We start from the raw sequence: 52,526 nt of genomic DNA, 5'->3' as shown, positions 1-52,526 counted from the left end.
TTCTGACTGCAGTGGTTACCCCATAAGCATCACTTTAGGAAATGCAGTGTCCTGAGCTAGTAACCAAATGCTCACGAGACGTTAACGTGTAAAATGTTGGCAAAGCTTGTTGCAATAACATGGATTTAATTATCTATTTTAATGCCTAACCATGATGTTTTACTAATCTTAACGACATTCTACTTTTTAATATCTAACCTTAGCCAAGTAGAGGTAGTAGGCGACAGTAGTTGAACAAAAGAAGTCAAACAAGAAATCCTCATGTAGTTTGTGTTTATCACTGGTAACCTGAATGATGTTTTTCTGTTGCTTTTTAGTATTCACATCCCTATTGCATCGATGATATATGTGGCTGCAGTTCCCTGTGTGTTGATAATAGGTGCTTAAAGTGTACCCCATGCATTGAAAACTGGATTGAGGGGCTTGACCAAGCTGCAGTATATGATGAGTTAGGAGTGTTGCCTCTCACGTCTTGTGCTTCAACGGTTGCTGAGTGCAATTTCTTTCCAAATCTGCACAGTAGCTCAAAACTATAGCTCACCTCCATTAGGAAGAGAGGAGCAGACCCTCAGTCCCCACCCTAAAATCAATTGCTGTGAAAAGTGCTGTACATTCAAAGGTTTGTTTCAAAGGTCGGTTTCAGAGGAAAGTGTCTTTCTGTGTTGTTCTGACCAAAGGTATTTCATTAAGACTTTAGGAAATTGTCTCAACTCGTAAAAATAACGGCATAATATTTAATAATGTTAAGTAATTAATAATAGTAATAATTAATTATGTCTTTTACACCTTAGCGCCTTACCAAGGGGACGTCTCTCTGCCTCCCTCTGGCGGCCGCTCCACCTCCTTGCCTGAATAATAATAATATGCTCCAAACCTGGCGTATGACAAAGACACACGTAGGAACCTGTGCAACTAGGCTGATAGATGTTTGCTCAGGAGGGAGTGAGGGGCACTCCCTCCTCCAACCCAGCCTGTGGGGAGATCACTCCGCTCACTCAAGGACGCTCCTAAAGCACACTTTACACAGGGAGAGAGAGAGAGAGAGAGAGAGAGAGAGAGAGAGAGAGAGAGAGAGAGAGAGAGAGAGATGCAGGTATTAAGTGGAGGTGGGGAGGGACGCGCACAGACTGCTGTCCGCCGGGACACAGAGAGGACTTGGGGGGATGTGTAGCACTGCCGATGGCTTTCTTTCTTCCTCTACCGTTATTCCAAACGCAGACGCAAGTGTAGCCTCTTCACCCGCACCCCCGCCCCCGTCCATCCAAATACTACCTATCCCAGTTTTCCACTCGCCGCGCCTTTTCCTTTTGAAGACAGCACGAGGGTATTTTTACGCGCCGGAGCGGGAAGAATAACAACACAATGATAAACGAATCGCAGTGCGTCTCTTTTGTGCGCCGCGTGCCGTGATGCCGGGTCTGCAGCCTGCACAGATGACTTAAACCACACAGAGCTCATCCCCTAAAGAGAAGACTTATTGATAACCATGGCTGACCAGGTAAGGAGACGCACATCTTCCACCTCCCTCACAAACCCACCTCGTGCGCGCGGCACTATAGCCAGTAACGCACCCATACTAACGCACACAGGTAGCCAAAATCAAATAATTATTTCTCTGCACCACACTATGGTTTTTATACCAGTTACAATCTCTATGTGAGAATCCAGATAATTCTGTGGGACATGCCTTCTTCTTCACCTTCCTCCCCGTTGAATGGACCAGACTATCTCTGCAACTCAATGGTGATTTTAAGTCTTCCTACTCTTATTTTTACTCACTCCATATTGGATTTCTGTCAGAGCTCATCATTTCTAACCGCCAGCTGGGGTATTTTTTTTCTCTATTTTGTGTGTGTGTGTGTGTGTGTGTGTGTGTCCATGCAGCCTTAGTGATCGGTTAGGTTTACAGTGAAAGAGGTGGCAGATCATTAGGAGTTCTCCCACAGACACTTTGAAACGAATCACCTCCTGATGAGTTGTTTAGTCGTGGCTTTAAAGTAGTAGATAAAGTACTCTAGACATGGCCAAAGTGCAGTCGGCGAAGAAGCAGCAGCGACAATATAACTGAGTTGTAAAGATGACAGAATAAGAAAACATTGCCTGTAAGTATGAATTTTGTATTGCGCACCGTTGTTTGCCCCAGTTTCTCGACATACTGCCGAGAAGGAGATTAACCCTTGACACACTGCCTCAGCCCGCCGGTCTCGGTTTCCCGTGTGCTAGTGTGGATCGCTCACAGTGAGGGCAAGCTTAATTGATTAGCTCGTTCAATTAACCTGATTGAGCTACCTCGCTGATCCAGCTGGAGTGATGAGCGAGAGCGCGAGACCTAAAGACCCGTAAAAAGTGGCACAAGCAGCCACACCTTTTGTGCTTGTTCTTAAATGACACCGCAACGCTATACGGCACACTTCACAACAATATTCTGGACGTTAAATGACAACTTTTTTTTATTTATTATTTATTTTTTTAGCTATACTGTAGCCTACTTTGGAATAATAGGCTAAACTACATAAGGCTTTGAGTTGTATAAATTATCACTATAACCCACCGTCCAATGATACACCACACTACATTTTATACACTCAGCTATGCTAAACCATATTGTAAACAGCAGTGCACTTCACAGCATTACTGTTTATTATACTGTACCACAATGTAGCACGATCACATTGTACTATACTAATTGTAGGTCAGTACCCAACACTTTTCTGTTATTCTCTGTGCCATGTGACAGTATACTACCCAGCACTATTAGGCACACAACAGTGATAACATACCAATAGTCTCCAATATAACATATAACTTCACAACACTACACTGTGCACCATACTATACAATAATATACATGACACCACACTGTTATTTATGGTGCTATATAAAAAATACTACACAGCACTTTAGTGTTGTGAATTTTCACTGTAGACTTACATACAGTATTACACTACAGAGCACTATATTGTCATACTTTATTATGCTTTATAGCAATACCCACACAACACATTGTTTTATACAGTTATGTAAAACAATACTGTTACATGCTGTTAGCATAAAAACCTATACTACACAACAACTTTTTTTCTGTATTACATTATGCATAAAGGGTGGTGTGGCGGGTAGCACTGTCAATGTGTTCTCCAGTGGTTTCACGTTCCTCTCAGTGTCTAAAGAAATGCATACATTATATATGTTACGTTGCATTGGCGAGTCTAAATTGGCTGTAGGTGTGTGTGTGCAGAGCTGTCTGTCTCTTTGCGTTAGCCTTGTGATAGATAGGCAACCTGTCCAGGGTGTTCCCTGCCTCTCATTCAGTGTCAGGAGGTATAGGCTCCACTGTCCTACCACTCGGTAAAGAACTAGATAGGTACATTTGATTGATGGAAAGAAGAATTGACTATATGACAGTCGCCAGCAAAAGCCTCCCCCTGCACAGGGAATCCAGCGCAGTGGAGGTTGAATAATTTTTCTGGCATGTCTGTACATGTAAGTGCGAGATATATATAAAATATACATTTATATTACTAGATCCACCATATGTTGTTCAACAATTGTCATATGATGTATGGACAATAACACACAAGTATACACTACAGCACAGCTCAGTGCTAAACTACACTGCTTTACACTGTAGTATTATACTATTAAACTGTATACTAAGAATTAATACAGTACATCACATTTCTCTACATAATTTTGTACTAATCCAATTTATACTATTGTACATACTATACTGTAACATTGTGTGCATGATCCAAACCTTTATTGGCTTGGCTTGTACTGTTATAGTGCAATTGTTATTATACTATTACTACTATTAAAGACTACAATACACACACACACACACAACATACTGATATTGTAAACTATTTTAAACTTCATATGATACACTATGCTGTACTATACAAATATGCTCATAAAATATATTGTGATTCTGTTATATATACAGTACGCAATATTACATAGGCATTTAATCCATTAAGCTCTGAAGTACCTGTACATGGCAGACTTGGCATATGTTCTATCAGGTCTTAAAGGGTTAAAGGGTACCAGGAAAAAACAACAAAAACAAAGCCATACGCATACTGTGCTACGTGTGGCCAAGTTCCCACTTTATTTACACCTGTGCAGTCAATAATTCTAATTATTACAGGCTTGTGGTGACATTTACAATTTTGGTAGACTGTGTGTGATGATGTGTTAAGCTTGAGGTAAAGTGGGAACTTCCCTTGATGGTTATACTGAACTCGTGTGATATTATTTTCCAGTGTGTCCTGTTTTTGTGTCACTCGCCTTTAAGTAAGTGCCAATAGTGTAGATTGGTTTGACACAGGCAGACTCTGAGCCTCAGATGTCCAGCAGTGCTGCTGGAGCTAGATTAATTGCTGTTTTAATATTGATGGCGGTCATCTATGGTTGACCTGCTGCGGTTGCAAAATGCGCAGTTTTAATAGTCAAACTATCGCTGTGGAGAAAATGAGTGTCTGGTAGCTGTGCTGATTTCATTTTTGAAATCAGAAAGAATGGAGAAAACTACTTCATTGTTTTGACCTCCTTTCTTGTGAATTCATGCTGCACTCATTATGTACTCTGCTCAGTATAGTGCCACCTGACCACACTTATGTCCCCATTACACACAGCTGCAAGCTCTTTCCTTCTCTCACTCCATTGTTTCTTTGATATACATACCTCCTCTTCTTTGTCCCAGGTCTCCACCTCATTTACTGAATCCGTATCAACCTGCTGTCTCTTACAATTCTTGAACAACTCCCCCCCGCCTGTGTGTCTCCCTGAACTCATTACCTCACAACCCCACTTCACCACCCCCTGTCTTCTCTCTTAATATCCTTTGACCCTGTTTTATCATCATCAGGAGCATCTCTCCCTCTCACACTGCCACCTCATCTGTCTCACATCCATTGTTATCGACTCCCTCTTCTTTACACATTGGCGCAAGCAGTGGCGACATCCCTCCTCACCATTTTCAAATGGTAATATTTACTATTACAGACTGTGTTAATCTGCCACACAGGTAGATCTGCAGCCTGTTTGAACTTTTCAACCATTTTGAATACTGTTTTATTCTCAGCAACACTGTCTGTTTTTAAGCCATCTGGACTTACACTTTTCTTTTATCTGTTTCAATCTGATTCCAGTACAGTATGTTTCTCACCACGGCACCACCCCTTCGGCGAGGGAGCACACCCCTGCCTGTCAAACACCAGCTGCGGAGGGAGGAGGCCGTATCCGAGGACTGTGACTGGATCCCTGGCTTGGACGAACCTACCACGTTGCCTATCACTGACACAGGAGTGCCTCGGGATGATTCTTTTAGCCAGTCGGCAGCGGCCCAGCCGGCTTACCACAGCCATGGGGGGGCACTTAGGATAGTGCTACTGGGACAGAATGGCGTGGGCAAGTCGTCACTTGCCCTGTCCCTGGCTGGACAGTCGGACAGATCCCTCTCTATAGACTCTGAGACACAAGCTTGTGGTAATAACCTAAACAGGGAGTGGAAGGCCTTTTTGATCAATATCTTGAAGGTTTAGCTTTATAAAACCCTCACTTAAATGTGTATTCTCAAAATCAGTTCTGGCAAACCCTGCTTTAAAATGTTAATTTTCTTTCCCAGAAGTGAACTCTAAAGAAAACATAGCCTATTGGCAAATTAGTAACCAACTGACTCGAAATAGAGATGAAAAGATGGTTACCATACTTTTATAGGCTCATGTGATGTGTACAGAAAAAATATGTAACTAGTGCAAACGCTGCATATGCACAAAGGCACAAGGAAAGCTTTACTATTCAGAAATACAGCATAAAAAAACAAATATTGTCAGTTTTATAACTACCAAAACTTATATAAAATTGTGTTTCAGGATGAGCAATTAGCTTGTTCCTCTATTTCTTAGCAACTGCCATACTGCAGTTGTTTTGCTAAGCTAAGGTAACAGGCTGCGAGCCGTAGCTTCATATTTAAATTGTTGGTATAACTGACATGTGGTGTGTACAGAGGAATGATGTATCTAATTTTGCATGTGCAGTTTGTGCTTGGATTTATCAGCTACATGAACTCAGAAATATTAGTTTCCAAACCATGCTGTAGTTGTTTTCCCTATTTTTAAATTTGCATGATAAGCTAAGCTAACCAGCTGTTAGCTGTAGTCTCAGATTTAGCAGTCACTGTAGTCAAAGATGTTTGTATCCCTTTTCACACTGCCTGCTTTTTACTAAGGTACATAGGCAGAATATGTGTAAGAAACAGCAGGCATGGTGAAACACAGCCATGTAGACATCAATGGTACTGTGACATGAAAATAACACACTTATTCAGTGATAACGTGTCTCTTTTTGGTCAGGTATGTCACGGCAGCCTAACGGCGGTGGGGGCAGGGGATCATTTTCTGTGCCATGTTGTGTGATCTTGTGTAAAAAGGATTTCTATTTCCCCTTTGGGCATTAAAGCTGCGAAAAACAGTCTTTCCTTTCCCCTCCCATGTGGCATCCGTCAGTCAATGGGTTGGTGTGTCACACTGCTGACTGTAACATCAGGGATAATCAACTCTGGTCCTCAACTCTTCAGCCAGCTCGATCAATCATTGTCACCAAAAGGTGACTGCTGTGCCTAATGCATAGAGCCGACCTGCCCCTGTCTCACCCAAAACAGCATTCATCTTGTCCCCTGTTGTACTCTTGGATTCATGCATCATCGTAAGATGGTTGTATCCAAACTAGAACTATCATCCCAGGAGTTGCACATTTCCCCATAATGCTGCTCTCATTTTGTCTGGGAATTTAAGTGTGAAAAAAAGTAAATCAACTGTTTTTAACACCTGTTTAATTTACATATTTTTTTTTTTACATTTTTGACACGTTTCAACTGTAAGTGGAATAATACCTTGATTACCAGTACTAGCACTGAATTACACAAGATGATTTGGTGTGCTTGTACCTCGAAACAGCCATCTCAGTCATCATAGATGATTTTTTTTGGAATTACCTTAGAAACTCGGTTCAAAGCAAATGAAGCGTATTTTGATCATGAAATGATCATGATCTAAGGGTTTAGTTCAGTACATAACACCAGGTTAATCGTATTACACATGCAATGTTTTAAAACTGTTCAGAAGGTATTCACATTGTGAATCATTTTTTTTCTTTTTGATATGAAAGAGATGATTTAGAAACAGCAATGTCAGAAATGCAGGGAGTGACATCCAAGCTCATCAGAATGCAATGAGGAATGAGCTAAAAATTGTTTTGGTTTTCCTCTATTGGGCTTTATTGACAGTAACACTGTTACTGTAACAGAAATAAACTAAATCAGAGGCTTTCGCCTTTAAAACTGTTTAAGTATAAACATGTCTACAAAAGAAAGTCTTCAAGCCAGAGTTATTAAAACATCCCCGCAGACACTAAGTTAACGTTTTAGGAGTAGGTCAAGGATATTTTTATGATTTAGATTAATCTGATAACACTCTGAGGCAGTGCCTGAAACTTCAGATAGAAACAGAGACTTTAGCAAATATTGTTATTTTTTTCAGCTTCACAAATGTATACTGTCACATTTTTGCTGTAAAATATTCCCCCCCATTTTTATTTGTTACACAGGAATTGCTGTGCTGTATGAAGTAAATGCTCTTTGTGCTGATCAGTGTCTAATGGGTATTTGGTTGCAGGTGAGGGCTACGAGTGCAAAGTGACAGTGGATGACGAGGACAGCAAAATAATCGTTTTTGACAACTGGAAACAGGTGAGTGACAGCCTGTCATTTTGTCCTGTTTATTTTTTTCTATTTAGTTTGATTCCTTTTTATCACACTCAGTTGACCTCTTTTTCGTTTTTTAGCCTGTAGTCTTAAACATAGTCATGTACGTTGCCTTGTATGTTTGGTATGTTCAAAGTTATATGCTGTACCTGGATACAATGCGATATTTAAACTTATTCCCATTTTCAGTCTTAAGCACAGACACTCCAGCACATTTACTTTTGAACAAGTGACAAAATCCTCATAAAGTTTATGCTTAGGGTTACTGCATGCTCCAAAATGGACATCCCAGTATCTGATGTGTCGGACACCCTGTTTTTTTTTTACCTGAGGCGGACTACACAAGTGGCAAGTTTAAAAAATTAGGTGCTGAAAGGAAGAGTGTACAAGCTTGAAACTGTTGTTATGTTTATTTGTTGATAATATATACTTCCTGCGCCACTGCTTCTTCAACTTTAGGATGTCAAATGCAGTGAGTAAGTAAGTAGGTCACTGTTTTGTTTTTTGGTTTTTGGTCTCACTACCTGTTTAATTACAGTTTCACTTAGTGCGTGTTTAGGCTTAGGCGACAGTATTTCGTGGTTAGGGTTAGGCACTAAAACTACATTGGCTGGTTGGGTTAAATACAGCATTTCAATGTGTTTACCTGTTGGACTGAAAACTAATACAAAAGGTGTCCCTCAGTGTTGCGTAAAGGAGCCCTGACAAATAGTCAGTGAGTTTGCGAGTAAAAAACAGGCTGGATAAATCCGTCACCAGGCACAGTTAGAGTGGCTGAATATGCGTCTGCTTGAAGACAAACAAGTGTCAGCTATCGGCCTGCTTGTCTGTAAACCTGTAATAATAGATGAACATGAAGGAGTGCTCTATTTCAAAGAGGCCCAGGGGTGATATAAGCGTACCTAGGTGGAAAACGTCAATGTGGACACTGGCTGGGGGGATATGGAACTGATTAGTGATCCTCATGTTGAGGTATCCAAGATTTCTCTTATGTCAAAATTCCGTTCCTGAGCTGAATGAAATGGAAAAGGCCATTAGTTCAATTTCCCTGATGAGCAAATTGTTTATGTGTATTCAAGTGGAAAAAGTGTGTTCATATTTCTGTTTTTATGTGAGTATGTGCATGTGTGTGTGGCCTCAACTGCACAGGGAATGTTACAAGAGCAGCTGTTTTCTTTCTTTTTTTTTCTTTTTTTCTATTTTTGTTAACCCTAATTTTTTTCCAATTTAATTCTAATGCTAACAGTTTTTTGCTCTGACGCTACAACATCCTCAGGTTTTTGAGCAGAACAGTGCGAGAGTTAAAGAGTTAAAAACATATTATACCCTTTTCTCAGAAGCAGCAAACATTTCCTGAGGTCTTAATCAAATGCTTTGTTGAGAGATGTCGAATTGTACCAAGTTATTAAAACATGCAGCACAGAAGGTAACGGCCGCTGGCCAGTTAACAGACACCTCTGAGAGCGTTTTCAGACACTAATTAAAAAGTTTGACTGATAAAAAAAATTTAAGAGCGCACATTAGATTTTATTGTTGGGACACGCTAACAAACCCTAACACAAAGTACTGGTAGGGCATTATTGGCTCATTTATTTCAGCAGTGAAGTGAGCTATATAACTAATATTGAGATATGATGTTGATATCAAGCCAAAAGCAACAGCAGCAAAAGAGTGTCAACTACTCTCTTCCAAGGTGCACCGAATGCTATATCATCTTATCTCAAGTTGAAATTTGGCTTGGATAACAAGAAAGGGGGCTGAAAGAACCTTGGGAAATGACGTATGTTTGCAAATTTGAATGACTCGCTGAACGATGAATTTTCAAATATATGGAGACACAAAACAAAATGCGTTTTTGAGTCACTGGTGATGTCAAACACCCAAATATATGCTCTCAAGTCCAGGAAAAAAGTAATTTTCCCATAATAAACATCCTGTAAGATGAACCTGTGGGGAGGATTTTTGTAGCAGAAGAAAAATTAAGACACAGCAGGCGGCTGAAGAGAGCTTGTCAAAATGAACCTTGTGTCACTGAGAACATTATGCAGAATCAAACCATATGCTGTTATTTATGGACATTAATAATATGATGGAACAGCAGAGCACTCTAATTACTCTGTAGTGTGAATCTATTCCAGATGTCCACCGGCCCAGCAGGGGCCCTCTTCTTAAGGTTAAATTATTCACATGCAGCTACGTTTAAGAACTCCACAGAAAACTCGCTCATTCCTCACCCGCAGCTTTGCTGCCCTTCCTTCCTGCAGCCGTCATCACTTTCAAATCTCCCCCATCCATTCACTCAGTAACTTTTCCTTTTTTTCGCACTTGCTTGCCTCATACCTCTGGTAAAATCTCGCTAAAAGTTAATTACATTTGTGCTCGTCAATGCAAGGCGGGGCATTTAGGCTGAAGCAACAGACGTCGTTCTGTGGGAAGCTTGGACTGACTCCAAGACCATCAGCAGTTGTGGAGGGGGCAGAGAGGACTGGACAGCATCCCGCTCAGCAATTTCTGCTCATGTGTTTGCGCTTTTTTTTCCTTTTTTTCTTTTTTTCATTAATGCCCGTAGATTAAGGACATGTACACATGAAATCCAAACACACGCACAAAGTCAGGTGCAGAAACAGATGTCATCAAGCTGTCTAACACGTGCCCTGGCCTTGAACTGGCGCAGCATTTACCGCCTACACTTGCAGCCCCAAGAGGCAGGGCTTCTGGCCTTGTAGCGAGCTGCGAGTGTTCTCCGCGGGGCAACCCAACCTACACCCGAGTTGCCATAGTAACATGCACAGACACACACATAGCTGAATTAATCACTCATTCAAGCATAAGATCGAGCTTTAAACAGTCAGCATCCAACACTGCTGGCTGTGGGGCTTCACTCATTCTCTCTGACCGGCACCATCAGCTTATTGTCCTGCTATACAAACTGTGAAAGAAAAAAAAACAAAACTGTTACACTTGCTTTGAATGGCAGTCGATCGGCACAAAAAGAAGTCAAGCTGGTGCAGTACATTTTCCCAACTGCAGCATAGGGAGCTGTGCACAACTAACCACAGGTGGAAACTTACTGTAAGGGCAGGGTCTTGTAAATAGAGAGACTGTGCCAACAGATGTGTGTGTATGTGTGCTCCTGCTTCACCGAAGCTTAACCGACAAATGTGTTAAATACGGCAGCATACGGCACACGTGCACAGAAGAGAGTCTGTTCAGCCAGACACTGGGGAGAGTGAGTCTTGTGAATGACACGAGGGGTAGGATGCTTTAAATAAGTTATCCATGCACCCAGAATAGAAACACTGACACACTTGGCCTTGACCTAGTCAGCCGTGTTGTCCTCTGCTTCAGACTGACTTTGGTATTTTCATATGTCTAGTTTGCTTCGAGGCGTCCAAATGGGCTTTCTCTCTCTTCTTTCAATGTGTTTGTCTCAGTGTTCATACGTCTCTGAATTTGTTTCAAGCTTGAATCAGTCTAAGACTTTCCATTATTATTTAATAGCTCATAATTAAAATATTTATCGTAGACAGCGGAACTGTGCTGCCTCAGACCAAAAGGAAATGTAAGGCGGTAGCATTTTTATCTGTGTTCATCTGCATGCAGTCAGGAGGAGTTGCTGCTGACCTTTAAAGAATGGATGGTTTATTATGTTAAAGCCAGTCAGAAAAAAAGCCAGGATGTAATTTGGTGGAAGATAATTGCTGCCCGACTACATTTTGTTGCTAAATTTGGAGGGAAGAAAAATGTCAGTCAGCCAGATCTTGGAACAGATTTGGATTATGGCATTGAATCATGTCCAGTAAAAGGAAATCCCACAACGTTTTTCTCTTTCCTGTTTTGTTGTTGTGCAGTCTTATGAGAGATGTTCTGCACTATTTACAGTTCCTAATTTGTTGCCTTAATCCAATTAAGTTATAATACTCGAACGGTTTTGTCTGTTTTGTTCTGCCTCCCGCACACGAGAGAACTTCAAAAAACTTGAAAAAGATTTTTAAAAGGCTGATGCCTGACAGTCTCTCACATCTAAAGAAATGAGTTCTAGATCACAGACTAAAGATTTTTTGCCAGACTTGAAATCTTGCAGGGTCACTGTTTACAAGACCTCAACTAGATTTTTCTGAGATTATTTCCCATGTTGCACCTGGTGGAAATTTTTAACAACAATGACGTTGACAGATAAGCAGCTTTTAGCCACAGACGCATATTTAAGTGCAGTGAAACGTCGTAGAGTCTTTTGTGCCGATGCCATAATGCAATTACTAGCTCCTTGTTTCGTATGGTTCAGTTGAATTTTTTTTTTTGCCTCATCGCCGTGCTCACTCTCAGTTACAGCTTCCCCTGCTTCCCATTTGGAAGCATCCACGGTGCACGTTTTTGGTTGAAAACACAGAATGTGTCTCTGAACGACACAATTTGCATAAAACAAGACCAAAGACCTGTGATAGTTTGAAACATGTTTGATCAAGTCATAACCTAAGATGTGAGAAAAACATACTAAATCTGGATTTAGCATTATGAACACCTTGCACCAGAGGACCACACCTCGCATAAGATTCTTCACGGTTTCATTCTGACATTGGAGAACTGTCTACGTCTTGAAAAATCATGTAGTGTATAGCCGGCTTTCTACAATGGTAGTCAATCTGCTGCAGAAAACTCACTGTGACCTAACATAAAGTAAGTAGAAAAGCTCAACCAAAATATTGATATAAAAAGTGTCGATGACTTGAAATTTTAGCATCTTTACCAAGCTGTGTTCATAAGCTTTCTGTCTAGCTTAACAGCTGCTGGAATTATCTGCAATAATGATATTTGCAAAATCTTCAATATCGTATATTCAGATGGTTTTTAAAACTTTTTTTTTTCAATTCCACCTTTTAACAGTAAAAAAGCAGAACCTGAATAGTCCTCGTGCAAACATTCAAGACTTTGTGGGAATCTAGTATGTTGAATTTACAAACTAAATGCGGCAAAACTCAGATACTTTTGATGTCTATCCCAAGGATAACAACATTTTTGCAACAATAGTACATCATTGTGTCCGAGTAGGAAATTGTGTTTTTATCCTCTACATGGACCGCCTTTACATGGAGGTCGAAGGTCAGGCAGAACAGCAAGCCTGAAAAGGGTAGAGATTTGGAGATTTGCTAATGTGCAGGCCGAGGGCTGAACATGCCAACATATTAAAGCTTGAATCTGGGTCATTTAGGCACGTTCGCTATGATGCCATGATGTTGTGTTGGTGGTGTGTGTGCATGTGTGTATGTTAGGGGTGCCTTGCAGAAGTCTACATGGTGCAACACTGTATGGTGCACTAGGCTGCGCTGTGATGGGATGTCAGCTGCATTATGTGGTTGTTCCTGGTCTCTATGCTGTTTACACGTTTGTTTTTGTTTCCTTTTTGAAGAGGAGAATGTAGATTTTGTGTTTTGTGTGACCTCAGTAATTCAGTTCCTCTGGGAAGTATTGTCCCTTTGCGGGCAGAGAGTGGGGGGGCAAAACAGCAAACCTACCATGTGCGCAAAGCTTCGTCATGATATCATCAGATATTGCCTTTGCCACATAGCATGGCTTAGCTCTGTCTCCTCTTCCAAGTTTTGATCCTCCCTCTCCTTGCGTCATTCCCTGCCCTTTTTTCATTCCCTCCATTTATCACGCCTCCATCTTTATTGATCTGCCTGCTCTTTCATTCTGCTCTGACAGCCAGTCAGACAAACGGATAGAACACAAGCCAAAGAGGCAGATGTGTGCAAAGTACATGTGTTTGCTTTTGATAAAGCCAAATGGCTGCGAAAGCCTCTCTGTATTTATCTGTGCATGCGAGCGCGTGTTTGTGCAAGCAGGTGGGGATGTGTTTGACCTCTTGTTTCTATGTAAAGACCCTAAGCCGCTTTGCTGATATATCTTGTTTTGCAAAGCAAACGACTTTTGAGTCGATAGCTTGCAATCGTTTAGGTTCTTTCTTTCAAGCAGCGAGGAGCACGTTGTATAGCGACAAATACGTGCTACCGAAATATGAAGCACTCTTTAAAAGAAAAAAAAGGGTCAAATGCTGATTTTTTTTTTCTACAACTGGAAAGAATAATAGTTTGAGTGCTTGCGCAGCCACAGCATGTTATGCAAATCATGCCTGATAAGTGATTCATCGTCCTCGCCATTAATGGTTGCTCATGTTGTGTGGGGCTCCAGAGTGCATGCTAATGTATGTGAGCCATATAAGTCAAATGAGAACTTAGTGGAAAATGGAAATTATTAACTTTTTTATTTTTTTCTGTGCTTTTGGACAGGCAAACAGTTGATGCTCTTTTGCTTACAATGAACAATAAAGGTGGTCAAGGGGAATTCAACAACATGGAAAACTTTCAATAATTCATTTGAGCAGAAATATCAGTTCATGCGATGCTGCTCTGGAAACACTGGATTCGGATGCAAGTATTGCCCACCTGAGAATGACTTCTTTTTTGTGTTTTGCATCATTGCCCGTTGAGCTTTATTGTCTGCACTTCCCGTTTCAAATCTCCCAACAACATTGGATTTGATTCATGCTGTCATCTAACGCTTTCTGATATGATGTAGGATTCATAGTTGAATCAATGATTGCAAACTGTCCAGTTCTTGAGACAGCGAAGCAAGCCCCAACCATAACATTTCCACTGCCATGCTTTACATTTGGTATAAGCACTTCACCTGAAAAGCTTTTGTCTTTTGTGTCCACCAAAAATGGCTAACGTTAGAGTGCCCAAACAAGTTATTCTTTGATTAGCCAGTCGAGAGCACATTATTCTGAAAGCATCCCACCACCTTTAACATTCCTGACACAACAGCCAAGCCTCTCGGCTGCACCCCGCGGTTGGGGTTGTGACGGTGAGACGGCACTGATGAAATATTGAGTGGAATTTGATTTGATAATTTAGTAAGCTTTCATCTTTTGTAAATGAAAAACGCTCGAGTGTTTATAGCTCATTAGCCCATGAACAAAAAAAACAAAACACTGCTGATTTGAATGTTTGTGGGCCTATAAGTTACATGACGTGAAGCAAAAATAAACGCAGCTTGCATATTTAATTTCTTCAATCTGGCATCAGCTCGCCGCCTCACCATCTGTTTCCAAAAGTTTATGAGAGAGGTTTTCTGACAAGTGGGCACATTCTCCCATCAAGAGTAAGTTTATAGATGCTTCTACCAGCTGACATTTTGAGTGTACCCAAAAGTAATAAATGAGAGCGCAGTAGGCAGATGCGTTTTACGATGCAAAAAGCCTTTTCCTGCACTGAAACTGGTTCATAATGAACCAGACCGTGCAGACACACAGTTTCAGAGCAACTTAAAGGGGAACTCCGGTATTTTTAAACCTAGACCTTTTTTCTGGCATGAAATACGTTTATCTACTCAGCGAGAACAGTTTGGCGAAAGTCAGCATTCTTTGGAAGCTATTTAGATAACTTGCAATCGGCGTATATCGATATAACAGAGTGAATGGGGCAAAGACGATGCAGCCTCTAAATAAGGCATTATCTGTCTTTATTTCACCAATACTTTAAGAAGAATGAATGAAGCTGATGTGGCAAAGTGGACGTAAAACATTTTGAAAAAAGCCACAGAATTTAACATGAACCAAAACGTTTTCTGTGGACTAGTATGATGGGGTTTGCTTTTCTATTTTTCGCATTATCAGTTTTTCTGACACATTCTGATGAATTCATATGGACATCTGCTCAAGTGCTATTGCAACACACTGCTAATGCAATTTTAAGAGGAAAAATGCTTTTTTGAGATTGTTCTCTTCTTGAAACACAACACGATACAAGGCTCACTTAGGCCTCAAAAGGCTGTTTTAGAAAAAGAACAACCTACAGACTTTGCTCCACCTGTACATCGGTGTCACTCACACTATGAACATTTCAGCAAAGCCTGCATGTGCCAGTATTCAGGCTGTGCTTTCATCCAGATAAAGCAGGGCTTGCTTGCCTGTATGGTCTGGTGATTTTTTATTTTTTTTTATCTCTGCGGGATCCGTTGCCCTGAACTCACAGAGTTGATCACATCCAAAACTTTTTTTTTTTTTCTTGTCACCTGCTTTTGTTCTGGTGATGATTCCGGAAGCGAGAGCGTTCAAATGAAAAGCATTTCATTCTGTCTCAGCTTCACATTGGGGAAACCTTTTCTCTGTTGTCGTGGCTGGTTTAGTTGTGGTGTAAACTGTGCTTTTATGTGCAGCTGACTTAAATAGAGGAGTGTCAGTCCAATCATTGCTACAGACAGGACTGGGAATCAGGGTCGTCCAGAGCCATATGTTTACACTGCTGTACAGTTTTTTCTTTGCAGTGCATTTCTGTGTACGCATACGCACTGTTTTAGTCTGCAAAATGTACTCTTCCTCTAATATTCTTTGTGGACATCAAGCAATTTTTTCCTTTGGAGTTCCAGTGCAGGTGTAATTTGTGCAGTCTTTCTGATTTTGACACACAACGCTGCCAGAAATACCCGAGGTTCTTTTTTTTTTTTTTCACACAAATGCTCAGCTGAATTTCCCGGGGCTGGCCAGTCATGTGATATAAACACATGTAGTAGATGCTTGCCAGACCCATGAAAAGTCTCCCTATATAAGTGAATTGTTATTTCTGTAGGTTGCTCTACCAAGCAACGCTGTCTGTTAGCTATCTGTCATTTATTGGATGGGTTTTTTTATTATCTTCAGTGCATCTTTGCCAAAGCAGGAAATGATGAAAACTTAAGTCCCAGAAAGCCTGGTTTGTGAGCCCTTTCTTTATTGTTATTTACAGCAGATATGTCTTATTTTATTTTTGAACATTGTGTATTTATTATTGTACAAACCCCATTTCCAGATTTTCTTTCTAAGATACAATAAAAACTTAAATCTGTCGTTCTACTTCCACTCCCCTGATGACGAGTGCCACCAGTCTTTTGGATCTTAGCATTAGCGTCTCCCTTAGCTACAATTAAGAAGCCTCCCTCAAAACCAAGCGAAGTTACTGAAGACTTTTAAAAGATACTTGTGTCATGTTCACTGTTTCGATCTCTACAAGTGGAGATGTAAGTCAAGTAAAACACAAAATAAATGACTTTGTTAGCCACACAGGTCCTTTCTTATGAAATAATTTCAATACTATTCACCTGAATGCCCATTGAGTGCTGCGTGTAATTGCACATGACTTGAATATTATTGTATGTAGGCCCAGCTTTTGTCAGCCCATGTGAGTACGGGAGGAGTAGATAATGACAGATGGCCTGCTCTCCGTGAGCAGAGAGGAACTGCTTAATTGAGAGAAAAAAATAAAAGGAGAGTGAGCCAGAGTTGGCACTGTCGCAAGTTTCTCTGCCTGCATTTGAGAGGCATGTTTACTTACTCCCAGTGATTCTACAGCATGCTCCTAATCGATGTCTTCTCTACATTTGTACTCGTTTGCTTGCAAAGATTAGTGTCCTCCACTCAGTTTCTCTTCCTCTATGTCTTTGTGTGTTCCTTTCCGTTGTCTCATCCCCCTGTCAGACGGTGACAGGTGGCCAGCAGCTCCCATCCTCCACTCTTCTTCTCTCTTTGCCTTTTTTCCTGTGCTCCACCAAGGCTCTCTCCATGAATTTCCTGCTCCGGGCTCTGATCCGATGGTTCTTGGCCTCGAGAGATGTTATGAATTTTTCAGACGGCTGAAATTATCTGGAGGACTGGAATTTACGGTACCTCTGGGGCCGAGGATGTAGGACAAGGGCATCCACGCAGTCACACATGCAGACACACATGCAGACACACACCCAATTTGTGAAGCCCTGCTGTTATTACGATGCATCCCACATAAGCACAAAGCAGACCCCACTGGTGTAGTAGATGCCTCCTATTTAACCCCACAAATATGGAGAAACAAATATAAACACCTTCTCTTTCACTTACACACAAGTACACATGAACTCTGCTCTACAAAGTGTTTGTGACCTCAGAGTCTTATTTCGTTTTGAAACACCACTCGGCTGTGTTATAGGTAATCTGTTAGGATTTTCCTCTGTTTCTGAATAATACACTTGAAAGTGATAGATTAAAATTTACACCAACCATAAAATTCCATCAGTTTGCGTTTATGTCAGTAAAGAAGGGGGGCTGGAGCCTATCCCAGCTGTCATTAGGTGCGAGGCAGGGTACATTCTGGACATTTTCTGGTAGAAACCAGGAGACAGTTTCTCCAGTGTGTGTCTAATTTTTCTTTAAATGACCAGCATTACACTGTGGTGTCTGGTCTCAGGGTTTCTGTTTCAGAACAACTGCGGAAACACGGTACTGGTTTTAGTACATTCACATAAGGCTACAATACAACTGTCCAACTTTATCGTTCCAAAAGTCAGAAAATCAGGATTTAATGATTGATACTTTAATTTTGTTTAGGCTGCAAACATACTTTTATGTTCCATGTCCAATGAAGAGTCGTAAATGGACTGTACTTGTAAAGCGCTTTTCGAGTCTAGCTGACCACTCAAAGTGCTTTTAACACTACATGCCACATTCACCCATTCACTCACACATACAGCATGACTTAGTCTATACAGCTACATGCTTCCTACTACATTCACGCACATTCATACACCGATGGATGCATTGGTAGGCAACATGGGGTTCAGTGTCTTGCCCAAGGACGCTTCGATCACCAAGAGCGTCTGCTCTTCTTCTCCGCCCTCATAAAAATGTAAAGATTGAATATTCATATATTTTGAATCTTAGAAAAGCACAGGTGACAAGTTGCTATGTGAAGGTACATGGGAATAAAGCCATCCTGTCCAGAAGGCGCAGCCACTCTACCTGCCTGTGTGTTGTAATCTTGTTATAAGCCACTCTGTGTCGTGGCACACAACTGTAGATGGTTTTTAGTGTTAAAAGTCTCCATCATGCAGTTCAGAGCGAGCAGTTTTCATCAACGTGCAGCTAAAAAGCCTCTCGCAAAGAGAGGGCTCGGACCAGGGTTAACAGTTTTCAACACAAAGAGACAGACTAGCTACTTATTGTGCTTTTGTTTACATTTGCTTAAGGCTACATTTGGGCTGCTCCAGTGCGACACCCAGAGGTGGTCTAACATTGCATATTACACCTTTAACGACTGCACAATGCACATGAGTTTAATCCACAATTCCATTGCATTTTACTCATAAGAACATGAAATTGAATTCACTAAACCCTTAATCTAGCTAGATTAAAAAGATATCATTCTTTCCGTACTGCAGTGAAGAAATGGGTCAACAAGTGATCAACTCTGGCTGATCCCTGCATACGATTTGTTCAGTTAGCTTCCAAATTTTTTCATTCAAACGAGCAAACATGCAAGCAAACGTAGACATGCAAATGCAAAAGTACAGGATTAGAAGTATTTCTATAACCCGAATTTTCCACCCATGAACCACCTTCGGTCCCATAAAGATTCGGCTGACTGAATTGGGAAAATTGAACTAAAGAGAACAGAGATGCTTCCAGGCGGTTACAGTACACGCTGCTGTTTCTGCCAGAGCCACTTGAGCTAATTGAGCCTCTGTGACAGGAAGCCCTGACGGGCTGTTAGTGGTCATTGGTAAGAGGGTCACGAGATTCAAAGTGAAGCATGACGTGCACACAGTCAAGTTGAGCAAAGCCTCCTCTGCGTCCTCTCATGGGACAGAGATAAAAACTTGACCGGCGCCTACTTGGCAATAGCTCTGTCCTTTATGTGACGACGCACAAACAGGGACTGAAAAATGTTGAAGGGCAAACTTTTAATTTGTTGATGGTATTTAAAGGATTCTATGTCTCATATAGTGTCTACCTGACATTCCACACCTGCCGTGTTGTCATCGGATCTCTGCTCTGAGTGCATACTGATCTGCTCCACTTAAGTAAGGCTTGTATTATACATGTGGGTGTGTGTCTCTTTGTGTTTGCAATCTTCAGGACTTGTCCGCTCTGCAGTGTGATGTGTGCATCCTGGTTTTCTCGGTGACTGACAGGCGAAGTTTCCACCGCACCGCCCAGCTCCGCCTCCTTCTCAGGGAGTCCCAACCGCGCACACCAATCATCCTCGTGGGCAACAAGAGCGACCTTGTCCGTTCCCGTGAAATCAGCTCGGAGGGTAGGTGGAACATCCTATAAACCCACAGCTGTTTACCAGACCCCTCCCCTTCAAAAGGAATTTTCGAAAGCTTCGGAATTTCAACTGTAGCTTTAGCCTTTTCTAAACCAAAACACGTGCAAAAATGCAGGAAACTGTTTATCTGGATCTGGACCTGATCCAGCTAACAGCTGCTTCATTGTATCTGAATTCATAGTCTGGCTCAATCAGTTATTTCACTTCTAAGGTTTTACGCATCAGGGGATAATGAAATAAACAATCTGGTCAGTACCAGGTCTTACAGTTAGGCAACTACTACCTCAGTGAACAACAACACATGAAAAATGATGCTGTGTTGTTATTTATTGAACAGGAGTCCGCCTGAATACAGAAGCAGTGTGTGGAAAGTAAATACTCCCTTACTGATCTCATAGGGATTAAGAGGGTCAGGAGCAGCTGGGTACAGCTTTAAAATGGACTTGATTAATCGACCATTAACAAACGTGAGCACCTCTGTAGAGACATGCCTGGCAGTTTGCTGGCCTGGAGCAGTCAGGTGTGTGTTAACACCAATTCCAAGGAGGAAAGACTGTGATCGTCAGTCTGGGAAGGGGGGATAAGGACATTTCCAATCAAATTGCAGTCCATCATTCTACAATGAGGAAGATTATTAACAAGTGGGGGACATTCAAGACTTCTTCTCATTAGTTGAGGTGCAAGCAAGTTCACCCCAGTGCCTGATTGTGTAGTGCTCAGAGAAACTGTATAAGATCCAAAGAGGTATATCTCAGATGCTACAAGTTCCTGATAGTACAATTAGAACAAGACTGAACTAATAGGATTTGTTTGGAGTAGCTGTCAGGAGAAAGCCTCATCTTTCTATAAAGAACATGGCTACACAACTTGGGTTCACAAAGTTGCATCTGAACAAACCACAAGACTTCTGAATCAATGTTCTTTGGACAGATGAGACTAAAGTGGAGATGTTTTGGGCTTTTTTTTTGTCAAACGTGGGGCTTTGCATCATGAACAAACACAGCATATCAGCACAAATGCCTTATACCAACTGTCAAGCACAGCGGTGGAGGGCTGATGATTTGGGCTTGCTTTGCGGCCACAGCACCTGAACACCTTGTAGTCATTGCATTGAACATGAACTTAACATGAGTCGACATGCATAGACAAATCTCTGTAAACTTCTATTAACTGAAGCAACGCTGTAAAGGAGAGTGGGCCAGAAGAGACGAGTAACGTCATACAGAAAACAATTACCTCAAGTTATTGCTGCTAAAGGTGGTTCAATGAATTATTGAATCGCGAGATGTACTTCATTTTTCAAACATTGTTACTGCTTTTTGACATCGTTTTAGGTCAAATAAATCATGACACAGTGCAATGTGTCATGAATTGTAGTTCATCTGAGGTTGGGGACCAGATTGTTTTTTGATGCCCTGACATGTAACTCCTTCATAGCTAAAAGAAGGCATGCATGTGCACACGACCCCATTGTAAGGTAACAGAAGCACAGAAGTGATAGATGAATGAGGATTACCTGGTGAGAAACAGAAAAGAAAGAACTACAGCTCCCTCGAAAAACCTTTATTTTATTTAGGTCATTGTATCTAGATTGGGTCTGTAGGAGGAAGACTGTTATTGGTCGAAACTTCTCTTCGGTCCAATCTCCCGTCCCTTTTAACAGGAAGAAACCTCTGGCAGAACCAGACTCCGGAAGGGTGGCCATCCGCCTCGACCAGCTGGGGTTTGAGACAGGAAAGAGGGGGGAAAAACACCGTAACACCATTCAACGGATACCTGTTCAGAGAGGGAAACACAAGTTAATGACTTGTGGCTAATAGACTATTTAGAATGTTAGCAAGTCAGTCCAGTACATTAAGAGGCAGTTATGGTGAGGGGTTCTGGTGACGTTATGGTTATGTATGTGAAATTAAGTTTCAGTTGAAAAGCTGTGATAGCAGTTTTTTTTTTATGTTGCCTGTTAATGTCATACCAATGAGTAAAAATAAAAAAAAACACACACTGAGCGGAACCACTGGGGTGTCAGCATTTGTCTAAAAATATAATGACCTGTTACAGCTCAGTGAGCAATCTGAGTGCCAGCTGCTGTTTCTGTCTGAAATCAGTGACCCTTTATTTCACAAATTTGTTTAAAAAAAAAGAATCCCTACTCTTAACGCTATTGCCGTTATTGTGACAGACAGCATAAAAAAAACATGCCGTCTAACATCAGCACGACAGCAGTAAGTAGAGTGGGTGGGACAAAGCAAGCTGTTCGCCTGAGCCTGCCCGGGCACCAGCAGGGTTTAACAAACCCCAGTTTTCTGGGTGAGTGACGCAACATAAGAAACACACAAGAAAACCTTTAAAGCACCCTTTGTTTCCTTTTGGATTGCCTTTCAATCAGCTCTCCGAATGGAAAAATCTTGAATGGAAAATTTCTTGTAATTACAGTTATCTGGTTGGTACGGATGCCTCTGCTGCTGTTTAGAATGGATGTGGGTGCCTCAGAGCTCAAAACGGAAACTCGTACAGATACATTTTCCCAGAACAAACAGTGGCTGTGTGCTTTGGGCAATTACTTACTTGCCCTCTTTGTTTTAGACCCTAGGGGGATCTATCTTTGATCAACAAAATCGTTTTTTGCTAACACTAACCTCAGATAAATGCTTTGTTGGCAACTGTTGAAGTAGAGAAAATTGTGTCATCTGTTGCAAAGGGCTGGAAATACACACTGTGTGTAAAATGTATTGGCGCTGATTTTATACTTATTGAATGACAGTGATTCAACTGTTCGGCCTGAATTTAACATTTGAAAAATTAAAAATTTTGTTACACACCTATGAACACCTGAATTGCATATCTACACCAAGTTAAAACATGTCCCTGTGTGCAATGTCTCAGCAGCTGTTGGGGGAGTTGTCGCTGGTGCTCACAATCAGGTTGCTTTTAATCTCTTGCCGCCATGGGCTGTCACTATTAGGACACGTTAGAGAACGATTGTTAGCTGTGACAGGCCTTTTGCTGTCTCGGGATCGTAACGGTCTGCGCTACAGGTGACAGCACAATACGTTAGCATTGGTGACACCATTAGCTTGGTGACATTAACATTTTGTGTTACGGCACAAAATGTTACCATGATGCACACAAATTGATAAAAAAAACAAAAAACAAACGGATCCAACAGAATCCTCTGAATTGACATCAAACTTCAGGTGTGCCATAATCTCGTGGGACTTTATGGGTGAAGCTTTATGGAGGACCGCCAGGCTTGCCTATTATCTGCATTTCATTAATATTTCAAATAGCGTTTAGTGGAATGTGAGGAACGTGTGATAGCACAGTTTGACCTTGATTGCAATATTTCTATATCGGTATACGTACATGGCTGAAAAACTAAAACTTCACGGTCGTCCCCGCAGTTTTAAAACACATTAACTACGCAGATGTATCCACTGCCACCGTGTCCCTCGGCTCTTGCATGTTTTCTTACTTTGTTTTGCGCTCCAAATGGCACATCTCTGTTTGCATTATCCCCTCTAGCAGGACACCACTGCTCCTGCTATCTTTATGCATGTGTGTACTCACCATATGTGCACAACTGGCTGCATGTACATAAATACATCAGACGTGCTAACAAGAACACCCCTCATCTCTCTCCATCTTCTCTCTGCCTGATGTGAGCTGTTTTAAAGCGAGGGCTGTGATAAGAGGGAAGGGTGAGTGCGGAAGTGTGGGGAGCTCATTTGGGGGAGATGTGTGTGATGCATTGTGAGAGTGTGTGTTAGGGGAGAGCGGGGCTTATTCTGCTGTCCTTGAAAGAACCATGGTTGGGTTCTTAAACCATCAGACTGAGCTGAGGGAAGCTGTAGCTATTGTCACAGCCACTCAATGTTGCTGATGAGATCTTACACTCTTTTTGAAATCTTTGTTACACTTGCTTTGATTTTGTAGCAATAATTTGAAAGACTTTACCGGCCTGCCAAGTTCATCAAACGTCTTCCTTTTGTGGCTGTTCAGAAATTGCTGAGAGAGGCTTTAGGAATAAATGAACTCATCCGTAACAGCAGTCACATGAGTGAACAAAGTTGAACCGAAGTTTTCAGATACAATACTCTGACTTCTGTCTCATACGCAGAGTTTTCAGTCACTCTAGCAAAGCAAATCTGAGATGTTTTTTTTGTAGCTTCGTAAAAGAAATGGAATTCAGACTTGTTTCCACTTTCAGATGTGAAATGAATTAACCAGGCTGTGAAGTGTCACCGGAGGGTGGCAGTATAGGCTACACTGCTAGTGGCTGTAATTCGGTAAAAGAAGTAGTGTCCTAACCAGAAGGAAAGACCAATGAGGAAAACAGTGCATCTTCCACAAAAGGAAGATGCAAAGACCTCTTCCTCAGGATTTCCTTTCTAGGAATATGTGGGATATTTGGTAAGACACCAGTCACTGTTTACCAGATCAAACTGGAAAAAGCTGGTGAGTCAAATCATTTTAAACTTTGGCATCTCAGACACAAATCAGACGCAAAGTTGTTTCCATTCCATTCAGGTATGAATACTTCTGTAAGACAAGCCAAAACAACTTCAAACCAGCATATACAGTTTTTTTGGCCTTAGTTGTTTTTTTTTTTGGTTTTTTATTTCTATTTTGAACATTACCATGAACATCTTCCACTCCTTTTCATACTCAGATATTTTAAATACACGTCAAAAATTGCTATGTAAACCCAGTCAACCCAAAAGCCTAACCCTAAAGCGCTGTTTCCACAAATGTGTGTTGGAATGTAAGTCACCCAGAAGTTCATTCATCCCAATGAGAATCTTCATAATCTCAAATAGATGTGCGAAACTCTGCCTTTTTTTTTCCCTCCGGAGTTGGCCCCGAGTGCGCTTTAGTTTTGTGGTGGATTTGTATGCCAAGAAGTTCAAATCTAAGTAGCTTGTACATGCTAAGTACATTGGCTTGGATGTAATGGAAAGCTGTGTCCCGCACCTTGCTAGTGTCAGCAAAGGTTGAGACTGAAGATCAGTCGTAGCTGATATGAGAGTAGAGACGAAGCAGAGAAAGAAGCAAGGAATGAATACTGAGAGATGCTTATACTCAGCAGAAGAAAAAGACAACCCTGGAGCATTAATGTGGTCAGCAATACGGAAATGCCCCATCCCTGTTCCTGAGGCATCTGACAGAAACATTCTAACGTTCTCAGGACAGACCACACATATTCTTTCCGATATGTGAGCCTGACGGAGAACGCTGACTGGCCTGGCCGGTTAGCTAACGTCCTCCATAAAGAACCGGGGGTCTGGCTAAGGGAGCTGAAGTCATAAAGTCTATTTATGGCATGTACAGTGACACTTCTATTCTGCTATTCCTCACCTTCCCGTATCTCTCCATCCTTACCCCACACACACAGTGTCACTCTGGAACATATTTATCGTGGGCTCAGTATGGTGGTGGAGTGGACCTGCTCCTCGGGGCTTTGATTAATATGCACTCTGGCTGGGTTTGTGTAATCGACATTCTTCCTGTCTCCCTTTTCTCTGCCTGGCTTTCTCTTTCTGTCTGCATGTTCATTTCATCTGCCACCTTGCCTGTCAAGATTTTTAAGCATCTCTCACTTCCCTCCTTTTTCCTCACGTTTTTTCATCTTCAACTTGTTGTCTCTCTTACCTCTTCACCATCTGTCTTCATCTCTGTCCCTTGTCTCTCTTCCTTATGTCAGTATGAGTCGTCAGTGTCTTACCTTGTCTCCTCGCCTCTCTTCAGTTCTTCTCACCTTTCTTCACCCCTTCACACACACACACCCACACGCAAACTCTTCCCTGTCTCCTCTCCTCTCTTTCTGCCTCATCCTCATCCCCCTCACTTCTTCTCCTCCTCTCCCTTCTACTTACTTCATTCTCACTTGTAATACTTGTCTATACTTCACCCCCCCCTCCCCTTTCACCCTGTCTCAGCTTTTTCTCCACCTCCTATCTTCTTCCTTCTCTTTGTGGTCCCCTCTCCTGGTTTCCTCCCCCAGGGTCTCTCGTCCTCTCGCCCCTTCTTTCGGCTCTTCCTCTTATTTTGTCCTCTTCTCTCCAGTTCAGTTTCCCAAGCATTCCTAACAGATCATTCAATCAGCTGTCATTGGCATTAGCGTTAGCCTTATTTGGGATTTGCTTTGTTTCCTCCCACTCTTACCTTACCCATTAGGTTCAACAGTTGGATTATTACATCCAGATCAAATCTGCTTTTTTAATAATGCCTCTGCATCTCTGCAGTACATACTGTACCCCTACTGTAAAAGTTAAAACAAGCTTGCTGAATTAACATCTTCATATCTAACAAGACCAGAAAATTTGGAAATATTTACTTTATCATGTATCATTTGAGAACAACTCCATGGGTCATTTGTTCTACCTATAATTACTATCAAATAATATACAACCTCTAGTGGTTGTGTGAGCAACTGCACGTGATGTGGAGATGAAAGGGATTTTTCTGGTGTCTTTTGAAGTGGGGTTGTGAGTCAGCAGTGAAAGCGCTCTCAGTCAGGAGAATCAGGTAGTTTCCTGACACTGAAAGGGCACAAGTCTGAACAGCAAGTGGTGAGTGAAAGCTTTCAAATGTCTGCGTTTCGCTGGTATTGGACATATGAACGGATTATAGCGCAAACATCATGGTTCCACTGAGTGAAAAGGGAGCTAACGGTATTTTGCGTTGATAGATATATACACAAGACAATAGGACAAATACATTTTCAACCTTCCTCGCCCCCTCTGCAAACCTCTGAGAATCACACTTGACACTTTAGTCATATCCTGTCGTTCTCTGGAGGAGGCTCCCCTGAAGAGAAAGCTCTGCCTTATGTAATTACAAACTATTTTGAGCTATGAAGTATGCAAAACTAATCTAGAGGTACCGAGTATTTAAAAATTAAATGATCTTGCCATGTCTACTTTCAGGGGTTTGATCAGGGTTACATCCAAATATTATATGATCAGAGCTACAGTTTCTGATTGCGTTTGACTTACAATTCATAATAATTAAATGTGGGGTTTTTTTTGTTGTTGCTGTTAATTCATTGCCTTTATTCTTTAAGATATCCTGAGTTCTGTGCATATGATTTAGGGTGCCAATTAAAGTGAAAAAGAGGGCTTTAAGAAAAAAAAAAAGAAAATACAGTTTTCAGGCCTTAAACTACTAGATGATAATTTTTGCTGCAAATAGTATTTTTGATTCAATATTCAACCAGAATTTTCTATTCATGAATTTTCTATAATTTGTATCTGCTTTATCCTATCTTAACAAATATCCGGATAGATATTATTTTAGCAAAACTAATCACACTGAACAACACCCGACGGCCCTATTAACCATTTTGTTTACCCATCAAATACATTCTATCAGCAGTCACAAATGAACCTAAAAGCACGGGGAAACAGTCGTGATAAACATGTTGTATAAGCTCATGTCAGTTTGCTGAAGCTCAAATTGGGTAATGGCTTCCATCTCGATGTGACTCGTGGATAAGGATAGGTGACTGAGCATGTTGTTGACAAGGCTCAGTATTTCAACTAAAAGCAGCTGTTTGTGCCTGGTCAAACAAGCCAGGATGATAAGGAAAGCTGACATATACAGATCATTCCACAACAAATGGCCGTCATTGTCAGCTCAAATGGCTCCCCCCCCCCCAGCTGCACTTCAGGTTCCTCCTCACCGCCGCTCTGCACAGAGCAAATATCTGTGAGGTGCTTTGTGTCGTAGAAGTTTTATTGTATTGTCACTGATATTCACGATGGCCGAATGAAAAACATGAATTTAACTAATTGATGGCAGATGGAAGAGGTCAGCCATAGATTAAACGTACGTGGGTTTCATGAGTACCTTTTTTTGTTTGTTTCGGTCCAGAAAATGATTTCAAGTGCACAATAAACCCTGTTAAAGCTCTCAAACGGGAGAAAAACTGAACAACGAAAGGAAAGCAGATTTAATAAGATAAGTACTTGAAAGCTTTAGTAACGAGTGTGAGGGAAAGTACTCAGCTGTAATTCTAAAGTCAACATGGCAGAACAACAGAGTAGTTTTAGACGCTCCATTAAGAACCCATCATCCCTAACTGTTACTGTTTGTGTTGTGGTGTGCTAGCATGTTAGGAGATGAAGAAAAAAAGAACGATCGCATAAACTGTTGTTTCATAATGTCTCCTGCATCCATGCACCATGAATGCGTTAGTATATATAAGGGAACATGTTGTTTTTAAATTAGCCTAATCGGTGTTCAGATTGTTGTGGCATGTTCCGGAACCTTTAGTGGCAATATCCATTGTGTAAATTCTTTAGTTATATTGTAACCATATACACAGTTCTCACACTTGTATGCTGGTAGTTCCTGGCACTCTTTCACTGCTGCATATGTGTTCAGGCCCCTTTTTCTTTTAAGCAACGCTTTTGCACTGCTGGACGTCTGTTGCAAGTAGCTGTCCTGCTATAAAAGAGCCAAGACATTCACTTCAGTCATGGTTTTCTGCTATCTGACAACTTTTTTTACTCTAAACTGTCTTGGTAATATTGTGAGTTCATCATTCCTTTGACATATCCAAAGCCTCCGTTACCAGAAGCAGCACAGCAACCCCACAGCATGATACAAACTTTCCTGCACCGATTATACAGCAAAGCGTGGCTTTCAATTCAGATTCCCAGAGAACTCCACTTTAGACTGTGACTAATCTACGACTGGCTTTGAAAAGCTTTTCTTGGCTCAATAGTTCCGTTCCTATCTTTGATTTGTGGTCCTCTTTGACCTGGACTCATGGAGCCGTACTCGTCTCAGTTGGCGGTGTATGTGACAAGCTGAGAGCACTACTGTGCTACTCCAGATTAATCCAGGGCAGCTGTTGTACGTGTCTTGCATATTTTTGTTTGTTTGTTTGTTGCATTTTTTTTTATGCTGTCATCTTTGGCTAAATTAAAAAGAAGCTGCGAGCGACCTGCCTTTTTTGTAAGAGGGTAATAATTCCGTATATAATTATGCCCAAAATATAATTTTGAATACATTTTCATTTGAAAGAAAAAATGCCCTGATTGTACAAATATGTTTTTTTTTATATATTTTATGAAGATATTCCGCATGCAACTCAATAATTTTGATCAGGACAGCGTTCATCTTTTTGCAAATCTTTCCGCTGTATAACACATCTGCCTGTTTTAGCCTTACAGTGCTTTCCATTAATCTGTTGGCAACTGATCGTATTGGTGACATGTGTGATTTACCCCTCTGCTGCTTTTCTGTAATACTTTGCGACAAAAACAGCAGGTTGTAAGGAAACAACGGTAAGTCAATGAGTAATTACAGAGTTGTGTGTAGCGGTGCAGCTTCTCCTCTGACAAACAGCAGGATGCACTGTCCTCAGGAAATGTAAAGATCGCCTTCATTGAACTGAGAACACTTACGCTGAGCTTAGAAAAGGGATTCTTTTAAAATGTTCCCGTTGTCATTGCTATGTTTTACACAACTACAGTACTATGTGCTAAAATGAATTTTTTTGGCGATATGATTTGTTGTGAGAAAACTTTGACTCTGTTATATTACGCCATGAGATAATCAATTACAAAAACTTCGCTTAGAAGACCACCATTGGCCACCCTTCCTGAGTCTGGTTCTGCCAGAGGTTTCTTCCTGTTAAAAGGGAGTCGTTCCTTTCCACAGTCACCTCAGGCACGCTCAGGACTGGAGATTGGACTAAAGAGAAGTTTCGGTGCAATCTGTTGATTTCTTAGCTGGGATATTTAAGTGCCTTGAGGTGACAATTGTTGTAATTTGGCGCTATACAAATAAAACTGAATTGAACTGAATTGAAAGATTATTTCCATTATTATTTCATCCAAGGATGACAATATTTATCCCTAAACTGGGAGGGAGTACTGTTTTCATTATATTAGTTTAGTTTTATTCTCAGTTTGATTCAAAATCCTAAAATCATACGTCACAATGCCAGAAAGATGTCTCTCCATTTAAGACTATTTTTCTTTCTCTGTCGAAGCTTTTCGAGAAGATTTCTGGTTTTCGGTAAACAAAGGAAAGTGCTTTTCCTACAGTGAAATGCTGTTAACAGAATCAACTTGTCGCACCATATTGCGACAGGAGTGACAAACACTTAAGAGGCTAATAGATTCTCTCCCAAACAGTAGTGAGTGAGCCCTCGATGTAGAAGTATTATCTAGTGGTGATACACATCACACAGCAGCTGGGTCGTTTCTGTACTGCTTTCATGATCTAATGTCCATGAATTTCAGACTGCTGCTTCTAATTGCCGTTTGCAGCTGCCACTGTGAGTAGCCTTGGTTGTTTTAATGAGCAACATGTTTCTAAAAAAAATTTTTATTTTCCACTTGTACACCAGAGGCCCAATCCAGTGCCATGATGTACGACTGCCTCTACCTGGAGCTCTCGGCCTCCTTAGAGCACGGCACCAACGAACTGCTGGAGGCGGCTGTGCGGACAGCCAGGGGAGACTGTGTGGGTCCAGGGTGGACGGACGGCGACCCTGGGGCAGGACGCAGGGAGAGCCTGACTAGCCGAGCCAAGCGCTTCCTGGCCGGGCTGGTACCACGTTCATATGGCCGAGACCGTGACCGAGATCGAGGGCGCTACAGAGAAATGAGCCGCCACCGGGGCAGCAAGATCCTCCGCCAGAAATCCCGCTCCTGCCATGACCTCAGTGCACTGTGACACACACACACACACACACAAATGTTGACACAGGGAAAGAAACACACTCCACATTAACACTAGCACACACCAAGTTGATACGAGGGAGGGAAAAGTATGAAATACAAAGAATAAAAAAGGGATTAGGACGGGAATGGATCGATGGAGCCTCAGCAAGATTATGAACAAGGAAGAAGATTATGGAAGGAAGGACTGAAATGCCACTGTGGCAAGTAAAGGTCAAAGACAAAAAGGAAGAGAAAGTCAGAGAGAAAAAAGTGGATGAATAGAACAGACAGCCTGTGAGGGCAATTTTGAGACACAGACAGAGAAACAGATAAGAAGGTGGGCTGAATCAGCGAGTACAATCAGCAGTCACATCAAGGTGCTGATTTCATGCTTAATGAGGGGGAGGACAGGATTCACAAATAAACACACCCAAGTAGCACGCACAAATAATGTAGAGACTCATAGCAATTTAATGTATCCTTGTTAAGACCCTGTTTTATAGCATGCAGAGTAGACGATCTAAGACATGACCCTGTAGGTTTTACAGTTAAATGATCCTTGATTTACAGTACCTCAGTGGCCAATAGCTAATGCACAGTCTCACCAGTGTTTCAGGCAATGCCATCTCAACAGCAAAACTACTTATTTATAGATATGTGTCCGCACTGCTTCCACCATTTATGTCCCATACTGATTTTGAGGATTCTTGGATTGTTGATAATACCACCAATGGCATACAGTATACTCATCTGTGACTTTTTTACAAGGTTAAATCATCAGCACCCAAGCCATATTTGTGCTGAATGCACCATGAGCAATCAGTACAGTAAACCCTTTACTGCAGGATGTAAAAGGATGAAAAAGACGATAGCGGAGAAGCTGAGACTGGACTCATTCTCGAATGAAGCTGAGTCATAGACTACAGGGATTTTCTTGAAGCAAAGGAGAACAAACAAGAAAAAAGGAAACAAATCTACCTGTGGCTCTCTGATGTTTTCTTTCTTTTTTTTCTTGTCACCCGCCGGAATTTTTCCGTGTGTTCTGACTGAATTCTGTGGGGGCTGGCCACACAGGTGACCCAAAAGAGAATGTTCTGGAAACGTTGTTCGGCTGTTTCCTCAAGCGTGCTGTCATCACTGAGACATCCTCACTTGTTTTCCACTCTCCACTGAACAATAATCTTTACCACTGAGAATAAATATGTTTTTGTTTGACATCTTTATGAGTGTTTTGTCATCTTTTTATGAAAGCGTTGGCACAGCCCTTAACCAGGTTGAGGAATGTCGTGACAGGCCGGCAGATGACTCACACGGCCTCTTAGGATGCTTGTTCCATTTAGGACTGAATAGCAGAAAGATGCAGTGTCAACACTGTGAGGCTGGAACGAAATCCTGGCTTGAAAATAGACTGCACCAGGGGAGAATATTGAACCATGTGCTTCTGACTTCAAGATAAGTGACAACTGTATTTTGGGAAATATTTTTTAAAAATGACCCATTTCGTGATGAAAATGCTAGAATTGGTGTGTTTTTAGCAGATACTTTTTCTACCATGTCTGACCTGCACCCACCCATGTAGCCATGATACCCCTGGTCCACTATCCTGTGTTCTAAATGCATTGATTTATACATGTTTTAAACTGGATGTTGTTCACAGAATATTGATTTTAAAGCAGATATTGTTATTACAATTTGACCTGTCAATAGTTCGTAAGTTTAGGTAAAGTTTGGGACAAGGTCCTCCAATCTATTTGAACCATTTTTTTTCTTTTTTTTTTCACCAATAAGCATTAATTCAAGCGAATTACTTAAACTATGTATTAGCTGATTTTTGTGACTGCTTTTAGCTTTAAAAAAAATCACCTGTCTGCTACTTTTAGCTAACTATAAAACTTTTCATTTTCTGCAAAGGATTTTGACCATTATTTTAGCTAGCTTTCTTCATACTTCGAGCCCGTTATCTCAACTAGCTAAAAGCTATGTATCAGTTGTGTTCAGTGAGCAAATTTGACCCTTTTAAAATTATTTCTAGCTCACTAATCTGTACATTTATAGCAGTTTTTTCACTGCCTATTCATACAGCTCTATCCATTACTTTAAATAACTATTTCAACACTTTATCTACTAATTTTTAGTTTCCATCCATAGTCTATCAATTAACAGTTTGTTCGATTGTTTTAACTTAACTAATTTTGAAAAAAAAAAAAGTTGCATTGAAGGTTATAGTGAGTGTCAGCTGACTTCATTTTCATTATAGATGAGCCCTGATTAAGACCTTCATTGTGGAAGCTTTTACATGCGTCTGTGGTCCAAAGCTTGTTGGTGCCTATAGGAATGCCAGCTACCCAAGGACCTGCCAGCGAACGAGGCCATCTGATTGAAGGAGTCTGCCTTTCTGATTGAACTGGACTGAAAGGTTGCTGCAGCTGCAATCACTAAGCCCAAGTTATTGAAGGCAACTATCGGCTGGCCTCAAAAAGTTTTACAAAATCGTTCCAACAGCTCAGTAGAGAAAATAAGGATACTACCCAAGATATGTTTAGCAAGGGAGATGACACACTGACCTCAATTGGAGATTTTTTTTCAGCTGTTGTATCTTACAACTGCAAAGTCAACTCTGCAGTGCCAAAACCTTTCAAAATTAAACATGTCCAAAAATGGTTAAGGTTATTGGGCTAACTTGGTTGAAATGCCATTAATACATTGAATGGACCTCGGGAACAGTGCCTCTGGACTCGAAAACTGGGTCGATGGTCTTCCTTCTTAAGATAGGGGACGAGGTATTAGGGGATCTTACTCTTCAGACTCCTGTTAAATGCCATGTTACTGATGAGAAGAATGAGACAGACAGTTGAGCTTTGGATTTGGGAGGAACAGTGAGCGCTTTATCCAGGCTGTTGACCAAATTTTCATTTACAGATCACTGTAGCTTATCTGAATGTGTGATGTGTTCTTGGAGAAAACTTGTGACCGGGTTCCCTGGAGAATTCTGTTGGTAATGCTTTGGGTGTACAGGATGCAGGGCTGCCTCTGCATGCTGTTGAGTCCTTGTAAAACTGTATTTGTAGCTGTGCTTGCATGCTCAACAGGAAGTCAGAATGTGGGTAGCAGCAGTGATGGAGATGAGGAGGTAAAACCTGGTGATGTAGTGCTTCTGTCGCCATTTCAGGAGGGTGAGTGTAATTTATTTATTCTTTTTCTTTTCAGTGAATGACGGAATTGGCTACATTCACTCCCTTACCTCCCTGTGTTCTTTCAGTCATAACACAGCAGGCCTCAATTACAGGTAATGTCATGAGGGCTATATCCAGTCATGAACTATGAAAGGTATCCTCGGCCACTCCGGTTTCTGGTCCATCTTAGCGGGTGTAAAGAGGAGCGCCTCAGGCTAAAAAGCGAGAGCACTGCATCCAGTCACATGAGATCATATCAGACAGTTTTCAGGTTCTGATGCTGGTGCCTGGAGTGGATACCGTGAAGAACTCTTGAGGGAAGGCAAACTAGCAAAGACTTAGAAGGGTTGAAGAGAGGGAGAGAATCAGACAGATACTGGGTTGGAGGAATGCTTTGAGGAGTAATGGTTGCTTGGAGACCGTTGTCAGGGAGACGGTGAGTCCTTTGGCATCTAAAATGTCCTATATTTATGTTGATATTCACAAGGAGGAGGGTTTTTTTTTGTTTGTTTGTTTGATCTGACTTTTTTTCTCCCAGTGGGTAAATGAAGAGATTGACAGCGATCAGCTCGCACAGAGGGTGACTCTTCAAACTGGAGTTCATGCAAGGCGTCGGGCGGAAAGGAAAATGAAAGAATGGTTTTTATCGCACTTAAACAGGTCAGAAATCTGTCAGACGATAGCCCCCATTTGACAGCAACACAGACACCCACAGGAAAAAGAGGAGGGAACTGGGGACAGCATGATAGAATTTGTTTCTCTGGCACCCTATCAGTCTCTCAAAACTGTGACAGATCTTCTCCCTCTCTGTGTTTTTTCCGTCGCTGACTCATTCTGTGGGCATTTTCTGTGATTCTCGGGCAAAAGCATACTTCTCGAGAGCACGAAAGACAGAGGGAGCTTAGAAGATGAAAAACCACCCACTGTGTGCCAGAGAAAGCTTGTCGAACTTACTCACTTTGCAGTAAAGAAAGACTATTTTTGGTAAGCACTGTGGATAACTAATGAAAGGTATATTTTCCTGAGGTATGGGTGCAAAGATGTAAGCACAGAGGTAATATTGGTATATGGGTATGCGGGGGAGGCAGAGATGGGCACAAATTGGGTGAATGCAGTGCCAGTGAATCTCAGGGGGATGCATGTGATTTGTCTTCAAGAAGCAAGAGCACAGTGTAGCCCAAAGGTCATTGTTCCTCTGCTTTGTTTAATGAGTGCACAGAGATGATTATACATGTGCAGAGCTTCAACAAACAAACAGCAAAAGGGAGTGAGATTGAACCAAACTATTGTCTAAATATCACCCATGGAGGGAAGCACATGTAATTAATCTGGCTTGGTCAGAGCCGGAAGACAATGGTGAAGCCTGAGGCCAGGTGACAGTAATGACAGGTTGCAGCTGAATCCAAATCAGCCGATTTGAAGGCTGAATTCCTCATGCAGAGCTCTCTGCACCTTGAGTAATGTGGATTAATATCAGGACAAAAGTTGACAGCAAAGCCATGTGTTTGGCAAAATAAACCAGGATGTCATCAGGATGTAAGAGCTGATGTTAAGTCATGTAAAATAGGCGTATTTCTGTCTATTTTTCTTTTTAAAGGAAATATTCCAACCTTTTGGTAAGTAGAAAATGTGTTTAGATTTAGACATTTACTATGTGATGTTGAGCTATACACGGGTTAGCACCGGAGTTGCATTCACGTGGCAACTTTTGATGATGTGGCTCCATTTCCAAAAAGGTTTTGGTGCTGTGTAAAATCTAAGCAAAAAAAACCCCAGAATGCAATGATTTGGAAAGCTCATAAAGCTCATGTTTTTCATGAAATGGCAAAATGTCACACTTACAACATTTGCTTTTTATGTTCTACAGTGAAAAAGAGGCGTTGGTTTATGAGATTTGTCCCGACCTTTTCCGTAGAATTTCATCACTGAAGAGCAGCCTAATGCCACGAAGACAAAATGATAAACTTAATTTATTGTTCATAAAAAAAACATCTGGAAACACATGCAGTGTGTTTGTGTGAGGTGGTTTAGCCTACTGAAGAGGAGATTTTTTTTCCCATTGTTTTCTTTCAATCAAGCTTCACGGGCATCAGAAGTGTGGTGAAAACATCAACTATCACGGTTAAATAGTTCTTATGTTGCTTTTTACAGGAGATGCTGGCCCAGCATGGACTGAACGCTAACCTGAGCTCACAGAAATAACAACCTTTTAAGTGTGAAAACGACCTGCACTTCAGGGTGAACTGAACTCGCTAATCTTTTTTTCAATCCCGTCGATGGATCCAAGCGATCCACTCTTACCATGAGCCACTTGGCTGTGGCTGCTGTGAGGTTTCCAGGCAAACACCCCTCAGCTTTAGTGTGTTTGACCAGGTTTTGCTGCGTGACGTTACATAAAGTGCCTGCTGGAGAAGTGAATATTTATGTCAACCCTCTGAAACCATGCGAAACACATCAAACAGCGTTTGGTTGTATTATTGTGTGATCAAAGTGAATTATATCTGCCTGGAGTCGTAAACGACATCAAAATGTCAGCGCGAAAGGATTTTAAAGAAGAATACGCATGAAGTGGCAAAACAGCGAAAGCGTCCTTCACTGAAAGAAAACAGCCATTTTAATTGCTATTTGAGCAACAGAAATCTAGAATACACACAGGGATACAATCTGACTTTTAAAAATATCAAACATCTGCAACTGACAACCTGCTTTTCTCTGCTATAGGAAAGATCAACAAGGTCACCGAAGAACAACTTGTTTTCTTGGAGAATAATGCATGTGGCCCAGATTTTTCAAATCTTTCAACAGAGCAAATTAAAAGTTATTTCACCACAGTTGTACTGATGTACAATTCATACCAAAGACTCCACTCATGAAGTCAAAATATGCAGACACCAGAGGAATGTCTTTGCATTATTCCTAAACTAAATCACTGCTTTGAAAGTTTTCCTTTGGATCTCGGCTGCCTTTTCACTCCTTTTCCAGTCAATAACAAGCCACTTCACACCGACCTATAAATCATTCAAAGAAAAAATTCCCCCATCTCAACCAATGTTGTGACTACAGGTTAAAAAAAACTTAGCAAAGAACCAATTTTATCGTATCTGCAACAGGCTGCTGTTACTGTCACAAAGACCAGATTTATTTCCATTTCTGCGGTTGCATCTACAAATGATGCTAAAGACAACAAGACCTGACAGTCATAAAATAATGTTTTTACACCAACAAGGAGATTCTAAAAAGATCTAGCAATGTCCTTAAGCAAGAGGAAGAAAAATATAGTGATGCACCAGGACGTTCAGTTGATCCTGTTACTGTTCACTGTGACCTCATCAGAAATGGTCTCCATGGAAGGGTGGCTGTCAAAAAGCCATTCTAAAGGAAGGGAAACAGGGAGAAAAGGCTGAGCTATGCCAAGTGACACAAGAAGTGGACTGAAAATCAGTAGCATCAGGTCTTATAGAGGGATGAATCCTCCCCAGAGGCCGGAACTCAACATTATCGAAGCAGTGTGGGATCATCTGACAGAGAACGGAACAAAAGGCAGCCAGCATCCAAAGAAGAGCTTTGGGATGTCTTTCAGGAAGCCTGGAGAACTATTCCTGAAGACTACTTAAAGAAATTACACAAAGCTTGTCAAAGAGAGTTCAAACCGTGTTGAAGAATAAAGGAAATATGTTTTATTGAATTTCCATTTATGTTGGCATGTTTCTCCACATCACTGTAGCTACTTCCTGTTTCCCTGCTCGAGACACTTGCTCAGGGCTGTACATCACAATATCTAATGTTAGAAATGTCTTTGAATTCTGAGATTAAGACACAAAAACAGACGGTTACAATAAATGTTCAACATTTGATACAAAGGGAAACCCAACAGTCTGGCACTGGGGCCTCTCTCCAAAGAGAGGCATCTGCCAAAGAAAGGCCTTCCCTTATAAAAATCAAGGTATAATCTCTTAAGATCACCTCCACTAACTCAAGATCTGTTCATCTTATACTCACTGAGATAAGAGAAACGCCTCCACTTTCATGTTGTACAGTTTAGATTTTTCACTACCAGAGTGGAATCAACCCAAATGTGACATACAGTGTACTAAAAATAAGACTTACAAAACAGATGTGGCAGCTGCGTGTCACACCTCTAAGATAAGAGTCGCTCACCTCAGTCGGCAACCTGAGGCAGGGGAACAAGAGCTAGAGAATAAATGTCTCTCTAGTGGTCCCTAGTGGCTGAAAATGTAAAAATCAACAAATGATTTAGAATTAATATATTTTTTATTCAATTGGATTGAATTGAGGGAAGGAGGGACCACAAAAAGATGACCCAAATATGAACTTCTCATTCAAGAATGTCACTGAAAAGCTTCCTCTTCTTGGACTCTCCGGTCTGTATTTCCTGCCAGTGGGCTCTTCGGAGTACAAAGTGGGAGAGGGCGAACTTGGCCCAAACGTGCCGCGCAAACTGATCCGATCTCAGCTGGCTCTCACTTGGAACTGGAAGGGGAGGATAGACAGCAGAGGGAGTCGTGAGGAGGGAATTGAGCCGGCGGCAGTGTGTGATAATGTGTAGAAGTGATTGACAGCTGTCAGTGTTACCGAGTTCCTGAGCGATGTTTTGCCTCTGACTGACTGAAGCGCAGTTCCACGTGGCTTCAAGGACCCGACTGCCCACCCTCGAGCAGGCCATTTGAACATATTGGCCCTGGGAGGACAAACAAGTGCGATTACTGCTTTATAATTAAGGCTTTTGGAACACTTTCAAAGGTGTATCGTGACATTAAAACCACTCAGTTAAACCAGGATATTATGTGAACATCGTGTACCTCCAGTCTCTTGAGGATCTTGCCTCTGCCTTTGTCGCTGGACGTGGTGATGAGCGCCTGCAGGACGTGGCTGCCAGCGGAGTCTGAAGCCATTCTGAGGAGGTCCGCGGGGCTCAGGGTGCGTAGGCTGCTAAGGAGGAGCGAGCGCTCCTTGAACTTCGCCAGCGCCTGGACCAGCCGGGAGCCGTGGTAACAGATGGAGGTCAGGGGGACCTGAAAACAACCAAAAGAAGGGAGGCAAATACTTCACTTCGCTGCAACTGCAGCTTCATCATCCGACCTTTTCAATGCAGTGCTGGATTGTTGAGCCTGCTGAAAAGTGTCAACTCCAGTTAGGCCATCTGATAAGGTTTACCTCTGTGTTTACGGCGCCCTCTGCTGTGTCAGAGTGGTAGTACACGTCGTAGGTGAGCAGCGACATGAAGAGAGGGAGGCAGGTGTCATGTCGAGAGCCGGGCTCAGCGCAGTGGAAAGCCTGAGGGCAGCAAGACATGACCTCCATTATTCAGAAATCAAACAGAAAGTGATTATGTGAGAAAAAACACAAAGTTTTTATGTTGCCCCTCCCACTCTTCTTTACAAAGTTGGATCAGTTCATTTAGATTTGTGTGCATTCATTTATGCACAGACCTCAGAATTTGAGGTCTGGACTGTGACTGAGTCATTGCAACACTTATGATTCTTCTCTTTTTCAGACATTCTGTTGTAGATTTGCAGCTGTGTTTGTGATCATTGTCCTGTTGTTGACCCAGTTCCAGCCAAGCTTTAGCCAACCTTCATGGTGGACACAATGACTGCAAGGTGTCCAGGTCCTGTGGCTAAAGTGTTGTTCACCTAATTTCAAAACGAATTTTGTCCCCACACATGAAACCTCAGAACTGCAGTCACTAAACCAACGGGTAACGGCGCCACAGGCTTACACAAAGAAGGCACTGCATCATCTCGTCCTGCTTCTCTCCACTTTCTGCACAGCTTTCTGCCAGCTGGACGATCACACCCATGTGACCTGCGGCCAAGATGGCCTCCACGCCCTGGACCAGCTCGTCGAAAAACCTCGGGAACTGCAAAGAAAGAACCGGAAGAGGAGCCATGGAGGGAAATCCCAGCAGTTGTAAAACTTTCTCCCTGCTGCTCAACCACAGTCTGACTTACCAGTTTGTACTTGGCCAAGGCTGCCGTTAGCCTCTGTATGGGGAAGTTGGCGATGGGATGGAGGGCTAAGTTGACCACGTGGCCCTTCAGGTGATTCTTGTATAAGTCACAGAGAAGAGATTTGGGGGACAGCTGTATGACTGTCTCGATGAGGCGACTGGAGGCCTGGTCCTTCAGAAAGACCAGAAGTGGACTGCAGGGCAAGTAAAAAAATAAATAAGTAAAAAAAAAACCCTCATGGAATAAACATCTCAACATTCGTCACGATTAGCTTCAAGCAACCACTTTGGGAGTAAAGCAAAGTAAAAAACCTCTGCGCCTAACCTAACTCCAGGAGCGGCACTGCGACTCGTCAGGTACTCCATGGTGCGTCTGAGGAGCTGCTTGCAGAGTTTGGGTCGTTTTCTGTGACTCACGGTCAGCATGGTCTGGAACACTGCGCTGGCGACGGCGTCTGTAACACTAACTGCAGAGAAAGCTCTTTTTCACAACTTAAAGGTTAAACTTAAAGGCTGCTGCAGGTGCGCTGCTGCCACCAACTGCAACCTGCTGCATGTCAGAGTACACAAGCTTCAGATCATCCTGTTGCAGGTGGAAGAGGTTTTCAGCACTGTGATAACACACATAACGCTCAAAGCTCTGTGTTTTGCCACATTATAAATGCTTCCAGGCTTCCATCGGTGCATGCGTATGTGTTAATGAACCAACTGAACATTATTTCCTTGTTTTTGCCAGTCGGCTCCGCTAAAAGCCACTTATGTTAGTCTGCAGTTTGTGCATTCGCCCTGAGGTTATTCACTGACTGATTCCTTTTGTTCGGCTACTAAAACAGCAAGATTGGATTTGACATAGAAAGGCGAAACAAAAGTCTAGACAGTGCTCTATTCAAAAGGCTTCCCTCGGGGTCTTTCTCTTGGACTCTGCTGTGAGAGGCCTGCTTGCATTAAAACAGGACATAACAAAGAGGTAAGAACATTCAGAAAAGTGCGAGGAAACAAACGTCTGGCTGAGACGAAAAATTAAATCAGCTAAACAATTAAAAAATAACAATCCTAATTTAAAATTTGATGGCTGCAACAACAACAAAAAAATGTGACGGAGGCATGTTTACCCTTTTGTCACAGCAGCTTCGTTTTAATGACTGATTGTTGTGGTTCTTCAGAAGAATGAGGTCTGATACTGTCCTGCTGAGGTCACACATGTCTCAGGTGGTGGTTTCCATCTTTGGCGTTAATACGCAGAGATTTCCCGTGACTCCCTGAATATTTCCAACTGTAACTGTCTTGCATTAAGAGTCTTCTTTTGCTACTTATTGCTGATAGAGTTTATCACAAAATGATGAGCCACCACTTCTCATTGACTGGAAGCACGAAACTTTTTTTTTTTTTTAATGTTCCTTTTATACCCAATCCTGGCACCCTCACCTTTCACCGACTGATCTGCTACTTATGTTTCACAACCTTTTCTGTATTTTCATTTTTCTTAATTCCTCAATATTTAGAGAAAAGAAAAACATGAAACCTTCTTTGTAGTAGCACTAGAATTATCCCCCTCAGTTCCCAAAAAAACTCCTCTACGCTCAGGTAAAATGGCGAGGATGAATCCCGATGAACGATGACTCACGGTTGATGTTTTCCATCAAGGTCTCTGTGAGGCTCTTTAACTCGTACCAGAATGACGTGGGGATCTCAAAGTCTGTCAGCTGAGGGGCAATGTTGCGCTCTTTTGCACCTAGTTAAAAACAAAAGAAAAACAAGAATGTCAAAAGAGAAACGACGACACGAATACAAAACTCAAAGTGAACGCGCCTCTGGGTGCAGAGGTCCTGACATGGCCTCAAAGAACCAGAGAGATCAACCACTTTATTTTCTTCCCGTGTTTCCGGAGGAAAGGATCGTGAGGTTGGAAAAAAGAGAGGGAAAAGAAATGGTAGAAATTCTGCATTTTTTTGGAGAAGAATCCCCTTCCTAAATTGTTTACCGGTCCTGGTGTTGCTCATGGAGATAATTAAAGTACTTTCAACCCTTCCACACCACGAACGTTAACTATGATGATGATGATGTGCGCTTCCACACTGCTGGGCGATAACGATCTATAAACCGTGACGGCAAACAGCTGCACCAAGGCCCCAAAGTGGATTTTAATGAGGTGCTGCAACTGTACGCACAGAGAAACGGAGAGAGAGAGTGAAAAGAAAACCAGAAGGACGTGGAGGTCACAGAACTCCACAAAGACGGGGGGAGTTTGGGGAATTTTACACTTTCAGTTCTTTTTTAAATTTTTAAATTTTTAAATTTTTTATTAGTTAGTTATTAATTAGTTTTTCATCAGTTTTGATTACTTCTTGGAATTAGTTAAAGAGAAAGTCAGCCACAAACAAACTTCAGAGACTCCGTGAGACCTAAAGAACTCCAGGCAGCAGGTAGTCCGGGGCTTTTTTACGTGTCATGTTCGGCCGAATGTAATTATGTTACTAATCTAAACAGTGGAAAACTGCAGTCAAGACAGCGAATTCAAAGAGCCGTGTCCATCATCATCATCATCATCATCATCATCGTTTAGCTCAGATAAAACGGGTATTTAGGAAACATGGCACTCACAAAGAACACAGCCCATCTTTTACCTCTTATTTTTGTAAAGATCATGAATGGTTATAATGAGAAAATTGTGTGAATTGTAGCCTAACGTCCATGTAGTGTCCATATATATAATAAATAAATAAATGGCAGAAAACCCTGTAAACGTGTGTGACATGAAGAGATTTTAAGTGAACAGAGCTGACGAGTACAGAATGAGAGATTGGTTGTCTCACACTCCAAGTTATTTAGGACAGACATCCCCTTCAGAAAGCTTTCCGTATATATCTGCGACTGCACGCTAACTGGTTTGTACTGATGGGATTTACAGCAATATAACAATCATCTCCGTTTGATTCAAAGGGCCAAATAATGGTTCAGTTTCTGGAACTAGAGCCTCCAGCTGTTTCAGTTCTGGTGCTGCTGGCCGAAGTGCACTTACAGTTATTGTTACTGATCTGCGTGGGTATCTGTGTCTTACAGCAACCGACTGCTGCAATTGTTCATCCAAAGTTAAACGCCTTCTCTGAGTCGGCGGCACAGCAGACAGATTCTGAGCAACCGCCGTGTCTCGGGACATCATTATCTCAGGCATGAATCAAATAAACAAAGAGGAACTGGCACGAAAAGAAGATGACGTGCATGACTCCAGAGCTTGGAGTCCCGTTTTAGAGTTTTCCCCTGAATCAAAGTAACCCAGTGATTGTTTCTTTAGGTGCCCGATCACAAGGAAAGAAAAGGTTTTATCTGCTAATTTGGCGTACTTTACCCCATCTGAAGTGTCCACATATCTAGGGACCACCTCAAGTTTTAACAAATTAACATATTTCCAATCTACAAATTTGTAACACTCTGTTCACATTGCCCTAAAACCTCTATGGGTTTATCTGTGGGTGAGTGTCTTCTTCCTTCCTGCTGTTTGAGTTTTTTTGTCGCTTCCACTTTGCCTCACATTTCCAATTTAAAACAGTCGCCGGTTCCTTAAATATAAATTAAATATTAGCCGTCTTCTGTTTCAGACACACTGTCGTGCAGCAAAGGATGGGCGGCCTGATGTTTTGTCTGACACATTTTGGATACTGGTCTATCACCTGCCGTCCTCTGGGCTTTCACTTAATAAAGTCAATAATCTATCACTTCGGAACCCCCCACCCCTGTGTTAGGAAAATCTCACAGCGTGTGTGTCTTTACCTGCTCGGGCCTCGGTGCGAGGAGGTCCGATGCAGCCTGCCAGCACGTGTAAAAGAGTGCGGACCACATGTGAGCCGTAAACGTGCCCAATGAACTCTGAGCTGTTATCTCGCACCACCTGACTCAGAGACAACACCTGGGCCTCCAACACTCCACTGCTGTCCTCCTCCTCTTCTTCTTCTGTGGTGGAAGATGGATCCCTCTGTGATGACTCTGCAGTGCAAATGCACAGCTCACACTCAGAGAGCCGTTTTCATGTGATTTCATTTCACTCTGACAGAAAAAACAAAACAAAAAAAACGTCCTAAATCACACACGTTATCTTACCCATCCATCTGGACGCCTGTCTGAGCGCACTCTCCACTACATGCCCCCCGCAACGGTCGCAGGAGACCGCCTTTAACTCAGAGCCCGATTCGCCACCCAATTCAGCCAGCACGCCCCCCACCTGGTCGGGGCTGGACAGCAGGAGCAGGCGCTGCAGCGTGATGCTTCCCGTTTGGTCCGTCGCCACCACGGACGCTTTGCCTTTTACTTCCATGAGGACGTTCTCCACAAACATCTCTAGAGAAAATATTGAGAGAGTGTAAAGTTCAAAACCATGGAGTTGGCAGCTGAACCTGCTCGTTTTATGTGTCTGTAATCGGCAGAATAATGTCAAATTTATATGCAAGTCGGAGGAGAATATCTCAAAGTGAGTGAAATCTACATCAGTGAACATCTTGTAACCGATTGTTTGGCCAAAAGAAGGAAATATCTTCGGCAATCAGGAAAATAAAAAAGTCCAGTTGCACTTATTCGAGCTCTGAGCGTTACCATGACACACATGGAAAAGAACTGCTACAGACTCAGGTTAGATGGTTACTTGTTAACGATTAAACCAATCTGATTGGAGAGTTCAGCTGAGCAACTCCGTCAGGTATTTGATCAGGAGTGTTGAGGCCAGGACAAAAAGCCATGCGCGTGCAGAACAGAAACAGAGATTTGATGTGTACTTGTACTTCTTTTCACAAATTCCTACAAGGCGAGACGAGCTTCAAGACTTAAGTCTCCATCTTGGCTCCACACCTTCACAGCTTTCTTTTTTAGGTGCAGTGAGGTTGACGCAGGCGTACCTGCTCATTTTCACCTGCGACAAAGATTGTTCCGAAACTTCATTTTCATCTTTGGAAAAGTATAAACTTTTGATCCTGGTGTGCACCAGTGATTTTGCCCAGTTATGTTAGTATATCACTAACAGATAATGTCCACACACTGTTTATTTTCAAACTTCACTCCATCCTCCTACCTCTTTCCTCATCATCTTCGAAGCCTTCACCGAGTCTTTCCCCCACTCTGCGGAAATAGCCCACACTCAGAGCATCCAGGCGCTTCTTGCCACCATCTCCCTGGCTTTTTGGTCCTTCTTCACCTCCCCTCCTCTTCTTCTCTGCTCCTCCTTCTCCTCCATCTTTACCGGAGTGGGTCCTCTTCTTTCCTCCCCCTTTCTTCAGCCTCCTTCCCTCCTCTTTTGACAGCATATCTTGAACCTTAACACACAATATCACAAGTACAAAGAAACAATTTCATGGTCTATAAAAGAATATGTTCAATTTGACCACACTTATAGCAGTTCACACTTATAGTGCAAATATGCCAATTAGATTGAAAATAACTAATATACAGAGAGGAAGCGGCTATACTTGTATCTAGATCGATATACATGTGTATTAGCTACAAGAAAGGTAATGCTGAATTGTCTCAGTGTAGATGAGCGTGTTTTCTATCTGGTCAAATATCGTGGCTGAACATTAGAGAGGAAGAGAAATTAAAACTTAAATTCAAAGGATGTTTATCTGTTCGATTACGTGAATTCAAGCCGAATTTAACGCTTGCTACTGATGTTTCAGATAAACTTTATAAGTCTGGCGCTACTGTGGTTATACTGTGGTTATCCCTAATAAAAATTAAACGACATTCTGCACAAGCAGCTCGGCTAAAAAAAAGCGTCCATGCTTAACTCGCTGCACCGACACAGCGACATAAACCACCTAGATATTTTTGCCGGAACAAACAGACGTTTCACAGACCGTTAAGGCTGAGGGTATTCGCTTGTTACGCAAAAGCCCACATTTCAGACTCAATATCAGAAAAAAAGAAAGAACATTTAACTCACGTGTGGAACTTGTGGCTCTAACTGGAGCGGTTTTGTTGTTGGCGCATGATGATGACGTAGAATTTTCAAAGTTTAATTTTATGGTTCTTCTTCTTTTTCTCTCCCCTGTTACTCAGAAACTAACACAACTAAAAAACAGTGACGCAAATAGATGCTCAGGAAATAATAATACATTTTAGAACGGGCCTCGTTCTTCTCGTGTGAATGTGTAAAATAATGACTACAAACACGAAGTAATATATTTGTCCTTCTCTATTATCGCCAGCAGAGGACAGCAGGGTAACTCCCGTGACAGAATGAATCACGACTGGAAATTGTTCACGGACTAATCTGTTATCCCTAATTGGACTAGCATGGGTGTGGACCTGTATGACGAGGCTTGTGACTCAATGAAAACAAAGAAATGAATACACTGTGTACACAGTGTACAGCATATTATTGTATTTTTACAATGGTATAAATGGAATTTGTACCACATTTGGCATATACCACAAAAAACGTGGTATAAAAAATCCGCTCAACCCTTACTGTCTGTACATGTAAAAATTGCAATAAAACCTTGAGTCTAGACTGTGTAAATGAGAAGTTTTGCTTTTTGAAATAGACAGACAAGTCAAGGGGAGATTTCTTTTTAGGTTAAAGCTTATATTAAAGCTTATATTGTTCCCTGCAAGAAAAATTGTGACCCAATCAGTCAGAGTATTCTTTGGTTCTTCAATTAGTGTAAATAGTTTAATCTAGCTTCTTTTTTGTCTTTGAATGGATGAAGTATTTTTATGTGGGATTGGTTTAATTATTGAGAGCACACACACAATTCCGTGTCTGACTTTTTTTTCCCACTGACGAATCTAATATCAAACAACGTAATCTAAGGTTCTGTGTTGGGACTTGACATTTATGATGAAACAAGCACCCATTCACCCTTATACAGAACGTCATTGCTCTTGCTCTGGAAAATGACAAAACTCTATTTAAAGTTTATGCTGGGGTGTGTAAGTAAATGAATCAGAGGTGAAGCAACTGGAGATGTTGAAATTTTTGATAACCATGGAGGAATACGGCTCTTAACATTTTTTGCATGTACATAGCCAATGACACATGTAGTATTTAAAAAAAATGACAGTGTTGTCAAAATCCCTCCTCACAAAATTTACACAAAGATGTACAAAAGTGAAAGCAATTTGTTAGATTGGTAGGAAGTTGGTAGGAAGATAGTTTTGATTTTAACCAACATTTTAACCACACTATTCACACAGCTTCAAAAGTCATGGTGACAGTCGTCCATTCAGCTTGTTTGCAAGTTGACTCATATTTTACAATGGGCAACCAAAGACTTACACAGAGATGCGTGGCGCCCCGTGGATGAATTTATATGACTTCCTCCGAACAAGCAGCTGTGTTTCAGGTGGTAAAAGCGGCCATCTTCCAGTAAGGGGATGAATAATTCGATCCCTTGACCCTCCACAGGTCAAAGTGTCCTTGGGCATGATACTGAACCTGCCACAATCACCCCAACTAATTGCCTCTTGATAGAAGAAACAAACTGCAGTTAAAAATAAACAAGATGTCACCACCGATTTCCGATTTATGGAAGGGAGATCAAAATGTTGTGTGGAGTAAGGAGTAAGTTTGAGAAGTAGCGACCATGGGAACAAACGTGATTTAATACACAAATGAAAACACCTCTCCTTGAAATTCATGTAGCCTAACTATTACAGTCTTGATTTGACTGTTGCAGACACAACATAGAGCTCTATACTTTTAAAATAAAGCAATCAGTTATTACTTTTTGTTAAGCTAGCTCCATATCAACATAACAGTCATTGGTTGTGTTATAAACTTGCCAGCTATAAAGTTAGCTTTACCGTACTGACTTAGGCTTCCAGACATTAACCTTATCAACCAAAACTAATTTAGTGGTTTGAAGCACATGATACTACTTTGCACAATTCAGGAACAGTCTGACCGTTCCATGTGAATTCTTTATTCAATAAATAACTAGTCGGCCAAGTACTATCTGGTTAAGAAAGAAACTTTCAGTCACACTCCTGGCCATTTTGTCCCAGCTTGAAGCAGAAAACGCAGTAATGATTAGAAAATGACGACCTAAACTGAGGTAGCAAATATGTTAGACATTGGATGCTTTTCATTATACTAACAAGTCTCTCTCACACATCTAATCTTCTTCCAGAAAGGATGTGCGAGACAGATGTGAGGAAGAGGTGCCAGAACTGCTGAATGAGAAGCCCTTGGTTTAATTTAGTTTGTGTAAGAAACATTCATTTTTTTAATGAGACAATGTCATAGATGATGTATAACACTAGACGGATCATAAAAAAATGTGATGCTTCACAAATAAAAACAGAGTGCAGTGATTTGCAAATCTAACAAACCAATATATTGTTCACAGTAGAACATCTAAAACCATGTCAAGTATTGAAAGTGAGATATTTTACTATTTCATGAGAAATATTAGATCATCTTGAATTTTTTTGGCAGAAACAGCGCTTTCAAAAGTGACATAGAGAAAACAGCTGGAGGAACATGCTGCCACGAATTAGGTTATTGGAAACGGGCCAGCAACATGATTGGATATAAAAAGAGCACCTTAGAGAGCCAGAGTCTCTCAGAAATAAAGATGAGCAGAAGTTCAGCAATCAACAAAAAAAGAAGAAGAAAAAAGCAGCATCTAGAATATTTTCGAAATAATGGATCTTGATACTCTGAATTTATAATCATCTGCAGTACATATTACAATTTAAAAAAATCCGACAACATCTGTATGCAAGGGATACAGCTAAAAATCCATATTGGATGCAAATGTTCTTTGGCACTTCCTACCCTTCCTGAAATTGGTACCTTTAAACAAAGTTCACCGCGCCATCCACAAGTGTAGGTTAAAGCTTTATCATGCAAAGAAGAAGAAGCCACATTCCCCCATAATCCAGAAACATCACTGTCTTCTCTGGGCCTACGCTTATTTAAGATGGACTGGAGCAAAGTGGAAAACTGTTCTGTGTTCAGACAAATTGAAATTTGAAATAGGTTTTGGAAATCAGGGACACCGCATCCTCTGGACGGAAGAGAAGAGCGACCGTTCAGCTTGTTATCAGTACTTAGTTCAAAAGCCTGAATTTCTGATGGAACGGAGCGCGTCAGTGGCTTACTGAACTACCAGCTTGCACATATAGAAAGTCACTATCAATGCCACGAGTTGTTTGAAGCAACTTGTCCATCCAAACAACTTCCTTTTCAGGGCCTTGTATATTTATGCAAGACAATGCTAAATCGCATATTGCATGTATTACAGCATGACTTTGTTGTAGAATGTAGTAGAACGATATTTATTTACATTTTACACAGCGACCCATCCTTTTTTAGATTTGAGGTTGTACATTGAACTTAATTTCTTGAGGACTTCAACATCAGCACAAGTATAATTGTTCTCTGCTTATTACCTTTCTGGTATGTAGCTCCAAGTGACAACTCTACTGCTGTAATAGTGGTTAGATAGATATACTTGGCAGATTACTTAGTGTTTCAGACGAAAATACAGAAAATGAAGAATAGCAGAGAATCTTAATGGGATAACAAAAGTTTTTGAATGCAAGAACTGGGGGTTGAGAGCAGCCAGAGCAGCAGATAAATCAGCAGAGCTCCAGTTGGCTTTGTCTGTTTGTTTTCATCTCCAGAGCAACTGCAGCAACGCATGAATCAGCTCCCGCACACAAAACCGGGAATGAATGCTGCAATTAAGTAAACTTGAGAAATCAGACATATTACATCACACCATTGTAATCACACAGACCTCCTGATGTCATAGGCAGCTGCTTATTATGAGTAATATCAATCAGAGCAACAGTGCAAATGATAACATTAAATATGCCACTAAGAGGGAACATTGAACGTTGAGAAACAACCATCAAAACGGATACTTCTGTTTTACTTCAGATCATCATTCTTTTTGGTGAAATTGGGAAATTTATCCTCTGACTGCTAATCGCGTCTGAAACATGCTGGTCAACTATTTTCAGTTAGCTATTTTCCCATTGATATTGTGATGCTAAGACTTTTCCTGTGCTATGTTTGATACTAGCAAACAAACTGCCTTTTAGCCTAACAGTTAGCCTAACAGTTCGGCCTTCCTATAACTTGGTGAACCATAACTTTTGTTCTGACATTTAAAAAAAACAAGCACAATGTTTAATTATAAGCGTTGCATTTAGCAGGGCGATGAAATTACTATCGGTTCGGTCGATCTTTTCTCTCTTTTCTTTAAAGATTTTATCATCAATATATTGCCTACACTATATGTACGGGACATACAGGAGAATCGAAATGCTGGGTCTCTCTCATCTTGAGAATAAAAAAAATAAATCCCATATCCAATCTCCTCCCTTCCCCTTTAGATTTGTCTGCTTTCATCCAAACGAAACAAACAGAGGCAATGGGCAGAGGTTACGGGAGATTATTCCTTTCATTATGACACGCCTGTCCCTGCATGGAACACAGCATGACATAGCTTCACATTCTTTATTGAATTTCTTCATACATTCCCACAGAATGTGCTGGTTTCTTTTTTCGCCTTTCATTTCAGGGAACACATGTAACGCAGTTGTGTGTGCAGTGGGTTTGCCGTGTCTCTCTGATTCTCCTAACAGGAAAGGTCAGAGGAACTTGGTTATTATTTAACAGAGATGTGTCAGTACAGCACATACCAAAAATATTCACACTAACGGTCTTTAACAATGAGGCTACACAGTGTCCTACTGTACTGTACGTTTGTGGAGAAAAATCACTGTTCATCCCAGCTATTTTCAAATACAATGAGCCTTTTTTAAATTGAATTCAATGCTCCGCTTGCTTTCCTCTGTAAAATCTCATATAACAAAAAGGGCACTTTTTTTTTTCCCAAACACTGATATGCCTTCCATACAAAGGAAGTTTCCCTTGGCCTGCTGCTGGCTGTTTGCTTTTCACGCACAGTGTGAGAGCCAGGACCTAATCCCATCTGTTTTACTCAGATACTCTGCGAACCCAAGTCACCTTTGTGTTTCCTCTCATGACTGCAGCTCCACAGAAGCCGCAAATGTTGCCCGTGCAATTTCTCATGCTGACATTAGGCCGGGTGCATCAACAGTAGGTCTGTGAAATAGTAGCATTTTTCCAAAATACAAGCAGTCGTGTCAAAATTCCAACATAGATTTTTTTCAAAACTATACTGTAGAAAAATGCCTGAATCAGCAACTCAATGTCATGGATTGCATTTTGCTTCAAAGTAGGCGATTTTCACGGTACTTGGTCAGTGATTGGATGCCAAAATATAATACTGGATTATAGTAAATCCGTAACAAAACGTAAAACTATTTTATAGTGAAAAATTAAGAAAAAAGTCTATCCAACATGACAGTTCAGTGCTTTATTTTATTTTCCTCTACTGTCTTCTTGTATTTGTTGTTGTGTTTTTAATTGTCTTTTGCCAGAAAAGTCTGTGAAAAAGATTATCTCCAGTCAAGACCCATATAACTTGCAGCAGTCTGGGAGGACATGTTTTTATCTCTGGGGAGCAACGGACACTTCAGTCAATGAAGCCAAATTGAACTAAATTATGGTAACTCCCTGACGTGATGATGACATGTAAGGTTTTCAGAGGAAGTGTACAAATTATTTATGAATTTTCAGGAGATTCCCAGTGTTGAGTACAATATATTGAAAAAAAAAGACTTCTCTCAAATTAGATTGTTTTGAAAGGTAATAACAATGTGTTCCTGTGACTTTGGTGATCTTCCGACATTAACTTTAGGGCCAACATATGGTCAATATTTGTCCAGTTATTTTGTGGTGAATTAATTGCAAAACTGGCTTAATAACATTTCTACCAACTGCATCATTTGTACTATACCTCTAAATTAGCTAGCGCTAGCATACGAAGGTAAACAAAGATGGTGAAAAACTAACAACAACAACAAAAAAACTGATGAACATTTTCATTTTGATATCAGTATTGGTATTAGCACCCCAGTCACACAGCAAAACTTATAATAATGATAATTACATTGGTCAATGTCCAAAATGTTAGTGTCACAACACAAAAATTGTTTTGTGTAGGGCAGCATAAAGATGTCAAGCAAACCGATTCATGCATTTAATATTATTGAAGTGCATCTGTTTTTTCTTTATCCCTAACCCTTGCTGTTTATCTATTAATATCTAACCCTAACCAGCTGTATTTGATGCCTAACCCTAACCAACTGACAGCAAATGATTTACGAGTTCAGAAGTGGAGTAATGTTTTGCACTGTGGACCAGCTTGAGACTGCCCCGGCAGTGCAGAAGTTATTGGAAGACACTTATTTGTAAGTAGCTTACAACCAACAGGGCCTTAGAGCCGTTGCTTTTAACTAAAGTTCTCTGAATTTATTACAAGAGCCACTCATTTATCTCTGAGAGTCTGGCAGACAAGCTTCAAAAGGCATCAAGGCTTTCGGATAGCAGAGGGCACAATCATTGTGATGTGACCTCACCATGCTCTCTTGCCAAACCACAAAGTTTCCATCACTTCAGTCACAGCATGCTCAGTTTCAAATCCTCTTTTGAGTTTGCGTTGCCATTGGTTTAAAGCTATAGAGGGGCTTAAATGTGTCAGAGGAGAGTTTGTTGAGGAGGGCTTTCTGAGAGGAGAAGTGACAAGGAACCGAAATTTAAATGTCTTGCAGCAACAGCATTGCAACAAAACTGAAAGAGATGGCTTTCCTTCACTGTAGGATCAAGACTGTGTAATTAATATCTGTGAAACGATAGTTTTGAAGGAATTCTCTTTAATTGCTTACAGTGTGCTTCTTGGGTGTGGTCCATTACTGATACAAGGTCTGAAGCATCCGTCTGCCCCCCCCCCACTGACT

At 41.4% G+C, this 52,526-nt stretch overlaps 2 protein-coding genes across 2 annotated transcripts; one reads left to right on the top strand and one right to left on the bottom strand.

Moving 5' to 3' along the window:
- The first annotated feature begins 934 nt into the window (after positions 1-934).
- On the top strand, positions 935-31,778 carry rem2 (RAS (RAD and GEM)-like GTP binding 2). The gene is made up of 5 exons (XM_072364209.1): positions 935-1,498; positions 5,154-5,490; positions 7,677-7,750; positions 19,686-19,863; positions 30,242-31,778. Exons 1-5 carry the CDS (start codon positions 1,487-1,489, stop codon positions 30,568-30,570), a joined length of 930 nt encoding a protein of 309 aa, XP_072220310.1. The 5' UTR covers positions 935-1,486; the 3' UTR covers positions 30,571-31,778.
- A 5,638-nt stretch (positions 31,779-37,416) lies between these two features.
- Positions 37,417-45,683, bottom strand: LOC140268988 (nucleolar protein 9). The gene is made up of 12 exons (XM_072364003.1): positions 45,625-45,683; positions 44,758-44,998; positions 43,797-44,033; positions 43,470-43,682; positions 41,326-41,433; positions 40,027-40,168; positions 39,703-39,895; positions 39,471-39,611; positions 38,906-39,025; positions 38,551-38,763; positions 38,324-38,429; positions 37,417-38,221 (listed from the first exon to the last, which is right to left on the bottom strand). Exons 2-12 carry the CDS (start codon positions 44,987-44,989, stop codon positions 38,067-38,069), a joined length of 1,860 nt encoding a protein of 619 aa, XP_072220104.1. The 5' UTR covers positions 44,990-44,998; positions 45,625-45,683; the 3' UTR covers positions 37,417-38,066.
- Positions 45,684-52,526: the final 6,843 nt, after the last annotated feature.

The sequence above is a fragment of the Leuresthes tenuis genome, unplaced genomic scaffold, assembly GCF_036924035.1.
Source record: "Leuresthes tenuis unplaced genomic scaffold, fLeuTen1.0.hap1 SCAF_14, whole genome shotgun sequence".
NCBI classification, from domain to species: domain Eukaryota; kingdom Metazoa; phylum Chordata; class Actinopteri; order Atheriniformes; family Atherinopsidae; genus Leuresthes; species Leuresthes tenuis.
The sequence above is the reverse complement of the archived record's forward strand: the minus strand, read 5'-3'. Positions and strand labels throughout refer to the sequence as shown.

Bases quoted from the DNA above. Each gene is read 5' to 3' on its own strand.
- rem2 (XM_072364209.1), top strand. The intron at 7,751-19,685 runs GTGAGTGACAGC...TGCAATCTTCAG, and splicing joins TTTTTGACAACTGGAAACAG to GACTTGTCCGCTCTGCAGTG. The intron at 19,864-30,241 runs GTAGGTGGAACA...CTTGTACACCAG, and splicing joins CCGTGAAATCAGCTCGGAGG to AGGCCCAATCCAGTGCCATG.
- LOC140268988 (XM_072364003.1), bottom strand. From the start codon at position 44,989: ATGCTGTCAAAAGAGGAGGGAAGGAGGCTGAAGAAAGGGGGAGGAAAG. The intron at 43,683-43,796 runs GTAAGATAACGT...TTTGCACTGCAG, and splicing joins ACAGGCGTCCAGATGGATGG to AGTCATCACAGAGGGATCCA. The intron at 40,169-41,325 runs GTGAGTCATCGT...CTTTCTCTGCAG, and splicing joins CTTGATGGAAAACATCAACC to TTAGTGTTACAGACGCCGTC.